Raw genomic sequence first — 68,065 nt, forward strand, 5'->3', positions numbered from 1 at the left:
CCAAAGGCAGGCGCCAAACCGTGGCACCACCCAGGGATCCCCGGAAAAGAACTATCAACTTGGAAACCTATATTTACTGAAAATATCCCTCAGGAATGAAGAGGAAATCAAGACATCTTCAGATAAAGGAAAACTAACAATTTTTAACCAACAGAGACCTGAAAAGAACAGCTAAAGGGAATTCTCTAAACAGAAAGAAAATGATTTTTTAAAAAAAGAAAGAAATCTTGGAACATCAAAAAGGAAGAAAGAACACGGAAAGAGCAAACCTATGGGTAAATACAATAGACTTTCCTTCTCTTCTTGAGTTTTCTAAATTATGTTTGGCAATCAAAGTAAAAACTATAACACTGAGTAATGCTGTTCTTAATGTAAGTAGAAGAAATGTTTATGACAATTATAAATGGGAGAGGGTAAAGAGATGTGAAGGTTGGTGAGATTTCTATACTTCACTTGAACTTGTAAAATGTTGAAACCAGTAGACTTTGGTAAGTTCTATATAATGTAATACTTAGATCAATCACTAAAAAGCTATGCAAAGTTATTCACTCAAAAACACTAGATAAATGAAAATGGAATTTTAAAATTGTTCAAGAGACCCACAGGTAGGAAAAAAAACAAAACAAAACGGAGAGAACAGAGAGAAAACAAAAGCAAACTGACAGGCTTAATTAAGCCTTACCATGTAAGTATTACATTAAATGTAAGTGGTGTAAATACACAAATGAAAAAAGAGATTGACAGAGTGAATAAAAAACATGACCCAACTGTATGCTGTCCATAAGAAAATAACTTCAAATATAATCAAGTTGAAAAATAATGTAAAAGGATATACTATACTAACATTAATCAAAAGAAAGTAGAGTTCTTCCAAAAAATTAAAAATATGTGTTTGAGCAATTCTCCTTCTGGGTATTTAGCTGATAGAAATGAAAACATTAATGCAAAAACCATGGGAGTTCCTCAAAATATTAAAAATAGAACTACCAAATGGTCCAAGAATTTCACTTCTGGGTATTTATCCAAAGAAAATTAAGACACTAATGCAAAAAGATATGGCACTTCCAAATTCACTGCAGATTATTTACAATAGCCAAGACATAGAAGCAACCTAAGTGTGTATCTGTAGCTGAATGGGTAAGGAAAGTGTGGTGTGCACATACAATGAACTATTATTCAGCCACAAGGAAGAAGGACATCTTGCCATTTGTGACAACATGGATGAACCTTAAGGGCATTATGCTAAGTGAAATAAACCAAACTGAAAAACAAACATTGTCTGACCTCACTTGTATGTGGAATCTAAAAAACAAACACAATGAACTCATATATACAAAGAACAGATTGGTGTTTGCCAGAGACAGGAGTTAGGGAGGTGGGCAAAAAGGGTGAAGGTGGCCAAAGGTACAGGCTTCTAGTTTTAAAATAAGTCTTGGGCATGTAATATACAGCATGGTGACTATGGTTAATAATATTGTTATATTTGAAAGTCTCTAAGAGAATAGATCTTAAAAGTTCTCATCACAAGAAAAAAATTGTAATTGTGTGGTGATGGATGTTAACTAGACTTATTGTGGTAATCACTTGACAATATATAAAATTTTGAATCATGTACATTTATGTTATATGTCAATTATATCTCAATATAAACAAATAGGAAAAAAAATTTAAAAAATATATAAACAAATAGGTAAAGTAGACTTCAGAACAAAGGAAATGACCAAAGCTAGGGAGGGATATTATATTTTAAGGAAGGGGTCAAGCCACCAAGAAGACATAGCCACCAAGAAGACATTTTGATATGTGTATCAAACAACAGAGCTGCAAAATATATGAAGCAAACCCCAACAGAAATGAAAGGAGAAGTAGAAAAATCCACAGTTATAGTTGAAAACTTGAGCACCCCTCCCTCAACAAATGATAGAACAACTAGACAGAAAATCAGCAAGGACATAGAAGAACTCAACAACAGCATCAACCAGCAGGATCCAGTTGACCCCAAAACAGCATAATACACGTTCTTTTCAAGAACCCATGGAAAATGTACCAAGATAAACTAAGTTCAGGGCTAAAAAACAAGACTTAAAATTGTTGAAATAATTGAAATCATGTAGAGTATATTTTCTAATCACAATGGAATCAAACTAGAAGTCAGTAACAGGAAAATCTCCAAAGACTTGGAAACTAAACATCACACTTCTAAATAATCTATGGGTCAAAGAGGGCATCTCAAGGGAAATTTTTTTTAAAAATTGAACTGAAAGAAAATGAAAATAGAACTTATCAAATTTTGTGAGACACAGCTAAGTACGGGAGGGAAATATATAGCATTGAATGCTTACATTAAAAGAAGAAAAGCAGGGCACCTGGGTGGCTTAGTCAGTTCAGCGTCTGCCTTCGACTCAGGTCATGCATGATCCTGGGGTCCTGGGATTAAGCCCTGTATTAGGCTACCAACTCAGTGGAGAGCCTGCTTTTCCCTCTCCTCCCCACGTGTGCTTTATCTTACTATCTCTATCTCTCTCTCTCAAATAAATAAATAAATAAATAAAATCTTTTTAAGAATAGAAAATAGGGACACCTGGGTGGCTCAGTGGTTGAACATCTGCCTTTGACACAGGGTGTAGTCCCGGGGTCCTGGGATTGAGTCCCACACCAGGCTTCCTGCATAGAGCCTGCTTCTCCCTGTGCCTATGTCTCTGCCTCTCTCTGTGTGTGTCTCTCATGAGTAAATAAAAATAAAAGCTTTTTTAAAAAATATAAAATAAAAGAAGAAAAGCTTCAGGGGCACCTGGGTTTGTTAAACAGCTGACTCTTGATTTCAGCTCAGGTCATGATCTCAGGGTCATGATATCAAGCCCCACATCAGGCTCCACGAAGATACCAATAAAACTGACAAGTCTCTAACAAGGCTAACAAAAAGAGAAGACAAATTGCTAACATCAAGAATGAAATGGTATATCACTACAGGACCTGTAGACATCAAAAAGGTATTAAGGGAATACTATGAACAAGTTTATGTGCATAGATTTCAAAACTTAGATTAAATGGATCAATTCTTCAAAAAGTACAAACTACTCAATTCACGAAACTTGAACAACCCTATAACCACTGAGATAATTTAAAATATGAAAAAGAACTCTCCGGGCACATATGGCTTTACTGAAGCATCCAAGTCAATGTTTAAAGAAGTAACAGAAATTCTACATAATCTCTTCCAGAAAGCAGTCAGAGGAACACTTCTCAACCCATTCTCTGAAGCCAGGATTACCCTGAAACAAACAAGACAAAACAGTATAAAGGAACACTACAGACCAAAACTCCTCAGGAGAAAAAAAAATTTTACCAAAATATTAGCAGATAGAATTCAGAAATATATAGGAAGAATTATACACAATGACCAAGTGGGTATTATTCCAGAGATGCAAGGCTGGTTCAATATTTGAAAATCAAATGACGTAATCACATTAATACATTAAAGAAGAAAAATCACGATCATATAAATTGTTGCAGAAAAAAGTATTTGCAAAATTCAACACACATTCATGACAAAAACTCTCTGAAAACTGGGAATAGAGAGGAAATTTCTCAACTTGATGATCTATAACTCACCTAGAAAACCCAAAGCTAAAAAAAAGTATGCGGTGCTTTCAATAAATAAATTAAGTATTCAGTACTTTCCCCCAAGATTGGGAACGAGACAAGGGTGCCTACTATCACCACTCTACTCAGTATAGTACTAGAAGTTCAGCAAGATTGCAGAATATGAGATACACACAAAAATTAGTCACTTTTTAAAATACTGACAATGAACATATGGAAATTGAAATGTAATATACAATTCCATTTATAATGGCTTTTTAAAAAGAAATAATTAGATGTAATCTAAAAACATATATAAGACTTGTATACTGTAAAAGTATACTTGTATACTTGTAAAATGGCAAAACCCTGCTGAAAAAATAAAAGGAGACCTAAGTAAATACCATATTCACAAATTGGAAGACTAAACACAATAAAGATGTCAATTATCCCCAAGTTGATAAGCAGATTTAATGTAACTACTTTCAAAATCCCAGCAAAAATTTGTGTAGCTATAGACAAGATTATTCTGAAGTTTATATGGAAGAGAGCTACAATAGAATATTTGTTTTCCTTTTTAAGATTTATTTATTTATTTTAGAGAAAGAGAGAAAGTGCATGTATGAGTAGAGGGTGGGACAGAGGGAGAGGATGAGAATCCTCAAGCAGAGTCCCTGCTGAGCACAGAGCCTGATGGGGGCTCAATTCCAGGACCTTGGTATCATGACTTCAGCTGAAATTGAGACGATCACTCAACCAACTGAGTCACCCTGGTGTCCCTAGATAGAACATTTCTGAAGAAGAATAAAGGGGTAGTCAGCCTACCCTGATTTTGAAGCTTATTATAAAGTAACATACAGTAATCCAAACTATGGTATTGGGGCGGGGGGAATAACACATAGATCCATTGAATGAACTAAAGAACCCAGAAATGACCCCAAATAAGTGTGGCCAACTAATTTTTTATAAAGAAGCAAAAGCAATCCAATGGAATAAACATAAGTCTTTTAAGCAAATGGTGGTGGAATAATTGGCTATATCCATAAGCAAAACATGAGCCTCAACCCAAACCTCACCCTTTATACAAAAATGAACTCAACGTGGATCATAGATTGCATGCAAAGCATTAAACTATAAAACTTTTAGAAGGTAATATGGGAGAAAATCTTTGGGATGTAGGGCCTGATGAAGCATTCTCGGACCTGAGACCAAAAGCATTACCCCTAAAAATCTATAAATTGAACTTCATCAAAATTAAAAATTTGTGGGGGTTTTTGAGGGTTTTTGGGATTTTGCTTTGTTTTGTTTTTCTCTGTGAAAGCCCTTGTTAAGACAATAAAAAGACTAACTACAGACTGGAAGAGAATATTTGCATATCTAGAATGCATATATATGAAGAACTCTCAAAACTCAACATTAAGAAAAACTCAAATTAGAAGATAGCATTAATCCTAAAAATAAGACAGTAAGTTATTTTACCAGCAAAAATTAGTTTATTCGAGAATAACAGAAAATTGCAATGTGGGACAAGCAAGCTATGGTAAAACCACAGGCAGGCCCAACAAAGGAGAGGATCATTATTTTATGGACAAGGAACAAGTTAAAAGAGGTTGTTTGGAATAAAAGTCCACTAGAGAAAAGCACAAGTCCAGGGTGATAACAGTTTCTCATTGGCTGACTTCCAGGGATAGTTGATTTCTTGCAGGAGACGCAATGTGCATTTTTTCTCCGTTTGGGGCCTGCAATTGAGGATTCTTTCCTGTTGAGAATTCTTCTTTTGGGGTCTGTAGTTAACCATTCTTTCGGTAATTGACATTGAATTGGTGTGGCTCCCCCTTTTAGCCTCCCCTTCTAGCCTCCCTGCTCCATTTTTGTGAGGTTCCCCTTCATTAATTTTCACAGTGGGCAAAAGACATGAGGAGACATTTCACTGAAGATGATATATATGGATAGCAAATAATCATATAAAAAGATGTTCACGATGGGTGTTGCATGCAGCTGATAAATCACTGAATTCTACCCCTGACACTAATAATAATAAAATAAAATAAAATAATAAAAAGATGTTCAACAATCATAGCCTTAAAGAAATGCAAATTAAGAGCACAATGAGGTAATACTACCGCACACCTATTATTATTAGACAGCTAAAATAAAAAATAGAAAAAAAATAGTGGCAATATCAAATGCCGGAAAGGATGTGCAGTAACTGAATCTTTTATATGTTGCTGGTAGGAATGTAAAATTGTCCAGCCACTTTGGAAAACAACCTCAAAACAATTCCTCAGAAGGTTAAATGTATAATTACCGTGTAACTCTTCACTCCCACTCCTAGGTATACACCCAAGGGAAAAAACATACCCGCTCAGAAATTTGAACACAAATGTTCACAGTGACATTATTCATAAAAGCCAAAAAGTAGGAACAGCCCAGGTGTCCTTCAAGTGATGAATGGATAAACAAAATATGGTATATCCACACAATAAAATATTTAGCAATAAAAGGAAATAAAATACTGATAGATGCTGCCACACGAGTGAACGTGGAAACATTAAGTGAAAGAAGCTGATCACAAAAGACCACATATTATATCATTCCATTTATATGAAATGTCTAGAAAAGGAAAATCTATAGAGATACAAAGTAGATTTAATGGTTGCCTAGAGCCAGGGTGGGGGTACTGGGAGGAAATGGCAGGTGACTGCTAATGAGTATGGGTTTATTTTGGGGGTGATGAAATGTTCTAAAATTGATTGTGGTTGGGGTGCCTGGGTGCCTCAGTCAGTAGAACATGAGACTCTTGATCTTCAAGTTACGAGTTTGAGCTCCACGTGTGGTGTGGAGTTTACTTAAAATAAAACATTTTAAAATTGATTGTGGGGATGGCTGCACAACTCTGAATATACATAAAACCACTGGACTGTGCACTTTAAGTAACTGGATTGTATGGGCAATTAGAAAATGGGCAAAAGTCATGAAGAGACATTTTATAGAAGGGGATACACAGATGGCTAATAAACACCCAAAGAGATGTTCAACATCACTAGCCATCAGTGAAATGCAAATCGAGACTATGATAAGATATCACTACATAGCTATTAGAACAGCCAAAATAAAAGCTAATGACAAGACAACATGCTTGTGATGATAGAGTGAAACTGGATCAGTCATACGTTGCTGGCAGGAACGTAAAATGGTTACAGCCACTCTGGAACATAGTTTGTGAGTTTCTCTAAAAACGACTCAGCAATTGCATTCCAGGGCGTATATCCACCCCCCCGCCACACACACTGAAAACTTATGTCGACACAAATACACAATTGCTCACAGCAGCTTTATTTGTAATAGCCAAAAACTGGCAAGAACCAGCACGTCCCTTAGGAGGTGAACCGTTAAACTGTGTTCCATCCATACCATGGAGTGGCAATAGCACAGCACAATAGTGACACACACAACTCGGAGGATTCTGACGGGCATTCCACCGAGTAAGAAAAAAAGTCAACCTCAAAAGGTCATAAACCATATGATTTCTTTTATGTAACATTCCTGAAATGACAAAATGATAGAGATGGAAAACAGATTACAGGTTGCCAGGGTCAAAGGGAAGTGGGCTTGACTACAAGGGAGAGCCTTGTGGTAAGGGAATAATTCTGGATCGTGATTGCAGTCATCGTCACATACATCTAGACATGTGACAAAAGGACTTGGAACTGTACACACACACACTGTACTAATGCCACACTCCTCGTTTTGATACGCTACCGTAATTGCGTAAGATATGGGCACGCTGGGCCTCTCTATTCAACCCATGCGATTTCCTGTGAACCTATAATTATTTCAAAATAAAAAGTTCTATTTTTGCAACTTCCCGTGATTCTATAATTATTTCAAAATAAAAAGTTATAACCCCCGGCAATCTCAATTGCTGGTGGGAAGGGTCCTGAAGGTCTCTGACAGGAGACCCACTGGGGACTGAAATCCCTGATAGTCACCTAGAAGGAGCACCCGTGGCCTCTGCTGGCATAACTCCAGGCATTGCTCACAGTAACAAGAGGAAACTGTGCAGCAGGCTGATGGACATGCCTTGCTGTCTGGTGGCCAAGGCCTATAGAGAAGGCCAGGGTGGAAGCAGGACTCCGTGACGTGGTGCCCTTACTCTTCCTTCCATCTTTTCCTCCAAAGAGGTAGATGGCCTCCATTTTGGGTGATCAAGTGTTCTAAATACTTTCTGTAACAGATGATTCTTTCCTGTTGATGAGTCTTCCTGTAACTGACAGTTCTTCCTGTAATTGACATCAGGTGGTATGGTGGGTGACCACCATTTTGGGTGACTCCCCCCCCCCTTCCAGGGAAGCAGCAGAGCTAGGCAACTAGGTGCCACTGTGAGCCCTGGCTGTCACCCCCCACCTGACCATGTGCCCCAGGACTATAAGGTGAGGATAGTGATAGGGCCTTCCTCACAAGGTTAGGGCGGCCACACGTGTGATGCACTTAGCTGCGTGTGCAGCTGACAAGCATGTGGCAAACAGACCTGATTCAAATCCTAGTCCTACCAATTGTCAGCGGTGATGTCCCTCAGATTCCTTTTTTTTTCTTTTTAAAGATTTTATTTATTTATTTGATGGAGAGAGAGCACAAGCAGGGGGAGTGGCAGACAGAGGGAGAGTGAGAAGCAGGATCCTTGCTGAGCAGAGAGCCCAATGTGGGGCTCCAGCTCAGGATCCTGGGATCATGATCTGACCCGAAGGCAGATGGTTAACCGACTGAGCCACCCAGGCGGCTCCTGAGTTTCCCTTGTGAGGGAGCTGATAATATTGGATATTGGCAGCACCGACCTCGTGGGTGGCCTGTGAGAAATCACGAGCACAGCAAGCACTTTGCACGGTGGCTGTCATGGAATGAGCGCTCTGCAAAAGTGAGCTGTTATTGTTAGGGATATTGTCACTTGCTGTGCTTGACTCCATGATGACACTGAGTCACACACCTCTGGCTACTCAGCCCTGCCCTGGGCTTGACAGAGAGACCCTATGGTTTCCCTCCCATTCCCCGGAGAAGGTATTCCAGACACACCAGACTGGGGGTGGGCCTTCTGCCTGTCTCCTCCTGTCCTGGGAGCAGGCCAGAGTCAAGAGCCAGGAAGGTGGGGAAGAAAGACGCTTGGCTACTCCTGAGCAGTGCTGAGAGTCCCCAAGCCTGGCCCAGGGGAGGAGGCTTTGGAGTGGCCCTCTCTGGCCTGGAGCCCTTTCATCAATGAGGATAACAGAGCCGCCTGGCACAGGCACTGTCCACAGGACAGGATTGGGGGCCACCAGGGTTGGCTTGTCTCAGCCAGGAGGGACCGGGAGGTTGGCGGGAGAAGAGGGAAAAGGAGACCCATGTTGCCATGACCCTGGCCTGGTGCCCGGGTGTCCTCCTTCCTACACGGGGTCGCCTGTCCGTGCTCACCTCTACTCTAGCCCAGCCAGCCGTCATCTCACGCGTCTGTTCCCGTCTCTCCAAGCCACCATGCCATGGGTTCTGAGTCTTCCTCAGCTTGTAATTTCCCAAGGGAGGGGGGTGCCATCAACTTTTTCCTGTTGACGTGGTCAGTGTAGATGGAGCACACTTGTGTTCTCCTCGAACCCGTTCCTTCCACCGTCTTCGACAGCTGAGGAAGTGGCTCTCTTGGATTCCTGTTTCCCTCCCCTCCAGCTTTCGCAAAGCTCCACCAATTCTTCTTACAAAAGAGGTCCTGACCTGCCCCCTCTCGCCATCCCCACTTCCTCTCACTTGGCCTCCTGAGCCCTCTGCCTGCATCTGCTGACCAGCTGTGCTCATTGTCCGCACAGCTGCCAGCGGGGTCTTAGAAACCTCAGCCCCTCCTTAACATTCCTCTGTGTATAATCCTCCAGCAACAACCCAATCTGCCCGAGTGAAAGCCTGAGTCCTAACCATGGCCTCTAGGGCCTTCGGTGACGAGGCTCCCTTGGGCAGCTGCTCCGGCTCTCCAGCCCCCTCCAGGCAAGCTGGTCTCCTTCTCACTCCTGAGCATAACAAGTACATTCCCACTATGGGCCTTTGTGCCTCATCTTCGCTTTTCCCTGGATCTCTGTTCCCCAGAAATGGACAGAATTCTCTCTCTTGCTTCCTTCCTCTCTCTACTCAAATGGCCTCTTTCTAGAACAGCAGCCTGGCCCTGCACATTCCATCCTGCCCTGCTTAATTTCCTTCTTAGCATGCTCACTATCTGGCCAACACTTGTTTATCTGATTGCCATCCATCCGTTCCACAGAATGTCAGCTCCACGAGGTCGGAGAGTGGTTTCTTCTCGGTCACTATGATACCCCTAGAGCCCAGCATAGGCTTGTCACATAGTAGGTGCTCAGTAAACATGTGTCGATGGAACAGATGAATTCTGGGAGAGTCCAGGACGAGGGGTGGAGCGTGATATCCTGAATTTTGGTCCTCCTTGTGTGTCGTCACTGACTGTGAGTCCCTCCTACGAGATGGCCTTTGCATCAGATCACTTCATTTTTCCTAAACTTTAGAGGTTTGCCTATGACCTTCGAGACTTTCATCCTGTAAACCTTTATTTCCTACATCTCTTTAAATCATTCACTTGATTGATTTTTTTTTTTAACTTAGCTTCCTCCTAAGCTTATATGTAAAAAAAATAAATCACCCGTTTGGTATGCCGGCTTCTCTTTGTTCTGATCACGCTAATATGTTAATACATATTAACACAAAAGTTGCTGTCCATTCCTCCTGGGATCCCCTGGCTCATCAGGATGGTGCTTGGGTAGCCCTCTGGACAGCACAGGGTTACTCAGTCCCTCATTATTGACAGTGCTCTGCTCCTCAGGGCGAAGTCCTTCGGGGCATTCCTCCCAGGCCAGACCTGCTGGAGCCAGGGTCTGTTGTCAGAGCACAGGTGTGTCAGGGCGGGGTCCAAGCTCGTGTGCAGGAGATCCGGTGGGGACAGCCCCTGGAACTGCTGTGAAGCCGCTGCCGTTCTCTGCCCCGTCCCCGACCACTCTCTGGCCTTATTTTCAGCCCCTGGGATTTTGCCAAACATCTTCCCACTTGGGGCCTTCACATACAGTGTCCTTGTGGGACTTTCCTGTCATTGGGACACCTCCCCGGGCTCTTGAGATCCCAACACACACTTCCATTCTGTGCTCTAAAAGCCCCTCTTGCACATCTCTCAGGAGCAGGTGCCACAGGTGGCAAGTCAGGCATTATGCATGAGGTCATTTGGTCAATGTCCTCTAATCTACAAGACTGAGAGAGCCCCCACGAGGAAGGGGCTTGGGCAGGCATCGGGTGTCAGTCCCCTCCCCGCCACTCACAGCCCCACTACCACCCTCAGCCCCACTACCACCCACAGCCCTGCCCTGCTCCTGCACGTGGACTTCCCATTCCAGCCAAGGCGGCCTTATCACCTTCTCTCCCAAATTGGTTTGGTTAGTCCTGCCTCTTGGTCTTGACTGTGGTCTCTGTGGTATCCTCTGCCTTCATCAAAAACTAGGGGAGAACAGCCCTGTTCAGGAGCCATACCCAAATGGCAGCTCTATTCTCAGTGCTCTCTTAACCCCATTTGGCCCTTGAGCCCCTGTTGCTTCTCACCAAGATGGCAGAGCGCAGAGTAGTAAGAGCTCTGGGCCCTGGGCGCAAGTCGGGGCTGCACAGTTACCAGCTGGGGGACCTCAAGGAAGTGACTTGACCTCTGTGTCTCAGCACTTCCAGGTTCACAAATGTCAATGTGCCAGAATCACCTGGAGGAGTCATCAAAACAGACTGCAGGGCCCCACCCGAGTTTTTAGTTCTGCAGTCTGGCATGGGGCCTTGAGAATGTGCCTTGCTCCCTTTTTTTTTTTAAAGATGTATTTATTTATTTATTCATGATAGACACAGAGATTGAGAGAGAGGCAGAGACACAGGAGAAGGGAGAAGCGGGCTCCATGCCAGGAGCCCGACGTGGGACTCGATCCCGGGACTCCAGGATCGCGCCCTGGGCCAAAGGCAGGCGCCAAACCGCTGAGCCACCCAGGGATCCCCCCCCCTTTTTTTTAAAGATTTTTATTTATTTGATAGAGGGAGAGAGAGAGTACAGGAATGGGGCAGGGAAGGGCAGAGGAAGAGGGAGAAGCAGACTCCTCATTGAGCAGGGAACTCAACGCCGGGCTCGATCCCTGGACCCCGAGATCATGACCTAAGCCAAAGGTAGATGCTTAACTGACTGACCCACCCAGGTGCCCCAAGAATGTGCCTTTCTAACAAGTTCCCAGGTGATGCTGATGCTGCTGGTGCAGGGACCCAACTTGGAGAGCCATTGTCATACTAGTTAGAGAAGGTAAGTGGAGGTTAGTTCACGTAAATCGAGTAGAACCACTCACAGTAAGCGCTCGACAGCTCTTAGTTATTACTACCATTCCTCCCAGAGAGTCTGGCAAAATTCAAATTGCCAGCGGGGGTTATGGAAAAAAGAATAACTGAGACCAGGGCCTGGCCACTCTGTTTCCTAGCTCTGGGACCCTAGGAAAATCCCCTGGCACCTACACTGAGCCCCAGTGTTATCTTCACGACACGGTTCCTTCCAGGGCAGCCTGAATTCCTGAAGGGGCTCCCTACACAGCTGAGGCCTAATTAGTGTTTCTGAAACAGTTGGAAAGGCTGCAGCTGCGGAGTACGGCCTGAATGCGAGGGACGGCAGTCAAACCCCCACAGGCCCATGAAACACCCTGAGCTGCAGGGGACAGGAGGGAATGTCAGTGCGCGAAGAGGCCTCAGCCCACAGCTGCCAGCTCAGAGTGGGAGCGGCGTCAGGGCGGGTGGCCTTGGGCTCGGGGCTAGAACACCCGGGCCCTTGTCCCCACACGGGACCTTGCAGGGGGCAGGGAGGGCAGCGGCAGGCTCCCCTAGGACGGATCAGAAATCATCAGGATCTGGACAGGTGTTTGGCTTCGTGGCATTTATTTCACGTCCCTCTGTACAGGCCCTGGGGCCGGGTGTTGGGGGCAGGAGACCAGGCAGGGGTAGCAATAAATAACATGGACAGACAGACAGGGCTCCCCTCCAGACAGATGAGGTTAAAGGAGGTTAGAGAGGAGCCACAGTGTGGGGTGGGTGCTGGCAGGGCTGGGGGCGGCTGGGAAGGAGGGGAGGCCAGGCCCCCAGGACCTCCCTGTCACCTGCCCCCTCCCTTTCCTGCCCTGGCCCCCACCACTCTGGGGAGCAAGGGAGCCCGTAGCCAGTAGGGGCCAGTGAGGGTCCTGAGGGAGGGGTGGCCACACAGGCGGCCCCCAGCCCCCTCACTTGACCCGGATTTCAGCATACTCGGCCAGCTCCTCCGTCAGGGTGTAGCTGTCCTTGGTGGCTCGTTTGCCCAGGTCCGAGTGAGAATAGCTCAGGTCCAGCTCTGGGGGTTCTCCCCGAAGGCCCAGCAGCCTCCTCTCCGATCCCAGTCGCCTCTCACTCTATGAACAGACCCAGCCCATTAGAAGGCTACGGTTCCACCTTTTCCAGGTGCAGAGGCAGCAGGTACCTGCACCCCCGCAGCTCTGGGGCTGAGTCCCAAGGCCCCGTGCGAACCTCCTTTCTTTTTTTTTTATTTTTATTTTTATTTTTTTTTCGAACCTCCTTTCTTAAGGACCAGCACGCAGCCAACCCTTCGGTGTCTGGGTCTCGCTCTGGAGCCTCTGCCCCAGCTGGCGCCGCCACGCACCACCCCCTCTTCCTTGCTAAGCCTGAAAGTCACCTAAGATCCACTGTCCCCAGGGAGCCCTCTTCGACCTAGGAATTGGCGGGGGCGGGGGGGGGCACACTATTCAACCCATAGCATCTTCCCAGATTAAAGCCACCTGGCTGGGACCCCGCCTTTCCAAATATTTGTAAGCACCTGGCTCGGTACGTTCTTCCCCTGATGCCTGGGTCTGGTGCGGCTCCCCTCCTCGCTCCACCCGGGTGACCCCCGCTTCCCCGTCGCAGGCTCCACCCTCACCCCCACCCTACAAGGGGCCTTCAGACACAGACACAGGACAGTGGCCACAGACAGAATAGACAAGGCCGGGAGTGCCAAGCAGGGCCAGGCTTAACCAGGGAACATTCCAGGTGCCTGACGAGAACGCACACACATGCACCCCAACCCCCAGGCCCGACAGGGGCCCAGAGGTGGACACACTGAGGCCCCGGGGACCTACCTCCTGGGGCGCTCATTCCAGGGTAGAGACCTCTCTGGACTATTAGAGAAGGAAATGCAGTCATAGACCGGGGTGGGGAGGTTGGGGCTGCCCTCCGCTGAGCCCCTCAGCCCCCTTCGTGGCCTCCGCCTGAGTGGCCCTCCCAGCCCAGGTGCACCCAGCCCTCCGCACTTCCTCCTTTTCCCTCCCTTGGCCTCCCAGGCCCTCCCAGGTCCTCAGGGTCCCTGGCACCCAGGTTCTCCAGCTAGCCTGGAGCCACAAGGCTCTGGCCCTCACCTCATACTTCTCTGGCGCCCCAGAGATGCGGAAGTCACTGCTGAACAGGACCGGGGGGTTGTCCCCCGCCGAGAAGCTGGGGCTCTCTGTCACGTTCTTTCTGCAGGACAGGACATGTCAGGCCCCAGCGGGAGTCCTGGGCTTCCCTCCCCGCTCCCTTTCTGCACCCCATCTACCTTAGGAATTTGGCTCAAGGGACCCCAGGGTGGTTCCCACCCCCCATGTCTCTAAGATGGAGCAGATGCCTCTTTAGAATGACCAGCCTCCTCCTGCCCTCCCCCCACTGCCCATCCCCCTGTCTGGTCCCTGGTCTCTGCCACTTTTCGGGGCCCCAGCCTAGCTTCTTGGATTTCTTCTCAAGTGCTCCGGCTCTGTCAGCCCCTCGCTGCCAGGATGCGGAGCAGAAAGGTGCATTCATTTTCAGGAAAGCTGACGTGCGTGTGCACCACAAGGAGGAAAACCAGCCCAGTTGTGGTAGGTGCGTGTGGTTTGGGGCTGGGGAGTGTTTTCGTTGCCAGGGATGATGTGTGTAAGGATCGGGGCCCTGGAACCCACGGTGCCTGACCCCGTGGCTACAAGCCAGGGGACGCTGGCTCTCCCCCATCACACCGGAGTGCTTGCAGGAGGGTTCCCGGAGGACAGGAGGCCACAGCACCGACCGTGGGGCACAGGCATCCATCAGGATGCGCTCGGCCCAGGTGCCGGCCGGCCTGACAGGCGGGGGTCTCTCCTCCGTCCAGCCAAACATTCACAGAGCAGAATCCGCCCTCCCTCACACGCACAGGGCCACCCTCCGCTGCCCACCCGCTGCCTCTAACTGACCTCCCCGCCTCCCCAGCCCCGGGGCACCCCCCGCCCCCAGGGGAGCCCTGGCAGGCCGCTCACTTTCTGCGTGTCTGGGTAATGTAGCAGACGATGGCGATGAGGATGGCAAAGGCTACCACAGCTCCCACGGGGCCGATCTTGGCCCACATCAGGCGGTCTGAGGACAGAGGACCCAGGCACCCTCAGGAATGCCAGCGGTAGCGAAGACACGGGGGCTTGTAGGAGACGGGCCGGGCGGAGGTGACAGTGAGGACATTTACACAGCTGGCAGGTCCCTGCACTGCCCGACGGGCCCGGAGGGCTTAGTTGCCAGAGAGCCCGGGACAGGGCCCAGTAAAGCGCCGGCCAACCCAGGGCAGCCCCCCCTTACCACCCGGAAAGGGCATCTTTATCACTTGCTCCATCTGTGTCGCCTGGCCCATGCTTGGAGGCTGATGGCCAGCCCTGGGGCGGGAAGCCTGGATCCAAGAGGTACCCTCCCCCTCCCCGTGCCCCCCCCCCCAGCACTCACGGGCTCCCTGGAAGGGCAGCTCCAGGCTCTTGGAGCCGTAGAGGTTGCGGGCGGTGCAGATGACCCGCGGCGGGGCCTGGGCCTGCCCGCGCAGCGTGAGGATGCTGGTGAGCAGGAGGCCGCTGCGCTCCGAGTACACGAACTCCCGCTCGGTCTCGTTCACGGTCACGTTGCGCGAGGGCAGCTCAAAGGCCACGGACGGCTCCGGGTTGGACTTCACCACGCACAGGCACTGCACTGTGTCTCGGGCTGCCGCGCAGTGGGACTCCAGGAGGATCACAGGGGCAACTGCAGGCCAAGAAGGACCAAGACTCAGGGGATGACCGGCGACAAGCAGAGGCTGAGCCTCAGGGGACTCCTTGGCGGAGGACCAAGAGCAGATGGTAGCTGTCCCAGAGACGAGCGGCCTTTTCCCCTTTGCACGGTCTCTGGCCTCCTCTCTAACTTTGTTCACCTTGTAAGACCCAAATGACATCATGATGTTCCCCACTCAAAAAACAAATAAACAAACAAACAAACAAAAAATACAAAAAACAAAAACAAAAAAACCCTTTCGGTTGCTCCCCATGTCACTGACAATGATATCCAAAGTCTTTTCCTGCTTTCATGAGGCCCCGAAAGGCCCCAGCCACACTAATCTCTCATCGGGGCTCCTGCCCAGTCGCACTGGCCTCCTCACTGCTTCTGCTTCTTCTTCTTCTTCTTCTTTTTCTTCTTTTTTAAGATTCTATTTATTTATTCATGAGAGACACAGAGAAAGAGGCAGAGACACAGGCAGAGGGAGAAGCAGGCTCCCCGCAAGGAGACCGATGTGGGACTTGATCCTGGGACTCCAGGATCATGCTCTGGGCCAAAGGCAGGCTCTGAACTGCTGAGCCACCGAGGGATCCCCTCCTCGCTGCTTCTAAAGCTCATGAAGCTTCTTCCGACCTCGGGGTCTTTGCCTGGAACACTTCCCTGACACCTGCTGAACTCAGGTGACGTGTCTTTTTTCTGACCACTCATGGAAACTGCACCTCACTTCACTGACCATTCGCACCCATCTCACCTCGGTTTGCTCCCAGCACTTATCCCTCCCATGTTAGATACCTGTAGGGCTGGGCTCTTACTGCGGTCAAGACAGGCTCTCCTTCCGCCTCCACCCTGTCCCCACACTTAGAACGCACCCTCACATAGCGGAGCTCTGTGGAGACCGGTGTGGGCCACTGAGTTCCGCAGGCTCCCCTTCCTGGCCATCCTACAGATGCCCCTGCTGGCTCCCTAAGGCTCCCTTGCACGCTGCCTGTCCCACTTTCATGGGATCCTCCACTGCCCCTGACACCAACCCCCACCCTCCACCCAAGACCATTGCATCGAGCTCTCCTTTGCTGCCATTTGTATTCCAAGAATGAAACTGGTGTGGTTTTTGTGGCTTTTTTGTTCTTGTATTTTCTTTCATTTTCCAAATTATGATATTATAATAGAACATCGAACATTCCTTTTTTAAAACTATGTTCTCTTTCCCTCCTGAAAAATCCAGCACCAGAGGCTGCCCCGCTAGACTGAACTCTGATCTCAGTTCTGACCAGAACCTACTTACGAACGGCCAAAGGACCCTCGGACCATCTACCACCACTTACTTTCAATTTCCGTCAAAAAAAAAAAAAAAAAAAAGAATATGCACGTAACATTGACAAGCCAGGGAGTCACATGACTGGATTCAAACTCGAGATGGTTCCAGTTGGAACCTCAATCTGTACTTGCATCTAAACCCGGTAAATTAAAAATATATTGCCCGAATTCTGTTCAGGCAAACATGCACTACGCTGGCTCTGGTGTTAACAAATTGACACTCCGCAAAGTGCATAACGACAAACCTGAACCAACAGCTATTACATTTTTTTAGAAACCCTTTCATTCAAGACTGCATCCCTGGTGCTCCGGTGACAGCTTCCACCCTTGACCCCTTACCGCCGCCCTGCCTGCATGTGCTCAGTATCTCCGCAGCTTTGCAGGTAGCCTGGGAGACCTGTCAAAGCCTGACTGACCCCACACAAACCCCAAGTCCCACAAAGAATGGGGAGTTTGGGGTGTGACAGCTTTGGCTGGAAGCCCAGCTCTGTCGCTTACTGTCCCTGACCAGGCCATTCGGCCTCCTTGGGCCTCCAAGATGGAGTTTTCATTGCGCAAACAGGAGGGGCGGTCCTTTCTTGCAAGGGCCTGTGAGAACTCTGAAGATAAGCTCCCTAGTGTGATGTAAAGGCTTAGCTTTTCCCTTCCAAGGATTTAGGATGAGATAAATAGAGCCATTCCAGCAGGGGGAGCACGTGAGAAAAGCCTTAGCAGCAGGAAGGCCGGAGGCACCCAGCCTGGAGTCCAAGGGAGAGATTAGTGGGAAATGATTTAGGGAGCACAGAGGACGCGTCAGTCAGGCACTGTGGGCGCTCAGCATAACTTCCAGAGTCTTCACAGGCTTCTTTGGGATAAGCTACTGTTATCATACCCATTTCTCAGTAGAGAGGCTCAGCAAAAGTGAAATCACTTGTCAGGGATCGTGCAACAAGATGAAGACAGAGCTGGGATTCTGCCCCAGGGCGGGTCAGCTCTGTCTGGTGCTGGACACCAGTTAACCAGTTCACACTTCGGTTTCCTTCTATTAAACTGGGGTGAAGAACAGTCCCTCGCAATCACGTTGTGGTGAGACCCACATAGGTCAGGGAGCGCCAGGGGCTCAGATTAGGCCCCTGGGCACAAGCACTCGGTAAGGTGAGTACCTGCTGCATGACTCATGCCACCCTGGCCCTGGGCTCAGCTGGTAAGAAGGAAGCCCCGCACTAGAAGCCCCTGCCATTGTCAGGGAGCACCAAACCCCTGGTGCTAGGGATCACGGACTTCAGGGACAGAGAGGAGCCTGAGGGGTGCCCTGCCCAGCACCCTGTGGCCGCACTGCCAGAGAGCACGTCCTGTGATCAGGGCCCGGGTGAAGCCTAAAGGGCTCAGCAGGTGGGACGGGGCCAGGTGGGAGGGGGCCTTCCACTCCAAATCTGTTGGTTTGTCTTCAAAAGAAGCCAAAGTAAGTAAGCCCTTGGGTTCCACGGGCTTCGGGGAGGCAAAGCAGCCAGCGGTTTAAGAGCTGGGTGGGACGAGTCCAGAAGATTCCTGGCTCCGACCAACCTTCCTTGCTGCACGGTCCTCGGGGATTCTGACTCTTATTTTCTTCTTCACAGGGTGACCACACAGGCTCAGCAAAAGAACACGGGCCGAGCTTGTGGTCCTGCCCAGAGTAGACCATTAATGACCGACCTTACTGCGCAAGAGAATCTGTGACTGCAAATGTGTGTGAGATGCTGTGGTGTGCATGTTCCGGGGCCTCCATATGATTCTCAGGGAGCTCTCTGACCCTTAAACGTAAGATCCACTGGCTTGGGGTGCAACAGGGAAAAAGGGTGTAGCAGAAGGAGGAAGCTGGGCCCAGAGGCGGAGTATGGAGAAAGCAGAGTACCCCACACTCATGATCACCCTGGGTACTGCGGGCGAGCAGAGGCCGGGAGGGAATGCACCCCAAGGTGAAAGGTTGGCACAGCAGTGCATGGCCACCCCTCTGCCACAGAAGGTGGCACTCCAGAAATAATCTCTATCTACCACGTGCTGATTCTCGCCACATACAAAGCACTGAGTACAGATTGTGCTCAATACCTTCTGGCAAACTTGCGTGGCGAGGACCACCGTGGGTAGAGTAACGGAGGCCGGGAGTGGTAAAGTCCGGAGACTAGCGCAGAGGCCAGGCAGGAGCTGGAGAGGAAGCAGGGGAGATGGAAACATGGAAGTGACACTTCGGAGGGAGCTGCTGCTGGAGACGGAGTGCAGACTGTGAGCTGGGAGCCACAGCCCTGAATGGCAGCTGGGGGTGGGGGTGGGGGTGGGGGTGGGGGTGTTGGCGATGCCACCGGGTGAGGAGGCCGGGAGAGGTGCTGATTGGCAGTGGAAGGATGAGTTTCACTTCCAAGACAGCTTTCTCTGCACATCCGTCCCATCTCTCTGGCTCGACTGTATCTGCTATAAGCCTGGTGTCTGTACTCTCGGTCCTCTCCTCCACGTCCCCCAGAGCCACACTGCCCTTTGCACACAACAACTGCTTGATCAACGTATTCTGACGTAATAACTTAGGATGAGGTCAGCTATGGCAGTCCAGGAAAGAGGAGCCAGACTGCCTGGATTCGAACCACTTTCCAGCTGTGTGACCTTGGGGTAAGTTGGCATAAACTCTCTGGGCCCCAGTTTGCTTCTCTGGAAACTGGGGACAGTAATAGGACCTCCCTCATAGGAACGTCCTGTGGAGGAAACGAATGGATCCCCGTACAGAGCTTCTAGCAATGCCTGGTACACAGCAATGCAACGCAAGGGTTAGGTGTTGTGGTTCTTGGTGAATGTAAAGGGACAGAGGCCACGGGACGACCCAGAAACCTTTCTGGTCAAAAGCGCATCCCCGAGATGTGGGAACACAGCACTCCCGGGTGGGACTGAATCTCTGGCTGTGGATTCAGCTTCCCTCCCTTCCCCATTCTCATCTGCTGGTGCAAAGCTGACCCTTGGCTGAGATGCATGGTGCAATCCAGCAATCGAGGTGTCCCCCCACCCCCGAACCATCCACTGAGGAGGGGAATGTGGAAGGAGGTCAAGTCCAGCCGGCGGTCAGCAGGGGAAGGGGTGAGGAGCGGCGGTACTCACACTCCACGGATAGGTTGAAGGTGGTGGCCCTCTGGCCATACTGATTCTCAGCCACACACCAGTACTCCCCATCATCCTCAGGCGTGACGGCAGGCAGCTCAAGCTGCAGCTCGCTCTCGTAGATGACTGTGGCCAGAATCTGCTTCTCCTTGAAGATGGTGAGAATAGGGTCCGGGTTGCTCTGTGTGGAGCACAGGATGGAGACGGTCTCCCCCTCCACGGCCACCATTGTCCCGTTCACCGTGGGCTTCCGGGGTGCATCTGGGGGGCAAGACAGGGGGCTGACGGTCAGAAGGCAACAGTGCCTCTTCCCACCCACCCCCCACCAGTGTGACCGCATATGCCCCAATCTGAGCACACCTGCTCAGGTAACCCTTGTCCTGGCTACCCTGTTTATAAGAACAGGGTCTCTGCCACCAGGGCGCTTGTGTCTGAATCCCAGCTCTACCCCTTCCCAGCGGTGTGTGTGACCTCTCTGGGCCTCCTCTCTCTCATCTGGAAAATGAGCCTGATAACAGTCCCAACCTCAGCGGGGCCACTGAGAACCTAAGTGACAGGTGCCGTTCTAGCCTGAACAAGCTAAGGTAAAGATTCCCAACCATGTGAGGAGACGCTATGTAAGTAAACACATGTAGTTGGCAAGATGCAGATAAGGGCTTTGGAGAAAAAGAAATGTGGTGATGGAAGTCAGAGTCGTTACAGTTGTAACTGGGATGGTGAGGGAAGTCATCCCCGAGAGGAGAAGAGGTGGGTCAGGGCCAGCCCTGGGGATGTCTGGGTGTCTGGGGGAAGAGTATTTGTGGAAAGCGCTCAGAAACTGCTGAGTAAATGTTGGCTGCAATTCTCATTATTATTATCCACAGCCCTGGGCATTTTGCCTCAATAAATATTTGTGAATGAGTGAATGAATGAATGACCTCTCCCTGGTTCCCAACAAAGGACCTTATCTGTCCAGCCCCTCCGCCGGGGACTCCCTAACGTACACAGTGCGGACAAGGGGCTGCGTGGGGTCTGGGGTCCCCTCATCCGTCCCCTTACAACTGCAACGGGGCTCACGGGGAAATGCGGATTTCCAGGGCCCGGCTGTACTCCCACGCCAGCCAAGGCTGTCCGCAGGATCCGGGGTCTAACCAGCTCCCCTGAGCCCTGCGCCTTCCCACCTCGCCCCGGGATGCGTGGTGCGCAGCAGGTGGGACGCAGGGAGGACCGCCTCCAGCCTCGGGTCCCCCTGCTCCGCCCGAGGCCTGGGGGGGCTGCCCCTCATCCCCCCTGGGCCGCCACTCACACATGACGCTGAGCCCCACGGTGCGGTTGTCCTGGCCGTAGGCGTTCTCGGCCAGGCAGGCGTAGACGCCGTCCTCCGCGGGGGTCACCTCCTCCAGATCCAGGAACAGGCTCTCGGCCACCGCCTCGCGCAGCACCGTGCCGTCCCGCATCCAGGTCAGCAGCGGCAGCGGGTTGCTGTCCGCCCCGCACAGCAGGCTGACGTGCGAGCCCTCGATGGCCTCCACCGAGGCGTTCATCTCCACGATCACCGGGGGGTCTGAGGCCCCGAGACACAGCGGGGGCGGGGGGGCGTGTCAGCGGGCTGGGGCCGCAGACCCCGCCTAGGCCCCGCCCCTAGCCCCGCCCCTAGCCCCGCCCCTCGCGGCCCCGTCCCCTCCCGGCTCCGGCTCCGGCTCCGGCCCCAGACCCTGGCCCCGCCCCCTCCCGGCCCTGGCCCCGCCCCGCCCCTCGCGGCCCCGCCCCCTCCCGGCCCTGGCCCCGCCCCCTCCGGCCCCGGCCCCGCCCCCACACTCACACTTGACGTCCAGGCTGGCGTAGCCCTCGAAGAGCAGGGTGGTGTTGGGGAACGAGGCCTGGCAGCCCAGCCGGTGGCCGTTGGCCTCCCTGGTGGGCACGAAGTGGAGCAGCGACACCTGCACCCAGGTGCCCTCGTCCTCGCGCAGCCGACCCAGCACGGCGGGCTCCCCCAGCCCCTCGTGGCCCAGCCAGCTCAGCTCCGGGCGCAGCTCCGGGCAGTTGTCAGGCACCATGCAGCTGACCTCCACTTCGGAGCCCGCCACCACCTCCGGGGGGACCACGATGTTGGGGGTGTCTGGGCCACACGGGGGAGAGGAGGGTTGAGGAAGCATTCTGGCTTCCTGGTCCCCTCCCCATCCTTGGATACAGAATTCCCTACTGCCTTCTCTGCTCCCGGTGTCCCTTCACTCAGAGGCCCTCCAGGGTCCCCAGGTGTGTAATCATGAACAGAACACTACAATGGCCTCACAGCATCTACCTTGCCCGGGAGGTGGGTGTTGTCATTTGGCTCATGTTTTAGATCACAAAACAGGCCACGGCCCGCGCGGAGGAGAAGAGCTTCAGACGCTGCCACTCCAGCTTCATCGTCTGTGCTCTGGATACTACGTTGTGGCCCTTAAGAAACTTCTCTCCTTTCCCGTGTTTGCTTTGGTTCCTTTTCCACTTATGTACGTGAGTGTGTGTGTACGTGAGTGTGTGTGGTATGTCCTGGAGATACGTCTATGTCTGGCTGTGCCAGTGGGGTCTCTTTCTGTACTGGGGCTGTAATCTGGCTCATCTGGACTCCGGGAGTCTGAATTTAGGGGTTCCGTGCTATGGGGCCTCTCAGAAATTGGGCAGCGTCGCCTACTCTGATGGCCAACTCTGGCCCAGAACCACAGGTTATTTGGCCAAAACTGGATTTGTTTTTAAAAATCCAAATCCGCAGCCAGTGTTCAGGAGTTAGGAGATGACACAGAAAAGCACACGATTCTGGTTTCTCTTAATGCAGACTCCCTGAGAGCAACATCTCTATGTTCTCCTCCCGCACCAGTTACCCAGAGCAGGGTGCCACGGGCCAGGTGCTGCTCTGGGTGCCCCGTGACTGTCTGCTTGCTGAGCTGTACGTGCTCTCCTTGTCCCCATCTTACAGAAGGGGAAAATAAGGCCCAGAGAAATTAAGTAACGTGCCCATGGTCACCCAGCTAACCCCAGGGATCCGGAGGCCTTTTACCCCCCACCCCTGGGCCCCATTGCTTTTCTCCTAGTTGCTTCTAGAAGAGGAAGCACCCTCTTTTTCCCTCTGAGGGCGGCAAGACTATTTGGGGCCCCACTTTGCTTAGTTCTGTCGGCCGCCAGGTCTGTGCGGGCATCGGGGTTCGCTCCCCAGAAAGGCGCGGGGGAGCCCGTCGAGCCACATACACCCAGCCTGGCCGGCGCGGCCCCAGCCCCTGGCACGCGCACGCCCTCGGGGACTCACTGATGATGTCCAGGACACTGTGCTCGGAGAAGGTGTACTGGTTGTAGCCGCCGAGGTCCCCGCGGAAGTAGTACTTGCCGCCCAGCTCGGGGCTGAGGCTGCTAAGCAGGAGGGTGCAGTTCCGCAGGCCCAGGTCCCCCAGGAGTCGGCTGCGGCCCTGGAAGCTCTCGTGCACAACTTGGGTTCGAGACTTGAAGACCACCGGGGGATAGTTTTTCGGGTAGGGGCTGTTGAAATACCAGACGCCGTGCACGACGGCCGGCCGCAGCTCGTCAGGGAAGTCGAAGCGGCAGGGGATGGAGACGCACGTGCCCTCGAAGGCAGAGATGGACGAGGGCATCCAGGCACCCCAGTGGCCCCCTCGAGAGGCTGTGGGCAAGCAGGACCACTGAGGTGGAGGGACAGGTCCTTCCCTGACCCCCCCCCCCCCACACACACACTCCCACCACCTTCCACCCTGCAGGGACCCACAGAAACAACCCCAGCCTACTCGGGGACCAAGGCCCCGGGATCCCCAGCACCCCTAGTCCTTACCTGAGATCATGATCCAAAACAGAGGCAGTGTCGTGAGGAAGATCATCTTGTCCAGCAAGTGAGCGACAGCTGGAGAGGAGAGAGGAGAGCACGGGAGGCTGGGGGGAGTGGCAAACGGTGCTTTTTTTTTTTTTTTTTAATTTATTTATGATAGTCACAGAGAGAGAGAGAGAAGCAGGCTCCATGCACCGGGAGCCTGACGTGGGATTCGATCCTAGGTCTCCAGGACCGCGCCCTGGGCCAAAGGCAGGCGCCAAACCGCTGCGCCACCCAGGGATCCCAGCGAACGGTGCTTCTGATAAGGCTTCAGGAGGGGGCCTGTTCAGATGTTCGCTGCAGCTGGTATTCTTTTTTTTTTTAGATTTTGTTTATTTATTCACAAGAGACACACAGAGAGAGGCAGAGACATAGGCAGAGGGAGAAGCAGGCTCCCTGCAGGGATCCTGATGCAGGACTCGATCCCAGAGCCCTGGGATCACAACCTGAGCCAAAGGCAGACGCTCCACCATGGAGCCACCCAGGTGCCCTTGCTGCAGGTACTCTTATGTGGAATTACGAACATTTCTGAGGCATTGACCATGCATCAGGCCCCAGTGCTATATTAATTCATCTGGTCCCTTTGAGGCGGGAGCCGTTATAACCCGCACTGTATAGCTCAGGTCCAGAGAGGTTAAGCAATTTGCCTAAAGCCGCATGGCTGGTTAGCAGCTGAGTTAGGATTCAAGCCCAGTGTGCCTCGCTCCGGGTCTGCAGACTTAACTGCCAAACCGCCCTGTCTCTGGGTCTTAGTGACATGCTGACCATTCTCCTCATCGCCATCGTGCCCCTGGGCATCTCCAAGAAAGTAAGGACAGAGCCAGGGCTGGACGGGCAGCAGAAATCAGGGGTAGCCAGGGGGAAAGAGAACCCCAAGAGTTGGAACCCCGCCCCTCACCTCAGTCTCCCTGAGTTGGGAATGTCTTCGGGTCTCACTTGAAGCTGTCAGCCAGCCCACCTGGAATGAGAGCCAGACAGGTGCACCCTCTGCCGCCCTCTCTCCGGGTCGCTCTGAGTGGTGGTGGCCCACGTGGTCTCCGCCGCCCGATACTAGGGACCCTCCCACACAGCCTGGAAGCTGCTCTGTCGTCACCGCCAGCCCCAAGCTGTGATGGCGAAGAACTTTGGGGAGGAGAGGGGAGCGGCGGAGCATCGGGGTGGGGGGGGCCGGCGGTGTGGTGAGCGGGGTGAGGGAGCAGATGTCCCACGGCAGAGGCCTGGGGGTGGCGGGCAGGGACCCAGCCCATCAATGACCGGGTTTCACAGCATCAGCATTCCCAACATGCCGCGGGAATTCCTGCCGCCCTCTCCCACCCCACAGACGGCCCCTGCCGTCCCCACCCTCAGCGGAGGCCAGGGCCCCGTACAAAAGAGCCCTGTTCCCTCGGGGCAAGGGTGCCTCATCCTGGGGGGCTTCTTGGGTAGGTGGGATGAAAGAAGAGTCTGGCGCTCCTGGCTGGGCTTGGGAGTAAGGCCAGGAAGGCCCCCGGGGCTGGGAGTTGGTGAGTCCCTGGCACCCGGCTGCTCTGTGGGTCGCCTCAGGGCCGAAGCCAGGGTTCCAAGTGGCTGCCTTCCCTGGCCCTCACCGCCCTCTTCCCACGGACACAGACGCATGCACAGTCAGACACATGCAAATGCTGGCATGAAATGTGACAGATCTAGACCCGACCAGAAGGAACAGGCTCACACAACAGCGACCCGGGCACACTCCTGGGGGGCCCCCTGCACACATGGACGGCCCGCGAGACCCCTGCCCCTGCCTCCCGTCCACACACGCTCCCAATGACACACAGACCCACACACACGCTGAGGGTCGCTAAGGACAGACCCACCCAGACACAAGCTGACGGACACACGACAGATGCCAGCCTCGCGCCTGCGACGGAAAGATGCGGGACACAGGCAAGGGCCAGTTTCGGGGACGGGACAGACTTGTGACACAAGCATGCAGACCCTCTGCTTATAATGGGGGCAGAAATTGGTTCTTGGGGTGGAGGCCAGGAAAATCTTAGCTGTCACAGTGAGCTGTGACTCCCTGACGGGCCGCCGTACATAGACATCTACTGTATGGCTGGCTATAGTAGTAGCATTTCGTGGGCGGAATCCGATTAGGAAAAATAGCTCTGAAATAGTTCCTTAGTGGGGTACAGTGAAAACAAAGTGGAGGAACACTGATGTAGATTAAGGCTCACCCAGGGATGGTGTGTGTGCGCGCACACACACATGCACACACACACCTGTCATGCATCCAGGTGCTGAACTGGCTCGCTCACAGCCCACTGCCCCCACCCCCTCACAGATGGCAGGACGCAGGTGGCTGATCACCTGCCCATCCTTCTGCTCTTCATCCAGCCCCCGACCACTGCCACCCCATCTGCCCCAAACTTAGGAGCCCCAGGGCAGCTGCTCCTGCAGCGCTTCCACCCAGAGATGCTGAGAAGAGCCCCTCAGTCTTTCTCTCTGGGGGTTTCTTCCCTCAGCCCAGTCACTGTCCCTGCCGTGGTCCCAGCCCATTCCCAACGCGGTCCTGAGCAGCACCCGGCCCCATCCTGAACCAGCCGCGTCCCCGGTGGGCATCGGTGGCCCGGAGCACCTGGCTTGCACGTGCTGCTGCACACCCTTTGCCCCACCCTCTGAGCCCGGCCCTCCGCTCCCCTCTCCGCTGGTCACGGCCCCTCACTGCGGGGGCCGCAGTACTCACTTGGATGCTCTCGCTTCTGCACCCTCCGCTCCACCGGCCCCGCTCACAGTCCCCTGGCTCGCAGGGTCCAGGCCCCCACTTGCCAGTCCGTCCCCTCCCCCCGGGTGCCAGGGGCCGCCTGCCTCCAGGGCCCAGCTCCTCCCTGCCCCCGAGGGAGGGGGGCACAAAGGGGCCCTTGTCACCACCGCTGGGACTGGGCAGCCTGACGCCTGGGTTCTACTAGCTCCTTCCTGGAGGGGATGAGGGGAGGCAGCCTCCATCGCGGCGCGCCCGGGTCTGGGTCCCTGGGAGGGCCTTCTAAGATCTCTGCAAGCCTCAGGCTAAGAAACAGAAGGCTTTGTTCTCAGTGTCTAGGGACTCTTGGTGGCCCGAGCAGGTATAGGTCGGTCCCAAGAGGCCACAGAGTGGGAGCAGGAGGAGACAGGTCCTGCCCACCCCTGGTTTTCGTGTCACCTCTATCTTCTCTTGAGCCACTCCCTGGGTCACGTTTGGTGCCGACGTCCTGATCCATTTTCCAGACTCTTCTGACCGTCAGAAATGACCTTATGGATTGATTGTCTCCTCTCAAGAGAACATGATCTCCAGTAAGATAAGGGCTTCGCCTGCCTATTTCCAATCTATCCTGTTTGCAGACTGGCACCTGGCACAGAGTTAAGGTTCATAACCGCAGAGTGGGTGCACGCCTTATTCCTCAAACACCAGCGGCACCTTCTGGCTGCAGACCTTTGCTCTCGTTCCTTCCTCCTGGACCCCCACCCCATCCCATACCCCACTCTGCCACAGGCCACAGCCTGCACATCCTACAGGCTCCCCACCCGGATGCCACTTTGTCTGGAAGCCTGCCCTGCCCGGCTCACGCAGCCAAGCCCCTCCACCCAGACGCTGCCCACAGCCCTCCGCACATCTGCCCATTGCCCTCTGGGCACCCTCCTTCTCTGCCCCCACAGGAGCTCCCAGAGGCCAGGGTTTCTGCCTGTCTGCTCTGCCCTCTGTCCCCTAGGACAGTGCCTGGTGCTCAGTGGGGCTTATAGAGGGCTCTGTTTACCCTTCGAGCTGGATGAGGACCCACTGTGTGCAGACTCCGGATTCCACAGTGATCCTCCTCCCGCCCCCACCCCTCCCATCGGTCATGACCCTTGCAATGTGCTTGAGTGTGGGGGCGGCAGAGGGAGCCGATGGTTCTGTGATCAGGCGTAGTCATGGTTTGACCACGAGCTGTTGAGTCACGCTGGAGCATCTTCTGTCCTTCAGGGCAGAGCAGTTTTGGGGGAGAAGGAGGGGGTCCTCTCTCCCAAGGGAGAACCCGGCCTGACTGGGGAGGGTGAGGGGCAGGGAAATCCCTCAGACTGGGGTGTGTGGAGTCAGAGAAAGCTGGATAGAGGGGGAGGGGGTTCCCACCCCCACCTCAGGCTTCATGATGTCAGACTCTGCCCGTGCCTTTCCCAGGCAGGGACAAAGGCCCATTGAGAGTGGGGTGGGGCTTGAACGCCTGGGTCCTGGAGAAGAGAGGGGCCTTGGTGCCTGGGCTTTGGAGGAGGATGCCGAGCTCCTGGGGTACTCCTGGGTCACAGCCTTCAGCCTCGACACCAACCCCCTTGGGGTCATGTGCCTATGCAGTTTGGGAGTCCATCGCCTCTCTAGGTGTGGATGGAAGGCTGACCCTGGGGGAGGGGTGCATGGGCAAGTGTGTCCACAGGCAGCACTGGCAACTACTGCTGAAATCTGCAATCCCAGGTCCCTGGGCCACAGGAGGATGGGGCGCTGGGGAGCCTGGGCCTGTCCGAAGGGGGAGCCACCACTCCAATCCAGCAGAGCCCTCTCAATGGGGCAGGTGTGTTAGGGCTGCTGTGAGAGAGCACCACAGACTGGGTGGCCTAAAAACAGAACTTATTGTCTCGCAGTGCTGGAGGTCACAGTCTGACGTCAAGATATTGGCAGGGTTGATTCTTCTGAGCACTGTGGGGAGGGATCTGTTCTAGGTTTCTCCCTTTGGCTTATAGATGACAGTCTTCATGTTCACATGGCATTCCCATGGTGTTCACAGAGGCCTCTGTCCAAATCCCCGCTTTGTATAAGGATACCAGTCCAACTGGATTAGGGTCCAACCTACTGACCTCATTTTAACTTGATTATCTCCATAAAGACCCCATTTCCAAATCAGGTTGCAATCTGAGGGGCTGGGAGCTGGGACTTCAACATTTAAATCTGGGAGACGGGCGACACACACAACTCAGCTCATAAGTCATAAGCAGCTGTGCAGCCTGAGGAGCTGAACACTGCAGAAACTTCTCCTTTCTCAGATGAGGAGGCGGGGTTGCAGAGTGGAACGAAGATGTCTGCAAGGTCCGGAAGCTCATGGGAGGCCAAGCTGTCCACCTGCCTTCCTCTCCCCACCCTTCAGCCTCCATTCAGAAAAACCTCTCCAGGCGATGGGCCTCTTGTGGCTTACAAGACAGAGGGTGGTGGACGGGATTGATCTGGCTCCCAGCTGGGTTTAGTTTGGCTCCCAGAGTGTTGATTTAAAAAATAAAATCCCTTTAATCAGTTGGCGATATTTTAAAAATCAGGAAATATCACCTAAAAATCAACATGGCCGCCTTCTCTTGAGAAGAAGCTCTAACCATGTTTGGCCTGCCTTTGGCCATGACAGCCATCTCCCGGTCCCCCTAACCATCTAACCCAGGCTTCCCTATCCATATGTGACACTGGGGCCCAAGAGCCAAGGCCGTTCATCACCATGCCTGTGCTGACGTGTTCTTAGGGAGTAAGAAGAGAGAAATGCATCTTCTCTGTCTCTGTCAAAAGTGGAGAAATGGGATGAATTGAGAGGGATACGGTTTCGAGAAGATTGGGAGGGAGCTGACCTCCTTGTGGAGGTGAGAGATATTCTCCAGCACATCTCAGGGCCAGCATGTCCTCCCTGAGAGGACGTAGCTTCCTGCGCTCCCCTGAAACCAAGCCACTGCCCCCTACTCCTTCACTGTGTCTGCCTGGAAGGCCAGCGGTTCTCCAACTTCTTGGTGCCAGGACCCCTTTCTGCTCTGCAGAATTATGGAGGACACCCCAAAATATTTCTGCTCAAGTGGGTTTGATCGACAGCTGCTTACTGTATCGGAAAACAGACTGGGACGTTTTTAAGGCCCAAGGCGCACGAGCACCCAAGCCGTCATTGTCAGAGCGGTGAGGTGACCCCACATCGCGGGGCCTGTACACCCATGACAGAGGCGAGGGAGGGAGGCAAGTAACATCTTAGTGGTTTCCACCCAGTGGAGCCCTGCCAGGGGTTCCCCGGACCTTGCTGTGAGCACCCTTTGAGGACTCTGAATCCATTACCCTTGTCTCAAGAAAACTTCAAGGAGAGGAAACTTGGTTTAACTTCCAGGCCCTGCTCTTGCAGCAGAGATTCTAGGGCTTCTGAAGAGGGGGAGGAAGGGAAGAACAGGAAACAGATTTCCTTCCCCGAGCCTCCGCGCCAAGCCCCGTCCACGCCGAGCCCGCACGCCCTCCCGAGTGCTGGCCCTGTCCAGGCCGGGCCCGAAACCAACCTCTGGCGCAGGCCTGGGGCGGGAAGAAAGGACAGTGGACGCGCTAGTATGGAAAACAGCAGACAGAACCAGCCATTTTATTCCAAGTCTGGTCACCGAGGGGTGGAGGGCGAGGCAGGAATAAATACGAGTGGAGGGGGGACCGGGGAAGGGGGCAGCCGGGGCGCTCTACGTCCTGCAGCAGAACCCACACTTTGGTGTTTTACAGCAGCCGCAGCAGAATATGCAGATGGGGAAGTGGGTGTCTCGCCTCCTTAGCCTCCGGAGCTGGAGCGTGGGCTGCAGGGAGGAAGGGAGAGTGAGCTCCCATCCAGAGATGGGAGCTGGGGCGCAGGGGAGGCCGGGGGAGGCTCAGAGGGGGGCAGGTGCTCTCACCGGCAGGCCCGCCTCGGCTCCAGCTGTGTCCTGGGCTCGGAGGTCTGTGAGCTGTCCTGTCTGCGGGAGCAGAAGGGGTGGTGAGCATGGCCAGGGCCCAGGGGAGCTCGCCCACCTGCCCCCCAACCCACCACCTGCCGCCCAAGTGTCGGTGTCCCGGGGCTCAGTTGGTGTCCCGGGAGCGGCCCTACGGTGCGGCTTCTCCCCTTCCCTCGGGCAGCGCCTCCTCTAGACATCCCAGGTGTGTCTCCGTCTCTCTCCACAGCTACTCTTTTGGGGACAGCGCCCTCCCAGCCCGATGCCACCCCTGCCTGCAACAGCATCCACTCGGTTCCGTTCCACTGGCCTTCTCAGAGGGAAAGCCTGCAGGGCCCCCCTTGTGGTCGCTCTCCTAGCATCATAATTTTCCGTTACTCATGAAGAGCATTTACTAAAACAGTCACCTTGTTTGAACTGGTCACGAATTCCCTGACCGAGATGTAAGCTCCGCGAGAGCAAAACTCTTCTCTCGGCTCCCGTGCTCGTTGCGTGATCCCCACCATGCAGAATCGGACTTAACACAGGCAGGGGTGGCATCGGGCCGCCCGTCCATCGGGTGGAGGGGGCTCGGGGCCCTGGTTCTCAGGGTCCCATCCCTGCACTTCACGCAGCTGCCCGTAGTCCCCCCTTTTCCGTCCCTGAGCTCTGGGTGGTGCTAAGGGATCCCCAGCCCCAGGGTCTGGCTCTCCCGGAGTCTTGGCCGCCAGGTCGGGCCCAGGCCCCGTGGGCTCTCACCTGGTGCAGAAGGACTGAGCCACTGGCCATGCTGGCCAGGAGGAGGAGCAGGAGGCAGGCAGCCTGGATCCGCGTGCTCAGGGCCATCGTGCCGTCCGTCTGGCTGTCCTGCTGTCAGGTTTCAGACTTGCTGTGGTGTCTGGGGCCCCGATTCGGTTGCTTTTATGGGTCCTTCTGGGGGAGGCGGGGGTACTGAGCCCCCTCCCCTTTGTCCTAACTCATTTCCAAGAAGGTGGTGGCGCCGACAAGACGGGAGATAAGCGGGAACAGAGTGACAGGGAACAGTGTTATGTCACCCTTAGCCAGCAGAGGTGTGTCCAGGGGGTGGGGCAGACGGGGCCACAGACACACACAGACACACGCCTCTAGCCAGCCACCTGGGAAACACTTTCCCTGACATGGCATCATCTGTTGACGGCGGAAAAAAAAAGTCCCCCCTTTGCCCCAAGAGTCGAACAGGTCGATGAGCAGGTGAGGTGACCTCTATTCTGCACTCTTTCCGGATGTCCGCGTCCACAGGAAGGCTAGGCTGGCTGTCACTTGTGGGTCCCTCGGGGGTGCCCAGCACAATTCCTACTGCTTCAGGCTCCCTTCGCGCCGGCAGGGATCCTGGCACGAAGCCCTGGGGCAGCCAGAAGCAGCTCATGTCGGCACAAGCCCCCAGCGAGTGTGATTTTCTGTTATCAGAAAATATATCTGGAAAACGTCCCCGTGCATTTTGGGCCAGGGTTAGCAGTGGCTGACATCGGATGCCCGCCTCTCCTATGCCGGCAGACACGTACTGACCCGCTTTTGTGTTACCCCAGCCTGTGCCACCTGTCCTCTGAGCAGCTCCTGCCTGCCCCGTGCTGGGCTCTGCTCTGTATTCAGGGGCCCGAGCTGCCTGCTTAGCCACCGACCCCAGGGGCCCGGCTGCCCAGACCCTGCTCCCTCTTAGCACCATGCCCACCCCATGACTGGTTTTCTTCACTTTCTGGGAGGAACTGGAGGCAGAGATTGGGGAACTGCCCAAGCTCACTCAGGCAGAGGCAGGAGCTGGGATTCCAGCGTGAGCAACCTGACCCGGGGCCCATGTTCTCCCCATTTGGCTTTCCCGGCTCCCCACAAGCGCAGGCGGCCACAGGGGACTGTGCCAGGCCTGGGTCCCACGGCTCTGTGATCACGCACCCCCGTCCCAGCAGCGTGTTGCGGGACATCACCCTGGCACCTTGCATCCAGCAATGGTGTTATTTAAAGCACAGACACCGGCTGACACTACAAACCTGGGCCTTTCTTTTGGGGAGCCGGTTCTCCAGCAGGTCACTGGATGGAGATGAACCAGGTTGCCTGACCGTGGCAACCTCACTCCTACCCACTCTGAACCGTCTTTGGGTGCACATGTCCCAGGGAACCACGAACCTTGATTCCACATAGACCTTTGGGCATGTTGCCTCCCTGACTCACTCTGGGACCACCCGGGTCAGCTCTGGCATGAGAGCCTGTGGACGATGCTGCCAAGGAATGAACACTCTTCCCAGCCCTGAACTGCTGCCAAGGCCCACTCAAAACCCACAAAACTGGGGGGTGTGGGGTCCAGGGAGTGAAGGCTGCTCCCTGCCCTCTGCCTCCCGTTCACCCCACGTGAGGCTCTTCCTGCTGCACACACCTTGGCTCTAAGACGGCCTCAGATGGAGGAAGAAAGGGAGATGGGGCTGTCAGGGGGAAGACCAGTTGGGAGGATCTGGGTTAGGACGGGGTGGAGGGCTCAGCCAGGTGACCAGGCCGGCCGGACTAGATCCAGGGAGTTGCATGGGGCCACGGGCGGCAGCAGAAGGCAGCAAAGGGCTCGCGCTCACCCATGGGGAGAAGCAGCAGTGTCCCCCAGCACTACCCCGCATCACTGCATCTCAGCTCAGGCCAGGTTTCGTCATCAGCCAGGGCAGGGGTCACAGTACAGGCGCCAGAGCCACAGTATGAGGCGACAGGCTGACGGGCCAAGCCTGGCTTCCTGGCCATCTGCCCTTCCTGGGGGTGGGGGGCTCAAGGCCAGGCCCCACCATTGGCTGGTACAGAGGGGAGGGCTTCAACCCCTTAAGGGCAGGGTCAGGAGCCAGTTCTGTTTTTAGTAACAGATGACAGGAGAGACCCCAGCCTCTCCTCCAAACACATGTGCCATGTCCTTGACCCTAGCTTCCCACGCCCTCACACCACATATGCGCACCTGGAGCCTCAAAGAGGATATCCATTCCTTAATTTCTCCGCCCGTCCGCCCAACAGCCTGGGGACCAGGTGGGAGAGGATGGCAGGGACCCGCACACAGCCACACAAACAGCAGCCGAGGCACCAACCACCCTCATGGAGCACCGCACAGACCCCGGGCCCCTTCCCCATACCCGAGATGGACAGATACACAAACAGACAAGGCGGGGCCACATGGGGCCAGTTTATTGCAGTTAAATACCTCTCTCTCTCTCTCTATTTTTTCGTCCACTTTTCCATAAAGAAAATTAAAACACACACACACACTCAAAGGGGAGCAGGGATCCAGAAACAAGAGGTGGGGTGGGACATGGCCTCCCTGCTCAGGTCCAGGCCCCAGGGTGGCCCCCCTAAAGGCTCCCCTCCTTCCCGAAAGCACCCTGTCTCAGTACCTCTAGAGACCAAGGAGGCAGCGGGATAGGGCAGGGCCTGTGTCCTCCTCCCTCTTGCCTCCAGGCGAGACCACTAGAAGTGCTGGGGCTTTAGTGGGGGCCGAGAGAAGGGAGACAGACAGGGGAGGGAGGAGATCGCTTCTCAAGTTGAGGAGAGCGGTGGGAGCTTATCCACAGAAATGCATTATTTCTCCCCGTTTTGTTAAAAATCTACTATAAAAAAACGCAGCTGGGGGAGGGGCCTCTGTCCCTCTCTGTGCTAAGGGCTGGGGAAGGGGCGGCAGGGGCCGGAGGAGCCCCCCCGCGCCGCGGGCTGGGCGTCACTGCCGCGCACTCTCGCCCACCATCTCCAGGTTGTGCTGCTGCAGCTGGGCGCGGAGCACGGCGTTCTCGTTCTTCAGCTCCTCGATCTGGCACACAGGACACGACAGGGCACAGGACAGTGGACGAGGAGCGGGCTGGCTCCCCGCACCCGGCCGGCCCGGCCCGTGCCCCGCCCCGCCCCTCACCTGTTGCCGCAGGAGCTCATTGTCCATCTGCAGCCGCTCGGCCTCCTTGAAGGTCTCCTGCATGCGCTGGTTGGTCTGGCGCAGCTCCCGGATGTAGTCGCAGGCCTTTGACAGGATCCCTCCTTTACTCTGGGGGGTGGAGGGGCAAGAGCACCGCTGGTGGGCACCGCTGGAGGGCTCAGCCCCCAGGGGACAGCGCCTGCGCCCAGGAACCCCCCCTTTCCCAAAGGGCCGGGGGCACTCACCGCTCCCGTCTTGCTGTTGTCTGCGTTACAATCTGGAATGATTTTTGAAAGTTGGACGATCCAGTTGTTGATCTTGTCCCTCCGCCTCCGCTCCACTGCAAGGGTAATAAGGGCAGGGGCTCAGGCCGTGCTCCCTGCGCCCCGGTGGGGACCGTGAGGCAGGAGGAAGGGTTCCCTCCCCCCACCCCCTGCCCCAGGCAGGTCTGGGTGAGGGCAGACCCAGAGGCCGGCACCCCCTCACACTGCCTCTCAAGAGGAACCCGGTGCGGCCTCAGGGGCCACATACACACCTTCAGGCACAATCGACGCTGGAGGCAGCAGGTGCATTTTGTTTACCCACCGGCATATTTTAAAAAATCTGAGCCAAGATTTAAGTTAGAAAACTTCACATAATCATTGGTGCCTCTGCAAAGCAGAGCTGTGGCTCGTGTTCCTGGGAGGCAAGAATGGGCCAGAGCCCCTTCCCACGGGACCCCAGTGCCCCTGTCTGGTCCTCCACAGCTGCTGCCTGATTTTCCACGGTCCTCAGGCCTCTCGAGCTTTGGGCTCCACAACTTTGGTTCTTCACCTTTAAAATCGCTGACTGACCATGTCTCACCCCCTGGTGAAAATCTTCCTCTGGAGCCCAAGCAGCAAGACCCCAGCTGCCCAGGCCGGCACTGTGGCTCCCAGGGGCCTGGCCCCATCAGGCGTGCACCACCCAAGGGCAACGCGAACCCTACCCTGAAGTCCAGGGCGAGCGAACTCATGGAGGACTCTGCTTAGAAAAGTCCAGATTTGTGATTTTGTCCCATTACACTCGGCAATCTCACCCAAAGTGTCAGCTGGCTTGAGTGGCAGCCACCCCGTTCAGACGGGGCATGTGCCTTCTCTCTAGGGCTTCTCATCCAGCTCATGTCATGGCCTTATGACAGCAGCTTCGGGGCTGCCTGCATTGGAGCCCAAGACCATGGCTCAGCGCTTACGGAAGCAAAGCTGTGCCAGAACCTTCCTTACCTCCCAAGCACAGTACTAGGCACTGGTGTGGACACACAAGAAAGCCCAGTCACCTGCCCCAACTGTCACACGCCCTCACTCCTCCTGCCAGGACAGCTCATGGACAACTGCAGGTAGTGTTTGTGGTGAGACTAAGCCTATAGGTGGGATTTGGAAAGCAGGGCAAAGGAATATTTTCTCCAGGCTGGGCAGTGCCGATGGGGGTCCCAGAAGGGGGTGAGTGAAAAAGGAGGGTGGGCCAGAATCACACCCCTTACTCCTCATGGCCTCTGAGGCTGGCACCTGCCCCTTGACCCTGCTGTTCTCACAAACAACATGCCTGGACCCTAAGAGGCAAATCCTACTGCGGGCTCTCGGCACTTGGCTTTGTCTGCTCAATGCCACCCAGTCCTTCCCCACCTCCAAGTGCCCCATTACTGCTGGGGAGCTGAACCTCCCCATCGAGGATGGCCGTGTCCTACAACCTGCCAATTCTGTGGCTAAAAATCACCGAAGAGCCAAGAATCCGGCCCAGGCCAGCGGCACCGCCCACCCGGTCCCCAGCAGTGTGCTCTATTTCTCAGCTGCCTGCACATCCCTGCACACCGTCTGGCATTCTCAAGCTGGGGCACCACCGTGCTGTGCGGGGTCTCCTGCCATCCCTCCCTTCGGGCCACCAGAGGGCGGGGCTGGGGGCTGGGCATGACTTTTGTAGTTGGCGTTTGCTTTCCTGCCCAGTGTGCCCAGGGGAGCTCAGTAGGTCGAGCAGCGGACTCTCCTTTCTCGGTTCCAGCTGGAGTTGTGATCTCAGTCGTGGGATTGAACTCCGGGTGGGCTCTGTGTTCAGTCGGCTTGAGATTCTCTCCCTCTGCCCCTCCCCCTGTTCTCTTGTGCACATGTGCACTCTCTAATATTAAAATAAAATAAATAAAATAAAATAAATATGCCCCTGCTGCCTGCCTTAACCATGCATAGAGTCTATGGTGGACTTGGGTCTCTGCCTGGCTGGTGCTCTCAGCATCCCTGTGAGGTGTGTGGGAACGGGGGATACTGACACCGCAGATGTATTAGGATGGAAGATGGTACCAAGTGCCTGGGGAATGCCAGGGAAGGGCAAGGACTTCTGCAGGGGCTGGGGTGTGGTGGGCCTTCAGAGGAAGATGGGAGATGGAACATGTGGGCTGGTTTCTGAGGGGCATCAGGCAGACAGGTGTGGGAAATGCAGAAATGGGGCCATGGAAATACTCTGGAGGGGGCAGAGGCAGGTGGTGGCAAAGGCCAGGTTGGGAAGGCCTTGAATGCCCTGCTAATGGGTCTGGGCCCTTTCATCAAGCAGATGGGGAGGTGGTCAGGCCCGTGGCTCGGAAAGACCATCCTGGCACGTTGGAAATGGAATGGAGGACGACCAGTTAAGACCCAGGCCACGTCTACTCCACAGAAGTGCTTCAGTTAGGCCATACAACATTGAAAACAATTCAGAAGCAAAATCTGGCCAAGACAGATGGGAGAAGTAGACAAACTCCCAGACATACTTGGAGATGTTAACATTCCTCTCAGTAACTGATAAAACAAGTAGACAAAAAAAAAATCAGGATAGAAAACCTGAACAGTGTCAAGCACCTTGACCCAGCTGATGCTGAGGGAACCCTCCACACCACAGCAGAGATTCGCAGCCTCTTCAAGTACATGTGGGAACTTTCACAACACGGACCAGATTCAGGGCCATAAAATATATCTCAACAAATTTTAAACAACCGAAATTATACAGTAAGAGTATGCTTCTGATAGTTCTGAACAGAACTAAATTAAAAATCAGTAACAATAAAATATCCAGAAAACCCACAAATGTTTGGAAATTAAGCAAGGTACTTCTAAATAACCCATGAGTCAAACAAAAAATCAAGGGGAAAATTGGAAAGTATTTTAAAGTAAACGACAATGAAAACCAATATATCCCAAATAGGATGCAGCTGAAGCAGCACTGGAGTGAAATTTGCAACTAGAGAGGCTTGTGTTAGGAAAAAGAGAAAGGTTTAAATCATCTTGAAAGGCTAGGAGGAAAAAAAAAAAAAAAAGCTAATTAAACCCAAAGTAAGTAGATGGAATGAATTAGCAACATTAAGAGTAGAAACTAGTGAAATAGAAAAAGCAAATCCATCCTGCATTTAAAAATCAGATTTCACCTAAAGATGTGGATTTTTGGCTCCTCAGAGGCTCCCGGCCACAGTGGGCCCAAACTCTGACCCGGCTGCAATGGGCTGGCACAACAAGGGCTCCAGTTCCCTGTGGGGCCGGAGGATGGGCTCCTACAGTCCCAAGAAGCAGTGGGAAAGAGGGAAAAGGAGAAAGAGAAGCTGATTTGAGGCCCACTGCAGCACAGAATCTTGGGGTTCGAGGACGTGAGGGAAGGAGAAGGGACAGAGCAGGGTGGCCCTGGCTTTCGGTTCTAGCTTGGGTAATTCTAACAGGGGTGCCTTTTACCACTCTGGAAAAAGAAATGTTGCATGGGAGCCTTTGGGAGGCTTGGGGGGCGGCGGGGGTGCTGTGCTTGTTTTGGACAATTGAGTATGAAGTGTCTAAGGACGTCTAAAAATGAAGATTTTTAATGGGCAGTTCAAGCTATGGGTCTGGAGGCCAGGGTCTGGGGTGAGGGGGAGCCCTGGGAGGACTCCAAGGAGCGGTTCTCACCTTGTCCGAATCACATACTCCTTTCTGGAGCGATGATGGGTACCTACAGTTGGAGATAGGCTTTGGGGGTGTTGTCCATCCCTGGGCCTAAGGTTTCAACTCTCCTGAAGGACAGACCTTAAGGGATGCCAACAATCAAAGCAGTTTCCCAGCCTCTCCAATGGGAAGAATCACCAGGGCACCTTGTTGAAATACAGGCTCCTGGGCCCCCCTCTGATTACTCGTTCAGAACCTAGAGAGGACAGCCCTGGAGCTCGTGACTGTTAACAAGCTTCCCGGAGCTACTGGGGAGCTCTGCTTTGAGGAGCAGGCCGGGCAGGAAGAGCAGAACGAGTAAAGCATAAAGGAACATTCCCGAAAGGGGAACAGGCAGGGTCAGATGGTTGGAGCAAAGACAGGAAAGGGAGCCAGTGGATTTGGCAATGAGGTCGTCAAGGGTGACCTCAGACAGACCTCTTTTGGTAGAGAATTGAGCCAGACTGCCAAGGTACAGGGAGATGGGCAGAGGGTGGGTGGGACGGCACAGGTTAGGAGAGAGGGCGGGTGCAGCTGGAATGTTAGGACAGGTGCGGAGAAAGATCGCTGTCTTCTGGAGGATGAGAAACATTCAAGACCTGGCAGAGAGACTTAGCTGGTGAAAGGGGGAGGGTGGACAGTGGCTGGATGGGACCCCCCAGGTGTCTGCAGTGGCCTTAGCAGGTGGCACGTGGCACCACTAGGGGCCTCATGCGTCTGGACGGGCTGAACTCGCCACGAGCCCCAGTTAGTAGTCATGCTAACACCACCTTACACAGCACTGGGCAGGTGCAGGGACTGAGAAGCAGCCGGGACGCCCCCAGACACACCAACCACACTCAGGCTCTCCCCCTTCCTTCCAAACCAACCTGACACCATCATGAAACCCCGCTTCTCTGGCCTTGGAATCTTCTCCCAGACGCACTCCCCTACATCCTGCCGTGCCCTGTCTCAGGCCAGCATCCGCAGTCACCTCCCACGCTCCCAGCCTCTGGTGTCCCATCACTCTTACCATCCAGCCTCTGTACACAAACCCCTCTGCTGGCTTCCCCTCCAGTTAGACTAAAACCCCGGAGTAGGAATGCTGGTCTTACAAGGCCCCACATGACCCGGCCAGCCCTCCGGAAACTCCACCAACTTCCTCTTTCCTTCTGTGAATCCTGCTCTTTTTCAAACACATTGAGTCTGTTCCGGTTCTGGCCTGGCTGCACTTGCCCGTCCCTCTGCCTGCGACTCTTCTCCAGGGACCTGGTTGGCCCGTTCAGGCCTCTGCTCCCATGTCTCCTCTCAGAGAGGCCTACGGAGCCCACGCCGCCATCACTCTCCACCTTCCCTGGCAGCTTTATCTTCTTGGGGTCCATGTTACCCCACACCCCTGGAGCTTGGTGTAATCTGTCTTTCCCACCACAATGAGCGCTGCGAGAGCCAAGACCTCATCTCTTCTATCATCTGCGGTACCCGAGGGCCTAAAACCCAGGCAGACGTGGGGTACAGATACACTGAACGCCGAGCTCAGTGAGCTGCTCAGATCATAGCCGCAAAGACCCACAGCCAGCCGAACGCTTTCAGGCTCTCGGGGCGTCACCCTGACATTCAATGCCTTCCTGAGTCCTCCCTGGTCCCCTGTCCCACTCTGCACTTCCTCCAGCCTGTGCTCCCCTCTGCCTGAAAGGCACTCCCGAACGAAGGTCAGCTCTCCTGGGAAGACACCAGCCTCAACTCCTTTCAGCCTCCTTGACACTGCAGACCAGGATCCAGACCTGGCCCGGGTGCACGCTGCCCAGCCTAGAACCACCTTCAGGAAACATTTGCTGAGACACGACTGTCTGGGTGTAAATGTTCCCCTGGACTCGCACGCTACCTCTTCCACTGCAGTGGCTACCGACTGGGGGCAGGGGAGGGTTGGAGGACTGAGGGACAGCACCAAGGGCCAAAAGGACCTGAGGGTAGGATGTGGTGCTTCCCGGAAGAGCATGATGCTCTGGCCTCGGCCAGCCAGAGGCATGGCTTCCGGGAGCTTCAATCTCAGGTGTGTTCCCCGGCACACCAGAGCTGCTTCTGGAAGTCAGGTGGCAGGGGAATGGAGGAATGAGGGACTCAAGCTCAACAGCTGCCAATGGGAAAGTTCTAGGGAAACCAAATCAGACTGATTTGTCAAGAGAAGCAGAAACTCTGTATGTGAACGTGAAATTTGCCATTTCAGATGTTAACCGTGAATTCAAGATCACTAACCAGCGTAACAAAACACCTTCCAGATCGCACCTCCTGCCTACGTTCCTGACAACGCACTTCTACCTATTTCTCCTTCTCCAGCATCCAACAAACACCTCTCATGCACTTATGGTGTGCCAGTGATCCGGGACACCAAGCACTGGACCCAGATGTGCCCGTGGAGCCCAGGAACTCCATCCTGACCTTACCTTCATTGTGCTGGGCCCTCCTTCTTTCATCCCGTGGTGTTCTGGTTCCGTCAATTTTCCTAGAAGAGGAAAGAAATGGGCATACGTTCTCTCAGGTCCCATTTGTCTAAACATCTATTAAGACGTCAGACTTAAAATTACCTCTGTGAGATAAACTTTTATGCAAAAAGAGAAGAACGCTAATTACTTATATTCAAGAAGCAGAAAAGGCCAAAAAATACGCTGTTTGCTCTGTGCTCAACTGTCTGGCTCCCATCCCAGAACACCTTCCCTTCCTTTGGCCCCCTCACACCAGACCCTCCCAGGGTCCCCCATTTCTGGGCCCAGGTGTCCCGCACTTACGGGGAGTAGGGGTGCGTCCGGGGTGCAATTGTCCTCTGCGTTCCTGTCTGAAGCACGTCCTGTGGCGTCATCATGACATAGAACTGGCCTGCAGCAAAAGCAGGAGTTAGCGTGAAAACTAGGGGGGCAGCCAGAACCAGTTGGGGGGCTTCCCTCCCTGCTAGGCCTGCTGCCTCCCCTGCCTTCCGCCCTGGCCCCTTCCTCCCTTTACCTCCGGCCTGCAAGCTCTGGTCTGTGGTCTGTACGGACACAGCTGTGGTATCTCCCACACTGGATGCTGGGAAATAGGCAAACCGTGCCTCCCCACTGACAGCCTCAGCTGCAGGGCTGCCGCCATTGCTGAAGGGATTTTGGATTACGGCCTGGGGAGTAGGAGGACACAGAGGCCACCCTTAGCCATCTTTGTTGGCCGACTGGTCCCCTTGCTGCCGCGGCCCATGGTTCACCGCATCCTCTGCAGGACGGGAAACAACGGCCACGTGTGCCCCTCCGTCCTGTCTCCTAGCCCGGGAGCTCAGCAGATCCCCTGCAATCGCTTGATACCTCGATCCGCTTTTATCTCTAAGAGACTTTCCTGTTCCCTTCACTCCCATTTTACAGAAGGGAAAAAAAGAAAAAAAAAGGTCTTCCAACGCTCCCGACCCAAGTTTGACCTTGCAGAGCTGGGATTCGACCCACACCGCCTGACGGCCCAAAGGCAGCATCGGTGTCTCCCTTGCCCCGCCCCCTGGGGATTCCCAAGCACAGCATCGCGTCCCGGCCAGCCCCCGGGGCGGTGGGCACCTACCAGCGGGAAGGGCGCTGCGGGCCCTGGGGGCACAGAGGCGGCAGTGGGGCCGGGGCGCTGGGCCGCCCCATCCACACCCACCTGGGTCACAGCCTGCTGCCCCCCCGCGAAGGCGGCCGTGGACACGACGCTGACGGCGCCCGCCGCGTCGCCTTGGCCATCCAGCTGACCATCAGTCACCTGGACGACGCGGTACGTCACCTGCAGGGGGCGGCAGAGCGGCGGCTCGGCTCCGGGTCCGGGTCCGGGTCCGGGCCGCGGCCGGGTCGCGCCCCTCCCCGCCGCCGCCGCCGCCGCCGCCGCCCCTCGGCCCGGCCCGGCCGCCTCACCTGTCCTCCATTATTCTCTGTGCGGAACTGGTACTGGATGTTGTGGTCGCCAAACGCCGCCTGCTGGACGCTGGCGATGGCCACCGCCGTCTGCTCCTCCGCCCCAGGCCCGTCCCCGCCTGCCGGGGGGGGGGGTCAGTGGTCACGCGGCCCGGGCGCCCCGGACCCCCGACCCGGCCGCGGCCCCGGTGGGCCCCGCGCGCACTCACCTTCCTGCAGCTCGACGCCCTCCTCCGCCTCGGGTCCCTTGTCGTGGCTGCGGGCAGGACGGGGGGAAGCCGGGGTCAGGCCCGCCCCCGCCCGTGGCCCCGTGCACGGCCCCGTCCCGCCCGGCCCGGGGCGGCGTCGGGGCCCGCGGGGCCCGGGCCCGAGGGTGCCGGCGCGGGCCCCCCTCCCTCGCAGCCTCCATTTTGAGCCGGGCCCGGCGGCCGCTCGGGATCATGGCGGCCCGGCCGGCGGGCCGAGGGGCCGGGGCCGGGGCCGGGGCGCGCGGGGGCACGGGCCGGCCGGCGCTCTTACCTGGCGGCGGCGGCAGCGGTGGCCGAGGCAGCGGGATCCAGACCCGGGTCCAGCATGTCCATGGGGGGGGTGGGGGCGGGGGGGGCGCGGGGCCCGGGGGGGGGAGGGGAGGGGAGGGGAGGGAGGGGAGGGGGCGGGCGGCCGGGGGGGCCCCGAGCCCGGCGCTCACGCCGCGCGGCAGGAGGGGACGGAGGAGACACGGGAGCCGCTCGCGCTGATCACGGGGACAAACAGTGGGGTCATGTGAGGAGGAGATGCCGCCGCCGCCGCCGCCGCCGCTCCTGCAGCCGCCGCCGCCGCCTCCGCCCGCCCGCCCGCCGGCTCCCGGCGGCTCCCGGCTCCGGGACGCCGCGCGGCCGCCCCCCGCCCGCTGCACGCGGCCCTCGGGCCTCCTTCCCTGCGCAGCGGCCGCCGCTGCCGCGACTTTTTTTTGAACCCGGCCCGCCCCGGATGGCTGCCGCCTGCCCCCCGGCTCGCCGGCTCGCGCGTCCGCCGCCCGGCCTGGCCCCGTCCGGCGGCGGATCGCTGCTGCAGCCGCCGCGGCTTTCTATTTTTTCCTCCTTTTTTTTCCTCCTTTACTTGAGCTGCGCGCGCGCGGCGGCGGCGGCGGCGGCGGCGGCGGCGGCGGCGCGAGCCCGGGGCCGACGCGCGCGGGGGGAGGGCAGCCCCCGGGGAGCGCGCGCGCTGTGTCTCGGATGGCGGGCGGGCGCGCGCGGGCCCGGGTCTCGGCGGGGCGCGAGGTCGCCGCCGGCGCCTCCGCGGCCGCCCTGCACGCGCCGGCGGGCCGCCCGAGGGGAACGCGGGCCCGGATGGAACGCCGGGGGACCCGGAGGAGGGGCTGCGGCCGCCGGGGCCGAGGCAGGCCGCGGGGTTCGGAAACAGTAAAGTAGGTCGGACTTGGGGGAGGTGAACGGGGTTGAAGGGGAGAGGAGCGCGCACGCGCGCTCCCGGCGGCCGGTCGGAGGTGCGCGAAGGCGGAGGCCGGGGCGCATGCGCACGTCTGGGCGGGGCCGGGGCGCGCACGCAGGGCGGGGCGGAGTCGGCGCGGGGCACGTACTCCCGGCCCGGGGAGGAAGGCAGAGCCGGGCGGCCGGCGGCCCGCGGCGGGAGTCGTCCGGGGAGGGGGCTGCACACGCGTCCGCGGGCTCCTGCACACTCGCGGGCTCGCACGCGCACACGCACACGCGCACGCAGCAGCTGCCCGGGCTCCCCACCTCGCGCGGCAGAAGAAACACGTCCCGCTGGACACAGGCCTTGTGATCATAAGTTTTATTAGACTTAGGAGGGCAAGATCATCAATAGTTCCTCAAATTAAAAAAAAAAAGAAAAAAAAAAAAGTACAAAAGGTACATACAAAACGTGAGATCAGACGATTAAACTCTCCCGACTCAGGGCCAAGTTCTGCGAGGGAGGAAGAAGAGGGGTGTGAGCGGGGCCGACTGGACGGGGTCCAGGAAGGGTCTTCGTAGGGCGGGGAAGGAGGGGGCACTCACCTTCTTAAGCCTCCGCTCCCGTGAGGCCTGGGAGTCCGTCTCCGAGTAAGGGGGGGGCGCCGGGGGGTAGTAGGCCTCCTCCTCCTCTTCCTCCCTGTAAGCTCTCCTCCTCTCGGCTGGCCCCTTTTTCCTCAAAGCCTCCTCCAGTAGCCGCCCATCGTACTGGGGGTCCCCAGACCTGGAGCCATCCTCCCGAGAGTCCCGGGAGCGGTGGTTGCGGGACCTAGGGTCGGCATGAGGGCGGTCTCTAGGCCTGAAGTCATCGTAGTGGGGATCCCGGGGGTGTGGAAACTCCCTTGGGCCATCTTGATCGTAGAGGTCATCTCGGCTTCGGCTTCTGGGACGACCGTAGGCTTGACCTCTCCTCCCCCGACTTGGGGGAGACCGCCTCCCCGATTCAGCAGAGCTCGGCCGGGTGAGGTCATCCAGCGCATCCACAGATCGGGCCCGGGGCCGCGCGGCCCCCCAGCCACTCCCTGGCCGCTCTGTGGGGGGCTCTTGCTCCCACCGTCTGGGACTCCGGGGGGAGTGGCGGTCCCATTCCTCGTCCCGGATTGGGGTAAGGGCAGGACCTCGGGGCGGCCGGGATCTCCAGTCGTCCTCATGGAGGGAGGTGACTTCACTCATAGCTGTAGGGAAGGGGGGTGTCACTGACTGCGAGGTCAGGAACGCCAAGGCCCAGCACTGTCACCCACTTGGTCATACGCTTTCAAGGGGGCCCTAGACTTCACATTTTTAAAGTGCTGACGTGCAGGGTGCTGTACACCTCTCACTGTGGCTGTGGTAGGGAAGGAGGTTCTATGTCCAGGATTTGCAGCAAGTGTACGTGGGGCAGGTGTCAGGGAGACGTGCTCCTCCCTCCCCACTCAGGAACCCCTCCAACTGCAAGGCTCACACTCACCCCGCTCTACACGGCCATTGGGGGCGCCAGGTCGGGAGGGATCAAAGTTGGCCAGCTCTTTCTCCATGTAGTATAGGACCCGCATGGAGTCATCCTGCTGGCTGGCCTGAATCCTGTAGCCACTGCGGACTTCTAAGGACAGGAGTTGGAGGAGGTGATCAGTGTAGGAGAACAGCTGCTGACCCAGCCCCCTCCCGTAAAGACTCGTCCAACCTTGTTAACAACTGGTTCTCACCAGAGGTCACGCTGCTGTCTGTGTCACGAAGCAGGGGTACCTGGGAGCTGTGGCCGCCAACTGAGGGAGATTGACCGAACCGTGAGTGGCTGTGCCCCCGAAACAAAGCTCTCCATACCCAGCCCCCAGTCCCCTTCCTTCAGCCCCAGACCCCTTAGTACCCAAATGCCCAGCCTACCCCTGCCCCAGCCACTCCTGGTTCCACCAGGCCTCACCTGAGCTATTCCTGTCGAAGTCTCCAGGGTACCCATTGTAGAGAGGCCCCATGGGAATCATGGCTGGCGGGGGCGGGGTCTTGGCAGGGGAGAGGTGAGCGTAGGTGCTGGGGGCGTATATGCTTGGGACGCCTGAAGTGGCAGCTTTGCCAGCTGCATACACTGGAGAGGACACACGTTATGAGAAGGCAGGGAGCCATGCTGCCCTCTGCTGTGTTAGAGGGTCTGGAGGGACCCGTGCCCGAGCCTTCTTTCCAACCCCCAGGTGTGGGGCTTCCCCGGACGCTTAGACTGGTTTCCACAGAGTTCCCAAGATTCAGGACATCAGCTTCACTGAACCCACACCTCCTGTGCTTCCTCACACAGGTTTTGGGGCAGGGGGTGCACGCTGGCAGCCACAGCTCCAATCTGGCTAGCTAATATGTTTGACTGTGTATGATGGTTTGCCAACATTGGATGAGGTTTTACATACAACCCCAGCTCTGTAGCCACCTTATCAGGAGATGGGGCCACCCCAGGCCTGGGTTCTTACAGAGCAGTTGGGGGGCAAAGATGCCCCTTTAGATAAAGCCCATGTGCTGGACCCACTAGCCGGATTCAAGTGTTCCCTTTGGCAGGTAAGTAAGCCACCATTCCAGAAAATGCATCATCTGTGAGGAATCCCAAGCTTACTCCCTTATGGCTGCTGGGTTCTCCAGGCCCAGACGCAATGGGAATCATTCTGAGGCAGAAGCGTGGGAGCCTCAGAGTTCACTTGCCTCGGCCAAGCAGCAAAGTACCTCAGCAAAGTACCTCTAGTGTTTCCAGCCCGAGGGCCACACCCGCTCCCACCCTGGCCTGGTTCAAGGCCAGATAGCTCAAGGGCAAATCCTCCTTGCTGCCTTCCTCCCCAGGCAAGAGGCGGGGTTCAGGCGGCTGCTCTGGTGTCAGAGTCCCTGGGAAGCTGACAGGGCAGTGGGGGACTCAGGAAGCCCCCTCCTCGGATTCAGTTTGGAAGCAGAAGGCTCAGCGCTCAGCAGCCCCAGGAGAAGCCCCTCAGTAGCTCAGGGGACCTGGCACTTCATAACCAACCGCAGGAGTTGCTGTTCCTGGCAGGCTCGGCAGGGTTGTGGCCCCGGCAAAAGGAACAGGGTCTCTGCAGTGAGTTAACGACTCCCCTGTTGGAGGTATCAGGGTCTCAGGATGAAGGAACGTGGCCTTGGGACAGACATTTGCCATCCTGGCCCTGACCTTCGTGAGTGGGGTAACTACAAACTTGGTTGCGGCCCCCAGAGCTGGGGGTGTCCCTCCTCACCTGTGATGGGGACTAACAGCCACCGCCTGAGCAGGAAGCCCTCAGCTAAAAATGACAAGAGAAACAGGACGGCCAGCAGAGCCTCCAGAGAGCAGCAACTTTGAGGAACCAGGTTACCCAGTGCTGAGTTCACAGTCATAAAATTAGCCAGTGTGGACCGAGCGGCAGCCCTGTGCAGGGCGCCCACACAGTCTTCCCTGGATGCTCACGCCTCATGGGAACCTTGCAAAGGAGACCGTCTCAGGGAGCGAGTGAGTGGCATCTGAGATCACCCAGTGGCTGTGGCAGGCCTGAGATTTGCTTCCTGGCCCTCGGTCACCACCGTGCTGACAGCAACACGTCTGGCAGCTAGCGGGTGAGGAACATTTCATGTAGGCTGAGCCCCGTGCCAGGTGCCAGACAGTGGGGAGGCCACTCATCAGGCTTCCAAGCAGGTAACCCAGCCAGCCAGGCCTCACACCTCCACCTGCCTGAGCCACAACAACCTCACTGAGAGCTGCCATCCCCCAGAGGAGAAATGGGGCGGTGTGGCAAGAGGGAGACTCACTTGCTTCCTCTCTTCCCACTTCCCTATTGGGCTTGCTCCCTCCCCCTTCATCTCTGGTCCCACGTCTGTCCCCAGTGCCCCAGAGACCTACTGTGATGCGCTAGAGATGTCCTTAAGCATAGAATCTGTGTAACACCCAGAGTGCCTGCGTGCATGGGGTTTTTGTAATTGTGTACATTATATCAGTGCTGTAAATCCCCTTTGGTTTCTTACCTTTTTCATTTAAAATTTTATTTTTAAAGGGAGCTTTACTGGGGGACCTGGGTGGCTCAGTCGGTTAAGCATCTGCCTTTGGCTCAGGTCATGATCCCGGGGTCCTGGGATAGTGCCCCCCCATGCTGTTGGGTGGGGGTGGGGGGTGGGGGAGGGTTCCTGCTCAGCGGGGAACCTGCTTCTCCCTTTCCCTCTGCACATCTCGCCCCCTGCTGGTGCTTCCTCTCTCTCTTTCTCTCTCAAATTAATAAAATCGTTGAACAAGGAAAAAAAAAAACCTGTATTTTCCAGTGAATGATGTTTTGGACTATCTGAATTTTTTTCCCATGTGGATAAATTATGCTTTCAAAACAAACAACTGAAAATGAGTGAAAATTTAAGATAAATGAAAAGTTGAAGTATGTAAATGATCATCTAAAACAGCAGATGCTCCTTGGCCCGCCTTCTCCCAAATTGCTCACCTCACACCCTCCGGACGGATGGCACTGTCCTGGGAAGCAAGCAGATGGCTCCCTCCAACCCCTGAACCCAGGGGGAGGCCTGCGGGGGTGGGCATATGAGGGGCACTTACGGGCCTCGGGGCAGCAGCACTTCTCCGGGCAGCAGGGGCACCTGACATAGCAGCAGCAGGTGTGAGGGCAGCATTGACACCAGCAGATGCCCAGGAGGAGGAAGACGAGGAAGACAGCCAGGCAGACCACGACCACAAATAGCCAGTCTGCAGAGAGAGAAGGCCATGAGCAGGAGGCTGGGGAGGGAAGAGGGGAAGAGGGACACAGGCACAGTGGGGCAATGCAGAGTCGGGGCCGAGGGGGGGTGATGCCTACTGGGGAAGCTGCGATGCCTGCTGGATTCTCCAGCCCAATGCGGGGGGCACAGCAGCCGAGGGACGCCCACCCCCTCCGACCCAGGCCAGTCCTGAATTTAGGGAACCTGCACTGGGCTCATCTGGCAAAGCCGAAAACGAGAGGTGACCTGGCTGGAGCGAGAATAGGATGTAGCTTCAGAGGAGGGACAGAGAGCCAGCTGCCCAGATCCCACTCTCTAGAAGAACACTGCAGGCACCAGTCAACAGGAGCCCCCTGCCTACACCCCAGGCCCCTCCGCAGCCAGCCCAGCACACCCCCCCCCAAAATCCCAGGGCCAGGTCACTAGATGCCACAGAGCTGGAGTCAGGTAAGGTTAGTGGGGGTCCACAGGGAGCAATGTTTGGGTGGTGGAGAATACTTAGGAGCAGTAAACTGGGGGTTTGGGGGGGGACTCCACCCCGTACCTTCCATGGGCCCCGCCTGAAAACCAGGTAAGAGCTCGGCCACCCCCGAGGTCCTGCCTGGAGGGACAAAAGAGAGACAGATTATGCTGGCAAGAGCCAGCCCAGCCCGCCCCTACCCCGAAGCCAAGTTCAGGCTCATCAGGGTGAAGGTGTGTCCTGAAGCAGAGGGGCTGGTGGCCGAGGAGGGTCCTAGCACATGGTTCCTGCCCACCGCCCCCATGGATGCTATTTTCCAGAAGGCTTCCACATAATTTACCCACTCCCTCATCCCATGGGAAATTCTGTTGCCCCAGAGGGTTCCAGAACATACCCCACGGGTTCTGAAGGTTCAACCTCAAGAGTGGGCACCCATCTTTTCCACATACATGGGTCCTATCACCCCAAAGGGCTCCATCTCCTGTGACAGGGACAGTCCTGTTCCATCAGGCGGGGTAGGCACGGTGCCCTAGAGCCCATGAAAATGTTTTAATTTTATTTTAAAATCGGAAGGAAAAAAGAATAATACTGAACTATATAATAATTGTCTTTACAGCAACACAATCATAAACCATATGCCCGTGAGGGCGGAAGTGCCACTGGCCCATAAAAATCATAGTAGGACCCTGCGTCCCGGCCCATTTCACGCATTCTGTCCCCTGTACAGACCCCATCCATGGCCCAGCCGGTGCCTCCTCGAGGGCCACCAGCTGCTCTGTGCCCCACGAGGGTCCTACCGCCGGGGCACCCACACACCCCGCTCTGCATCAACAGGGCTCGCGCACTCGCTGCCACCTGCCCTCACGAGAAGGTTCTAGCATGCAGACCCACAGTGGGGTCCCGTCCGTGAGGCCAAGACTGCTTGCAGAGAACACCAAGCCGTTCCTGCCTTTCTCACACGCCTTCTCCCTCAGGTGTTCCAGAGGCTTCGTGGTGTGATGATGACCTCATCGCTCGGATGATAATGGACCGTGCGCTCACGGGCCTCGCGCTTTAACAATTTCCTGCTTTCAGTTTGTAACTAGCGTCAGGCAACCATAGACGTCGCCCACAAAAACTCAGACGGAAACTCTTCTGAGATCCTCAAGGGTTCTTTAAAATGTTAAGCAGGTCCTGATGCTACGTTTTGAGAAATGCTAGACTGTGTGTTCTAGCAACGGACACACGGAGTTCTCCGGGTCACTGCTGCATGCGCGGTCACCCAACGTGAGGTCTGTCGTGATCCGAGCGCCCTGGAGCATGCCCCCCGTCATGTGTGCTCATTCACACATGCGTTTCCTTGCATCATGCGTGCGATGATGGCAACATACAGCCCCGCAGCACCACACACACAGCACACGCCTCCCAAGGCCATAGGTGTTGGCTGCAACAGAGCATCCGGCTAATGGTGGCATCCCCTCGAGGCAGGGGGGCATCAGGGCCAGCGGGGGGCTGCTGGTGGGTACCCCACCCTGCCCTTGAGCATGTGGAGGCGGCCTCATCCTGAGCTTTGGGTGGCCCTGGGGATGTGGCAGGTGGGTCCAACCCCCACCCCCCCAGTTAGACAAACCATCTGCCCCCCTCACTGCCAATTAACTCTAAAAATGAGGGGATTAAAAAAAAAAAGAGAGACCGGGATGAGGTAGGGTCCCCAATTCTCTCCACTCTCAATTTGGCTCTGGCTTATCTGAAATGGGCGGGGGAGGGGTCCTTGCCTGGGGTGCAGGGCACAGAGAAGCCCCCGTGACTGGCGGTGCCATGAGTGGAGAGCAAAGCAGGCGACAGAGTCCAGAGAGCGAGCGGAAGGGCAGAGGGCAGACACACAGAAGTGGCTGAAGAAGGGGCCCTGGTCCCGGTTCCCGACCCCTTCCCAGGCCCTCAAGGCCCAACCCACTCACCCAGGACAATGAGCTCTGCGTAGGCCTCGTTGTTCCCCTGGAGGTCCTGGGCCGAGACCACGGAGCAGTAATACACGCCACTGTCCCCCCAACCGGTCTGGTCAAAGGTCAGGTCGGCATCTGCAACAGGAGAGGGGTGAGGACACCTCGGGAGAGGATCGGAGCCTCCCCACGAGCACAGCAGGAAGGAACGGGGCACGAGAGCGGGGCTGCCGACGGCCCGGGGAACATTACAGAATTTGTACCAAGGGTGTGCTACGTTTTAGGCTCTGCTGTAAACACTTAGTTGGCACAGGGTATTTCAACAAGTCTGTGAGGTGGGTCCTGTTACCTTTCCTGTTCTATAGATGAGAAACGAGGTCTGGCAAGGTTACCTAATCTGCCCCGTCCGAGTCATCAGTGGTGGAGCTGGATGGTCCGAGTCCAGAGCCTGGGCTGCAGTTACAGCCATCCTCTTACCTTTTCTCACGGCTAGGGTAACTCCCCGGACTCGAACCACCCCAGAACCTGGTGCTGACCCAGGGGCAAGGGGCCTGGGGGGGGGGCGAGGCAGAGATAAGTAGGCCAGATTCCAAAGATCAGGTGCCGCCCAGGCGTGAGAAAGAGTGGCTGTGATAGAGAGTTGAGGGCCGCCCCCAGTTCTGGAGTCGTGGGCCCCACATTCCAGGTCAGGCCCGGCGCTTGGGACGCTCAGGCTGGCAAGGAGCCTGTCAATTATGGCAGTAATGAAAGTCTTTCAGCACATCCGGTTTGCTCTCTACTCCTCAGGCCCTAATTAGTTAAAGCCCTTCAGTCATTCACTCACGTGGGTCAGGTGGGTGGAGGACCGCAGATGTGAATGGGCAGAGAGGAGCACCCCCAGAGCTCCCCAGCCGCTCTTGCTCCCTGGCTCCTGCCGACCTGCCCACCTCCTCGCCCCACGCACCCCCTGCCCTTCTCCGGGCCGACTCGGGGGATAGTAACCGTGTGCACCCCAGTCCGTTGCTGAGGGAATGAAAGAACTGGAGCCTTCTTCCTTCTTCAAAAGACCTCACGTCTATAGAAAAACCCTCCCGAGGTGCCTGGCTGGCTTCGTCAGTCAAGCGTCTGACTCCTGATTTCAGCTCCGGTTGTGATCTCAGGGTCATGAGATGGAGGGAGCCCTGTCTCCCTGCCTCGGGCTCCAGGCTCATCAGGGATTCTGCTTGGGATTCTCTCTCCCTCTGCCCCTCTCCCACACCCACCCTCTCTGGAAAAAAAAAAAAAAAAAGAGAGAGAGAGAGAGAGAAAGAAAGAAAAACCCTCCTATTGATGTCTTGGGCCTGTACTTCCAGGGCTCGTGCTACTCCCTCTGGCCGGCACTGGCTTCCCAGATGCTCACAGGGCTCGTTCCATCCTGCAAGCGTACCCCCCGCCTGCCCTGACTGCTCAACTGTTATCAGCCAGCTTAGGGGCTGACCCTCCATAACCCCACACCCAGGAGAATGCAGGCTCCATGCAAGCATAATCAGGCGTGTCCTGGCCACTGCTGGGCCCCCAATGCTTGACACGAGGCCTCGGCCAGGACCTGGAAATGAACCCCTTCCCTCTTCATGCCCCCCTTCCTTAGCTCTTATTGTCCATTCCAGCATTCCGGACACATGGCTAAACTCAAACAGGCACTTGATACACTCATTCAATATTCAATACATAATTACCAAATGCACCCTATGTTCCTGGCAGTATCTGAGGCACCCGCTATCCTAGAGAACAGCAGTTCTCAAAGTCGGATCTGTGGACCTTGAGGTCCCCCCAGAATCTTTTCAGGGCATCCTTGAGGTCAAGGTTATTATCATAATACTACTAAGATGTCATGTGCCTTTTTCACCTAATCGCTCATGAGTATGCGGTGAAGTTTTTCAGAGGCTCCAGGGTTGTGCTGTCACAATAAACTGAATGTAGAAGCAGCTTTGAGAAACCCGCCTCTTCTACTATTCAAGCAGACTTGAAGGAGGCGTGCAAAAATATAAAGCTAAAGCAACACCATACTCTTCATTACCGTTTTTTGCTGTGTTTTGGAAAATACAGTTATTTCTTCATAAAAAGCACATTATGTATATTAACCTATAATGAGTTTGGTTACCGTCATGTTAAATATTTTTCAAACTTCCCTCAGTGTGCTGGTATAAAAACAAAGCTCTTTGAAGAATTTGAGAGTGAAAAAAAAAAAAAAAAAGAATTTGAGAGTGAAAAAGAAAAAGCTTAGAGGTCCGACAACCAACACTTTTGAGAACCACTGCCACAGACAGGAGATAGGACTCCCTGTGCTTCCGAGCTTAGATCCTAACTGGGAGAGAAAGACAAACAAACACATGTAAATAGGTCACATCAGATGGTGATAAGTGGTATGGAGAAAACTGATCAGGAAAAGCAGACAGAAAGTGCCAGAGTGGAGGTGGGAGTTGGGCAAATTTAAAAGGTGACCAGGGAAGCCCTTCAGGTAAGGTGACCTTCCGAGTAGTCGTGAAGGGGTGGAGGACACTCCACGGTCACATGTCTAGCCACCAATTATTGAGCTCTGTCTGCAGTGGGTCCCTTTCCACGTATTTGCTCACTGAAACCTCACAAAATGCCCAACTACGTGTTCCTAAATCTTCCTGATTCACCATAACACCCTGTCGGCCCATCAGTTTTCAATTTTTCCACCAATGTCCTTAAATCAGACTCTAACCACATCTCTCCAAAATCAGAGCTCAGGGGCAGGTTCCCTACCCAATGCTGAGGAGGTGGATGGGAATCCCGTGCTACTGCCAAAGTTCATAGGCCGGGAGTTGAAATCTGGGCTCCATTGGGCCGGATCCCAGCCTCAGTGTGTTTTGTTTGGCCCGCATAATGTTTTCAAAGCCCACAAAAAATATGGCCTTCCAGCTTCTTTTGATCAATTCTAAGGCCTGGGCCCACCCCCTTCCTGCAAGGCGCACCCTGTTCCCGGTCTATGTCTGGTCCTGACATCACTTGGGCTGGGCACTGGCTTCATTGTTTTAGGTGCCAGGAGATGCTGGGTCTTCAGCTGAGAACAGAAGTGGGGCCTTCTCCAAATTCCTGGGTTCCTTATATGTAGAAAGCAGAGGCAGCCCTCATCTCAGGGGTCCCATGGGCTCTTTTTAGCACTAATGGGTGGGAAGGGAGCCCCAGGCAGCCTGATGAGGTAGAAACAAGACTCCTATCCTGGGGCCCCAGGTCACCCAAAGCGGGGAGGAATGCAGGGGTAGCAGGAGCCACCCTGGGCTGATGGACACCGAGGGTGCACAGCGTTAGTTTATCTGGGACAACTTTCGGTTAAAACCCGGACAGCTGGTGCCCCCAGGAGCACCAAAAGGAGGTCCACTTTTCTCCATCCTCAAAGCTGGAGTGGAGGAAGCTCCTACGGCTCCCGGGTTTCCTGAGAGGACGCGCACACAATGGGTATTTACAAATTATGGCCTGTATCAAACACCCGAGCACGTCAAGGCAGCTTGAAACACCCAAACCCATGAGGCCTATGGAACACAGACAGTCTACCCCAGGAGAGCCTGAAGGTCACTCTCAGCAGAGGAGGCACAATTCCAGCTGGCCTTCAAGGACACTCTCGGTTTTGGGGTTATCCTGACCGGGCTGCTGGGTCATCGTGCCCAGTCCAGGCCAGAGCGGGTGCTGGGTAATGGGGAGGGGCCCGTACGGATTGAACCCCCAAGAAGCTCTCCCACCGCTGGAACAGCAGGATGCTTCAGGTTGGGCTGCTTAGGAAAATTCAAAGCAAGCAGATCCAGTCCCCCCTCCCGCAAACATCACTGAAAGGCTGGGTCCCTGGACACCTGCCTCTCATCCACAGTCCAGCAAAGACCCCTCCCTTCAACCCCTCTGTCCCCAAGCGCAGGATGAAGACTCTAATCCTCGTGTAAGACGGTAAGAGGGTAAATCCATTAAGTGAGTTGGTGTTTTCATCCCTTGCCCACTGCAGCCCGTCACCTTCCTCAAGGTGCTTTAGGGTCTGGTCCTTCTAAAACCACATTCACAAAAGATCTTAATGGTGGGCACCCGAGCCATTCCATTTAGCACATGGTCCTAGTTGGTTTCCTTTCCTCTTGCTCTTTATCTGCCTGTTTACTGCCTGTCTCACCCCACTAGAATGTCATCTCCTTGAGGGCAGGGACCACGGTTGTCCCAATCACCACGTACATCCCCAGCACAACAGCAGCACCGACACTTAGAAGACCCTCGATAACTACCAAAAGAATGAGTGAACGACTCCCCACCTCCCTCTTACTTAGTTCCAACAGGCACTTCCTATTAGCTGGCAGCATTACGGTTAAGTGCAAGACTTCAGAGGGCTGCCTGGGTTCCAATTCCAGCTCCAGCTCCTTCCTAGCTATGTGCCTAGACAGCCACTTGACCTCTCTGTGCCCCGGATGCTGGGAGTATAAAATGTGGTTGTGAGGACTGTATGGGAGAAAGTGTGCAAGGTGCCTGGCAAGTTATAGGCTTTATCTGTTAAAAGGTCTCATCCTGTCAGTTCACTCAAGTTACCTCCTTGGTGAGCCCTTTGCTGACCACTCTGGGGCAAGTACAGGGGTCACAAGCTTGGAGAGGAGACCCAAAGTGGCTCACTTAGCCCGTTAGAATCCCAGCCCTGTTACCAGCTTTGTAACCCTGCGCAAGTCGCTTTACCTCTCCGGACCTGCATAAAATGACAACAGATCACACAATCACTGTGTGGTCTAAATGAGTTCATCCACGTAAACCTGGATTAGAGCTTGGCACTTAGGAGGCCTCTGGAAGTTGTTATTTATATACGAGTTACTTACTGTTGCTGGAACTAGTATTATTATAGAACCCCCTGCTTCTCTTCTTTACCCTTTCATGTCCCAAGCACTTGATAGGATATGTTGTATCATCTCATTTGTCTCCCTCACCGGAATGCAAGCTCCCGGAGGGAAGGGTTTTGATGAATGTGTTTACTGCTGTATTCCCAGCTTCAAACGGTGCCTGTATATGTTAGGTGCTCGATGAATCTTTGTTGTTAAACAAAGTCTAGATGGCTGGACAAACGGGTGGATGGAAGGAGGGATCCCTCCCCCTTCATCAATCCTTTCAGACACTGGTGCTCAAGAGCTTCGAAGTGGGAACGCCAGGTTGGACACAAGGGAGTCACCGCCACCATCACCACCACCACCACCCAAGCGAGCCCAGCCCCATCCCCTGCCCCGCCCGACATACTTCCTGTGATGGTGATCCTCCGGCCCTGGTAGTAGTCTCCCAGGGTCACGGCATTGCCCTGCTTGGTGGCCACGACCCGGACCGTGCGCATGCTGTCCTGGCACTCCACATACGGGTTGTAGCCGGGGTTACCGGCTGCCAGCTGGGCATTCAGCTGGTTGTCAGCACTGGCTGGGGAGAAGGCATCGGCGATACGGTCGCGGCAGAAAGACTTGTACTTCCAGATCACGATGGGTGCCGTAGGGGTTGTGGTCAATTGGTAGGTGCAGGGCAGGGTCACCGGCTGGAATAGGATCACCACGTGGTAGGGGTCTGACACAGTCACCTGGATGGCGCTGGCAGGGGCTGAGGGCGAGAGGAATGTTAGCCGGGCCTCTGTGAGCTCAGGGAGGTACTTCATTCAGCAGGAATGTGCAACACCACTTGTCACCAGTTTGACATTTAAAAGTATAATGGTTTTACAGAGCGCCTAGCACACATTGTTTCTTAATCCCTGGGACCGGTAGGTTCCGATAATCATGCCCATTTTATAGACCCATGGGGCTAACGTGGCAAATACAAGGTTGCACAGCCAGATTTCTTGGAACATCCTGTTCATCCCTCTTTCCAGAGCGTGGCCTCTGAACCACCCCAGCTCCCTCTTCCCTTAGCCATCCCCTCATGGAAAAGGCCACCACTGTGGCCTGTACAGGAAAGCGCACATGACCACCACAAAGCCGCACTCAAGGCCCTCCTGCAGAAAACCACCGCTAAAGGTTCCAAGTTATGCAGAGGTTTTGGGAGGAAGGGGGAGATTGTGGAGTTTTTCTATTCAACTATTTTGCCATGGAGTAGGTAAAGCCCCCATGGTGTCTCCATCAGCCTCCCACCTCGCCCTGCCCAAAGCCAATTCACATAAACACAACAAAAGTGCTTGGGGAAAGCTAAAGTCCCCTCCACACCCGCACCCAAACAAACGCCCCATCCAGCTGAAAGCTTGCCAGCAGAAGGTGATTTCACACCGAGTCCACACGTCCATCCCACCAGACCCTTAAGAGGACACTTGGGAACACTGGTTAGGACTGGAGTCCCCAGTCCTACACCCGCTCCAGGCCTGGGCACTGTTTCTTGACCTCCCTCTCCAGGAAGCGTCGGATCCAGCCCTCCTGCGTCCGCTCCCCGTTACCCCAAGACTTAGAAACCTTAAGGTGCGCCCAAGTCCCCACCCTGGCCCTTCCCAGCGATCGCGGGCGGGGTGGGGGGTCCTCCGTCCCTACACCACAAAGAGTCCCATTCTCCTTGCCGCTCCAGGGCTCGCGGTCCGGGGAGTTTCACTTCCTGCTGTCTCCGAGCAAGGGCGGGGGAGCGCTCCCCGGCTCCAAGGAGCAACTCCTCTCGCTCCGGCGCCCAGAGATTTCCCGAGACCCTCGGGATCAGCAGATCCCGGCCTCGGCTCGCCCCCTCCCCCAGCCCTCCTGCGCGCTCGGCGGTGGGGACTCTCCATCCATCGCCCTCCACGGTGCCCTCCCGCCGCCCCTCCGCTCTCCCTACCTGCGCACAAGGTGCTGAGGAAGAGGCACCCGAAGACGACCGCGCCCCAGCCCCGAGAGGCCGGCCGGGGGCCCACCCCCCCGGGGAGCCCGCGGGCCACTGGCGCCATCGCGGCCGTCTGGGCGCGCCCTGCCCGCGCGTCCCCTACTTGGTACCGAGAGGGTCGGGGGCGCGGCGCGCACCAAGGCGGGCAGGGGTGCAGTCTCCTCCCCTTCCCGCCTCCGCTCCGTGGCCCCACTCGAAGCCCACTCTGCCCCGTCCCAGGACTTTAAAGGGCGGAAATAACGTGGACGAGGAGCACGGCTCCAGCTTTCGGGGAGAAACTTGCCGGACCCGCGGTGGCTCCCCGAGCCTCTCCACCCCCGCGCACTCGGGGGAATGGATCGGCCCAGGTGCACGGGGCGAGCGCGCAGGGCTGGGCCCGGGGGTGGGCGGCGGGGAGGGGCTCCTCCGCCTCCCTCCCCGGAAGTGGGCTGACCCAGGTGCGCCCCGGCCCCCGAGGGTCGGAACCAAGTGACCAGCCCGCCGGGAGGGCGCCTGCACACGGGGGCTGCTGGCCCGCCCTGTCCTGCCCGGGCGGAGCCGAGCGGGGTGTAGCTCGCGAGGCCCGAGGCTCCGCCCGGGTGATTCACCTGTCGACGGGGGCGGGTCTCTGGCTGCACCTGTTCCCGCTCTGCCCACACCCCCCTCCCGGCTGACGATGGTCCCGCCTAGGTACACCCCGCGGGGAGGGGCGCGGCTCGGCGGGCGCGGGGAGCGGAGGCGCGGGGCGCCCCTGCGCCTTCCACTTGGAAACTTCTGGATTGGAAGCTCTGCCCTCTTAGGGACGCTCGAGGGGAACCGGGCCCGGGAAAAGTTGGAATTCTCTTTCGGAAGTTTTGCGCCCCGCCCCCCTCCCGGTGGCGGAGTCGCGGTGCAGCCCCGGGCATCCCCGGCTCCGGACGCTCCGGCTCTTAAAGGGGCCGAGCGGAGGCGCGGAACCAGGGATGGGTTTGCGCTTAAGGATTGCCGGGGACTGGGCCACCTGCGCCCCAGGGTGGGGCGCGTCGAGGCACCCCAAGAGCGGGGCGTTCAGCGCGCCTCTTCTGCCCCCCGAAGGCGGCTGGGGGAAGCGCCTCCTGGGAAACCCTAGGGCGCTTTCTGGGAGAGACCCGCAGGGAGACGGCAAGCCGGGGGCGGGGGGGGGACGGAAAAGGTGCAGCTGATGTTACCGAAAGGTCATTTCTTACAAAAATTCTCAACCCTTTCACGTCCCTCCCGCGCCTTTTAACTGTTTTGTGCATGCTTGGTAAAGTATACACCGTGGGCAGCCCCGGGGGCCCGGCGGTTTAGCGCCGCCTGCAGCCTGGAGACCCGGGATCGAGTCCCGCGTCGGGCTCCCTGCGTGGCGCCTGCTTCTCCCTCTGCCTGTGTCTCTGCCTCTCTGTCTGTATCTGTCATGAATAAATAAATAAAATCTTTAAAAAAAATAAAAATAATGAAATATACACCGTAATACTTATATTAGCCATTTTTAAATGAACAGTTCATTACATTCACAGCGTTACCTCCTCGTCCCCAGTATAAACTCTGCATCAATTTAACAAAAACTCCTCAATTTTACCTGCCCCGAGCCCCTGGTAACCTCTTTTCGACTTTCTTTATCAAATTGTCTATTCTGAGTGCCTCATACGAGTGGGATCATACATTGGTTACGTCTGGCTTATTCACAAAGCATAGTGTTTTTGAGGCCCACGCACGTGGTAGGATATATGACAATGAAAATTTCCTTCCATTTTCTGGCTGCAGAGCATTTCATTGTATGTATATGCCACGTTTTGTGTATCCGTTTATCTATTGTTAGACGCTTGTTTCCACCTTTTAGTTGTTGTAAATAATGCGGTGAACGTTGGTGTACAGATAGCTGCTTTCAGTGCGTTAGAACCTATATCTAGGAATGGGATTGCTAGGTCATAGGGTGGGTTTTAATCTTGAGTGACTTCCAAACTGTTTTCCACATCCAAAGCTGCGCCTTTTACACCGCCACCAGCAGCACAGGACGGTTCCAATCTTTCCACATCCTCCCTGACATTTATCATTTCCCATCTCCTTGATTATAGCCATTTTAGTCGGTGTGAGGTAGCATCTTATCACAGTTTTTATTTGCATGTCCTTAATGACTAATGGTGTTGAGCACCTTTTCACGTACTTATTGGCCACTTGTATATCTTTGGAGAAATGTCTATTCAAATCTTTGCCCATTTTTGAATTAGGCTGTTTGTTGTTGTCATTATGGAGTTGCAATTCTTTTTCTATTCTGAATATGAATCCCTTGTCATATATATAACGTGTGAATATTTTTCCCATTCTGAAGGTTGTCTTTTCACTTTTTTTTTTTTTTTAAGTCAGCTCCACACCTAGTGTGAACCAGGCATGGGGCTTGGCCTCATGACTGTGAGCTCGAGACCTGAGCTGAGATCAAGAGGTGAATGCTTAACTGACTGAGCCACCCAGGTGCCCCTCTTTTCACTTTCTTAATAGTATTTGTTCTTACAAAGGTTCTTAATTGGATGAAGTTCAGTTTACCTATTTTTTCTTTTGTTGCTTGTACTTTTTGTCATATCCTCAAAATTGTTGCCAAATCCAAGGTCATGAAGATTTTCTCCAAAATTGTCTTCTAAGAGTTTTACAGTTTCAGCTCTTAAGTCAGGTCTTTGATACATTTTGAGTTAATTTTTGCATATGGTATAAGGTAAGGGTCCAACTTCATTCTTTTGCGTGTCATCATCCAGTCTTCCCATCACCATTTGTTGAAAAAGCTATTCTTTAAACATTGAATGATCTTGGTACCTTTGTCAAAACTCAACTGACCATATAGATGAGGATTTATTTCTGGGTTCCCTGTTCTATTCCATTGGTCTGTATAGCTGCCTTTATGACAGCACCATACTGTTTCAATTACTGTAGTTTGTATTAAGTTTTGTAGTATGAGTCCCGACTTTATTCTTTTTTTTCCCCAAGATTGCTTTGGCTATTTGAGGGTTAAATGCAATTCCATACGAATTTGAAGATTTGTTTCTATTTCTTTGAAATAGGCTATTGGAATTTTGATAAGCATTGTGTTGAATCTCTATAGCACTTTGAGTTTTGTTAACATGTTAAGTCTTCCTATCTATGAACGGTGAATGTCTTTCCATCTATTTAGATTAAGATATTTTCATTTCTCCCAGCAGTCTTTTGTAGTTTCAGCTTGCAAGTCTTTCACCTCCTTGATGAGATTTATTGCTAAGTATTTAAAATTTTAGATGTTATTTTAAAGGGAATTGTTTTCTTTATTTCCTCTTTGGATTGTTTGATACTATTGTGTAGAAACACAACTGATTTTTTTGTGTGTTGCTCTTATACCTTGCAAGCTTACTGAATTCATTTATTGATTTTTAGTGGCTTTCTTGTGGTTTCTCTTAGACTTTCTCTATATCGGATCATGTCATCTGTGAATAGGGATAATTTTACCTCTCTCCAGTTTGGATGCTTTTTACTTCTTTTTCTTGTCTGATTGCTGTGCTAGGATTCTTAGTAGTGTTGAATAACAGCAGTGAAAGTAGGCATCCTTGTCTTGTTCCTGACCTTAGAAGGAAAGTATTCAGTCCTTCACATTGACTATGATGTTAGCTGTGGATTTCCAATAATACCCTTTATCAGATTGAGAATTTTCCCTCTATTCTTGGTTTTTGAAGAGTTTTTATCAGTAAAGGATGTTGGATTTTGTCAAATGCCTTTTCTCCATCAATTGAGATAATCATGTTTCTTTCCCTTTCATTCTTTTTAAAAAACTTTTTATTTTTAAATGTTTAAAAAAGATTTTATTTATTTATTTGAGAGAGAGAGTGAGCACATGAGTAGGGGTGGGGTGTCAGGGAGAGGGAGAGGGAGAAGCAGATTCTCCCACCAAGCAGGGAGCCCAACTCAGGGCTGGGCTCAGTCCCAGGATCCCAAGATCATGACCTAAGCTGAAGGCAGATGCTTAATCAACTGAGTCACCTAGGTTTCCCTCTTTTCCTTTAATTCTACTAATGTGATGTATTACTTTGATTAGTTTTCTTATTTCGAACCACTCTTTACATTCTTAGATAAATTCCACTTGGTCATGGTGAATAATCTTTTAATATGCTGTTGGATTTGCATTGCTAAAATTTTGTTGATTTTTGCATCTATATTCGTAAGGGACATTGGTCTGCAATTTTCTTTTCATCTGATGTGTTTATCTGGCTTTGGTATCAAGGTAGTTCTGGCTACATAGAATCAGTTAGGAAGTGTTACCCCCTTTGCAATTTTTTGGAAGAATTTGGGAAGGGTTGGTGTTAATTTTTCTTTAAATTATTGGTTAATCTGTGAAATCATCTGTTTCTGGGCTTTTCTTTGCTGGAAGATTTTTAATTACTTTTTCAATCTCTTTACTTATTATAGATCTGTTGAGATTTTCTATTTCTTTTTGAGTTAGTTTAGGTAAATGTATGTTTCAAGGAATATGTCCATTTCTTCTAGATTATCTAATTTCTTGGCATATAGTTGTGCCTAGTATTCTCTTGTAATCCTTTTTATTTCTGTAGGGTCAGTAGTAATGTGCCCACTCTCATTTCTGATTTTAGTTAGTTGTGTCTTCTGTCTTTTGTTCTTTGTCAGTCTAGCCAAAGGCTTGTCAATTTCTTTCCCTCCCCCCCCCCATTCTCTATTTTATTTGTCTCTGGTCTGCTCTTTGTTATTTCCTTCCTTCTGCTAGTTGTGAATGTAGTTGGCTCTTCTTTTTCTAGTTCTTTAAGGTATAAAGTCAAATTACTAATTTGAGGGTTTTTTTTAATATATGCATTAAAATCTATAAATTTCTCTCTGAGCAATGCCACAGTTTGAGCTTGTTACATTTCCATTTCTAAGTATTTTCTAATTTCCCTTGTGACTTCTTTTTTGACTTATTGTTTGTTTAATTTCCACAGTTGTAAATTTTCTATTTTTCTTTCTGTTATTAACTTCTTTTTTAATCACATTGTGATCAGAGAAGATAGTTTGTATGATATCTGATTTTTCTCCCAAGACATAGTTGGTGGCCTAACACATGATATATCCTGGAAAACATCTCATGTGCACTTGTATTTTATTGTCGGGTAGAGTTTTCTGTATATGTATGTCAGGAAGAGTCAATTTATTGTGTTGTTCAAGTCTTTTATTTCCTTACTTATTACCTGTTTGTTCTATCCATTATTGAAAGTGGAATATTGAAGTCTCCAACTATAGCTATAGACCTATCTATTTCTCTGTGCAACTCTGTCCACATTTGCTTCATATTTTGAGGGTCTGTTATTAGGTGTATAAATGTATGGGGTATAGCATCTTGCTGTGTTGAAACTTTTATTAATAAATACTGTTCTTGGGCATCCCGGGTGGCTCAGCGGTTTAGGGCTGCCTTCAGCCCAGGGCCTGATCCTGGAGACCCGGGATCAAGTCCCACATCGGGCTCCCTGCGTGGAGCATGCTTCCCCCTCTGCCTGTATCTCTGCCTCTGTCTCTGTCTCTGTCTCTCTCTCTCTCTGTGTGTGTGTGTCTCTGTCTCTCATGAATAAGTAAAATCTTAAAAATAAATAAATAAATACTCTTCTTTGCCTCTTGAATCATATTTCTTTTTTTTTTTTAAGATTTTATTTATTTATTCATGAGAGACACAAAGAGAGGCAGAGACATAGGCAGAGGGAGGAGAAGCAGGCTCCCCGCAGGAGCCCAATGCAGGATGTGATCCTCCAGTATCACGTCCTAAGCCAAAAGCAGATACTCAACCGCTGAGCCACCCAGGCATCCCCTGAAACATATTTCAATTCAAAATCTATTTTGTGTGATATTAGCATAGCCATTCCAACTCTCTTTGGTTACTATTTGCATGGAATATCCTTTTCTATATTTTCACTTTCAACTTATTTGTGTCTTTGAATCTAAAGTGAGTCTCTTGTAGACAGCCTATAGTTGGATCATGTTTTCTTTATCTATTCTGCCAATCTCTGTCTTTTGATTTAAATAAATTATGGATAAGGAGAAACTTATTTTTGCCACTTTACTGTTTATTTTCTGTATGCCTTATAGCTTTTTCTGCCCCTCATTTACACCATTATTGCCTTCTTTTGTGTTTAATGTTTTTATATAAAATGTTCTGATTCCCTTCTCCTTTCCCATTGTATATATTCTATGGTGATTTTCTTTGTGGTAACCCTGCAAATTACATTACATATAAAACCCCCTAAAGTGATAACATTTCTATTTGAATTTATACCAGCTTAACTATAAAATATCATATAAAATCTCTGTACCTATAGGTCTCTATCACCTCCTTGCTGTTACTGTGTCTCAAATTACATATTTATATGATGTTTTCCCAATAGCAAAGACTTAATAATTATTTTTATGGATTTTCTTGTAAGTCATGTAGGCAATTAAAAGTGGATTTTAATACAACAATACTAGCTTTTATAATTACAATTATCTATGTATTTACCTCTGCTGGAGATCTTTATTTCTTCTGATGGCTTTCATTTCAATCAGGAGGGCTCCCTTTGTCATTTTCTTCAAGGCAGGTCTAATGGCAACTAACTCTCTCAGCTTTTCCTTATCTGGGCATGTTAATTTTCCCCTCATTGTTGAAGGACACTTTTGCTAGTTATAGAATTCCTGGCTGAAAATTGTTTTTGCAGGATGCCTGGGTGGCTCAGTGGTTGAGCATTGCCTTTGGCTCAGGGAGTGATCCTGGGTTCTGGGATCGAGTCCCACATCGGGCTCCTTGTGGGGAGCCTGCTTCTCCCTCTCTCTGTGCCTCTGCCTCTCTCTGTGTGTCTCTCATGAATAAATAAATAAAATCTTTTTAAAAAATTGTTTTTTCGGGATCCCTGGGTGGCGCAGCGGTTTGGCGCCTGCCTTTGGCCCAGGGCGCGATCCTGGAGACCCGGGATCGAATCCCACGTCGGGCTCCCGGTGCATGGAGCCTGCTTCTCCCTCTGCCTGTGTCTCTGCCTCTCTCTCTATCTCTCTGTGACTATCATAAATAAATAAAAATTAAAAAATAAAAAATAAAAATAAAAAATTGTTTTTTCTTTCAGCACTTTGAAAATTCCAACCAATTGCCTTCTGGCCTCCAGGATTTCTGATAAGGAATCAGCTAAAACTCTTACTGGGGGCCCCTCTATGTGACAGTTGCTTCTCTCTTGCTTTCAAGATGGTCTTTTTCTTTTTTGGCTTTTACCAGTTTGATTACAATATGTCTTGGTGTGGATCTTTAGGGATTAATTCTATAGAAGTTCAGTTGATTTGTAGATTCATGTCTTTCTAAAATTTGGGAGGTTTCTGGCCAATATTTCTTCAAATGTAATTTTGTAGCAGCTTTCTCTCTATTCTTCTTCTGGGACTCTAGCAGTATGTATGTTGGTCTGCATGATCATGCTCCATAGGTCATTAGGTTCTGCTCACTCTTCTTCAATCTTTTTTCCTTCTGTTCCTCATACTCGATACTTTCAGTTATCCTATCTTCAAGTTCACTAATTGTGTCTTCTGCCTCTCACATCTGTTCTGAACTCCTTGAATGAATTTTTTATCTTAGTAATTGTATTTTTCAGCTCTGGGATTCCTTTTTGATTCTTTTTTTTTTTTAATATTTTCTATGTCTCTATTGATATTTTCATTCTGTTCATACATGATTTTCCGTCTTTCACCATATCTTCTCAAGTTCCTTGAGCATTTTAAGACTGTCATTTAAGTCTTTGTCTAGTATGTCTACCACTTGGGCTTCTTTGGGGATATTTTTTTGCTTTGAATTGGCCCCACTTTTCTGTTTCTCTATGCCTTATGATTTTTTTTTTTTGTTGAAAACAGACATTCAGGGGCACGTGAGTGACTCAGTGGTTGAGCATCTGCCTTTGAATCAGGTCATGATCCAGGGGTCCTGGGATCAAGGCCCACATCAGGATCCCCACAGTGAGCCTGCTTCTCCCTCTGCCTATGTCTCTGCCCCTCTCTGTGTCTCTCATGAATAAATAAACAAAATCTTAAAAAAAAAGAAAGAAAGAAAGAAAGAAAGAAAGAAAGAAAGAAAGAAAGAACACAGACATTTCAATCTTATAATGTGGTAACTCTGGAAATCATATTCCCCCTCTTCCCATGCTTGCTAGCAGTTGTTGTTGTTATAGGGTATCTCTGTGCTGGGGATCAGCCTGAGGTGAAAGTTTAGGGTCATCTCAGATCTCTTCTGAGTTTGCATTTTTCTCTGGGCTTATGCAATGACTTTCTAAATTCCCCTACATTATGTATGTATTGTTGCTTACAAATGTCCTAATCCCTAAATGTCTGGCTTCCAAAGACGGGAAAGGGGAGAAAAACCCTGAGGCTGTCCCTTTAAATCTCCAGGAAGCTGCTTCAGCCAATGAAGGTCGAAACAATGGTGGCCTGCTGCTGTGTCTGCACTTTTGTGATCAGAAGTAGTAATCTGCAATCAGAATATAGAACCCTGATATATAGAGGACAAGGTCCTTATTGTGCATTCCCCAATAACAACACTGGCTGAGCCCTTTATTTACAGGATCTCATCAAATCTTCATAAGTGCCCTTTGTAGCCAGTACCATTAAAATCCCTATTTTAAAAATGAAGAAACAGGTTCCCAAAGAAGAAAGCCATTTGATCAGCCTTTCAGTGCAGGAAGAGACTTCACTGCTGTTCTTGAAATGTGTGAGAAAGAGAAAAAAGCAGCCTCTGGTGTGGGAGCTGGCCTGACACTAATAACTGTTGTTAACCTGGCCTAGGTTATGGTATACTGTCAAACATAATAATTCCACAGAACACCAACATCACACAAAACCTCCCTGTGACAATGATGGATCAAGACAAAAATGAGATCTATAATCATATCTGAAAAGATAAGACAGAAACATTGTCCAAGCCACAAAATACCAAATGTCATCCTCTCCCAGGTCATATGAGTGGCTGCTACTTTAGCTTTGCTGCATTCTTCTCATCTTCTAGATAGTGTAGAATTACTCCCATCAAGTAAGGATTCTCTTCTATATCTCTCCTATATACAAAGCCCTGATTTTGTCTTCAATGACTTCTGTAGTCAGAGAAGGTTATATTTCCCCAGTCCTAGAGAACAAAATCTGATTGTCTTAAGCCTATCATAAAAATTCTATTTTTTCTCAGGGATTGGTTTGGGTCTGCACGTGGCACTTAATCCTTCCCAGTGAAACCTTAGGACATCTGATGGGATGATTTTGGAAAATATTTTAACTTTGCAATGTAAAAGAACACTCCTTAAGTAAACATCAAATGCAGTAATCATTACTGACTTCCTTTTGCCAAATGTTTTTTGGGCATAGCAGAATTCCATTTGTTTGTTGGGCTGGTGGATTGGTGGTGCTATGTAACTGTTCCTGGTCAGTGGCTTGTGAGCAAGTGACAGGTATCATTTAAGACCAGAGCATTTAATTGTAGACTTGAAATCTTACAAAGCTCTCTTTCTTCCTCCTCTGACATGAAACTAGAAATGTTTGAGGTGGCTTTGTTCCATTATCCTCGGTCCCTACCCACACTGGACATGGAACTTGAGTGGAGGAGTAAACCTTTGTTTTTATGTCACTGAGATTTGAGATAAGTTTACTATAGAAGCAAATAGACTATCTCGAGTGATGCAGAAAGGAGTATCAGGAATGAGGTGCTTCTGTAACCAAACATAAAAATACATGGCATTGGCTTTGACACAAAGCAAAGGGAACAAGAAAATTTATTTGAAGGCATCAGGACTGGGCGGCCCCAGTGGCTCAGCGGTTTAGTGCCACCTTCAGCCCAGGGCCTGCTCCTAGGGAGCAGGGATCTAGTGCCATGTCGGGATCCCTGCATGGAACCTGCTTCTCCCTCTGCCTGTGTCTCTGCCTCTCTCTCTCTGTGTCTTTCATGCATAAATAGATAAAATCTTTTTTTAACGATTATTTATTTATTTATTCATAGAGACACACACAGAGAGAGGCAGAGACACAGGCAGAGGGAGAAGCAGGCACCACGCAGAGAGCCTGATGTGGGACTCGATCTAGGGTCTCCAGGATCATGCCCTAGGCTGTAGGCGGGGCTAAACCGCTGCTTCTCCCTCTGCTTGTGTCTCTGCCTCTCTCTCTGTGTGTCTCTCATGCATAAATAGATAAAATCTTAAAAAAAAAAAAAAAAAGAAAGCATCAGGATGATGATTGTTGCCCAAGATACTTTTTTTTTTTTTAAAGATTTTATTTATTTATCCATGAAAGACACAGAGAGAGGCAGAGACATAGGCAGAAGGGGGAAACTGCTCATGTGGGAAGGAGGGCACATCTTTCAATGCCACCTCAGGCATAGCGAAGGATAGTCATGGAAAAGGAGAAACGTCTCTGGAGAGTAAGTAGAGACATGAGCCTCAGGGAACAAAGATTTAGAAAGCACCCCCCACCCCTCCTCAATGAGCTGATCTGGTGCTCTGCTAATTGAGCAGTCCTTCCAGTTTACAAGA

The 68,065-nt window shown here is 53.3% G+C and overlaps 4 protein-coding genes across 7 annotated transcripts; all 4 read right to left on the reverse strand.

The window, feature by feature from the left end:
- Positions 1 to 12,517: 12,517 nt before the first annotated feature.
- Positions 12,518 to 26,687, reverse strand: MAG (myelin associated glycoprotein). Of its 2 annotated transcripts, XM_041736814.1 has the most exons (12): positions 26,613 to 26,687; positions 24,810 to 24,869; positions 23,876 to 23,944; positions 23,342 to 23,710; positions 21,881 to 22,177; positions 21,365 to 21,622; positions 20,080 to 20,340; positions 15,373 to 15,660; positions 14,922 to 15,018; positions 14,037 to 14,136; positions 13,761 to 13,799; positions 12,935 to 13,037 (listed from the first exon to the last, which is right to left on the reverse strand). In XM_041736814.1, the coding sequence occupies exons 3-11, from the start codon at positions 23,919 to 23,921 to the stop codon at positions 13,773 to 13,775; spliced, it is 1,743 nt and encodes a 580-aa protein (XP_041592748.1). In that variant the 5' UTR covers positions 23,922 to 23,944; positions 24,810 to 24,869; positions 26,613 to 26,687; the 3' UTR covers positions 12,935 to 13,037; positions 13,761 to 13,772. The 2 variants fall into 2 exon arrangements, with proteins under 2 accessions (XP_041592737.1, XP_041592748.1); XM_041736803.1 differs by lacking the exon at positions 13,761 to 13,799 and having other exon boundaries at positions 12,518 to 13,037.
- Positions 26,688 to 30,204: 3,517 nt separating this feature from the next.
- On the reverse strand, positions 30,205 to 31,564 carry LOC121484973 (hepcidin antimicrobial peptide). The gene is made up of 3 exons (XM_041744868.1): positions 31,307 to 31,564; positions 30,533 to 30,592; positions 30,205 to 30,436 (listed from the first exon to the last, which is right to left on the reverse strand). Exons 1-3 carry the CDS (start codon positions 31,391 to 31,393, stop codon positions 30,326 to 30,328), a joined length of 258 nt encoding a protein of 85 aa, XP_041600802.1. The 5' UTR covers positions 31,394 to 31,564; the 3' UTR covers positions 30,205 to 30,325.
- A 2,140-nt stretch (positions 31,565 to 33,704) lies between these two features.
- Positions 33,705 to 43,120, reverse strand: USF2 (upstream transcription factor 2, c-fos interacting). Of its 2 annotated transcripts, XM_041742797.1 has the most exons (10): positions 42,766 to 43,120; positions 42,456 to 42,502; positions 42,247 to 42,365; positions 41,918 to 42,118; positions 41,342 to 41,492; positions 41,131 to 41,218; positions 40,789 to 40,847; positions 34,691 to 34,785; positions 34,446 to 34,574; positions 33,705 to 34,346 (listed from the first exon to the last, which is right to left on the reverse strand). In XM_041742797.1, exons 1-10 carry the CDS (start codon positions 42,825 to 42,827, stop codon positions 34,257 to 34,259), a joined length of 1,041 nt encoding a protein of 346 aa, XP_041598731.1. In that variant the 5' UTR covers positions 42,828 to 43,120; the 3' UTR covers positions 33,705 to 34,256. The 2 variants fall into 2 exon arrangements, with proteins under 2 accessions (XP_041598731.1, XP_041598732.1); XM_041742798.1 differs by lacking the exon at positions 41,918 to 42,118.
- Positions 43,121 to 44,005: 885 nt separating this feature from the next.
- LSR (lipolysis stimulated lipoprotein receptor) lies at positions 44,006 to 57,904 on the reverse strand. 2 transcript variants are annotated; one of them, XM_041742795.1, is made up of 10 exons: positions 57,534 to 57,904; positions 56,004 to 56,348; positions 50,790 to 50,909; positions 48,937 to 48,993; positions 48,235 to 48,381; positions 45,610 to 45,771; positions 45,395 to 45,454; positions 45,160 to 45,291; positions 44,259 to 44,887; positions 44,023 to 44,166 (listed from the first exon to the last, which is right to left on the reverse strand). In XM_041742795.1, exons 1-10 carry the CDS (start codon positions 57,640 to 57,642, stop codon positions 44,131 to 44,133), a joined length of 1,797 nt encoding a protein of 598 aa, XP_041598729.1. In that variant the 5' UTR covers positions 57,643 to 57,904; the 3' UTR covers positions 44,023 to 44,130. The 2 variants fall into 2 exon arrangements, with proteins under 2 accessions (XP_041598730.1, XP_041598729.1); XM_041742796.1 differs by lacking the exon at positions 48,937 to 48,993 and having other exon boundaries at positions 44,006 to 44,166; positions 57,534 to 57,901.
- Between the last annotated feature and the right edge of the window lie 10,161 nt (positions 57,905 to 68,065).

The sequence above is a fragment of the Vulpes lagopus genome, chromosome 2, assembly GCF_018345385.1.
Source record: "Vulpes lagopus strain Blue_001 chromosome 2, ASM1834538v1, whole genome shotgun sequence".
NCBI classification, from domain to species: domain Eukaryota; kingdom Metazoa; phylum Chordata; class Mammalia; order Carnivora; family Canidae; genus Vulpes; species Vulpes lagopus.

Bases quoted from the DNA above. Each gene is read 5' to 3' on its own strand.
- MAG (XM_041736803.1), bottom strand. From the start codon at position 23,921: ATGATCTTCCTCACGACACTGCCTCTGTTTTGGATCATGATCTCAG. The intron at 21,623-21,880 runs GTGAGTGTGGGG...TCGGGGCCTCAG, and splicing joins CGCCAGCCTGGACGTCAAGT to ACCCCCCGGTGATCGTGGAG. The intron at 14,137-14,921 runs GTGAGCGGCCTG...CCTGTCCTGCAG, and splicing joins ATTACCCAGACACGCAGAAA to AAAGAACGTGACAGAGAGCC.
- LOC121484973 (XM_041744868.1), bottom strand. From the start codon at position 31,393: ATGGCCCTGAGCACGCGGATCCAGGCTGCCTGCCTCCTGCTCCTCCTC. The intron at 30,593-31,306 runs GTGAGAGCCCAC...CTGCTCCCGCAG, and splicing joins GCTCAGTCCTTCTGCACCAG to ACAGGACAGCTCACAGACCT. The intron at 30,437-30,532 runs GTGAGAGCACCT...TCCTCCCTGCAG, and splicing joins GAGCCGAGGCGGGCCTGCCG to CCCACGCTCCAGCTCCGGAG.
- USF2 (XM_041742797.1), bottom strand. From the start codon at position 42,827: ATGGACATGCTGGACCCGGGTCTGGATCCCGCTGCCTCGGCCACCGCT. The intron at 40,848-41,130 runs GTAAGTGCGGGA...TTCCTCTTCTAG, and splicing joins CGGACGCACCCCTACTCCCC to GAAAATTGACGGAACCAGAA. The intron at 34,575-34,690 runs GTGAGTGCCCCC...TCCACCCCCCAG, and splicing joins ACAACAGCAAGACGGGAGCG to AGTAAAGGAGGGATCCTGTC.
- LSR (XM_041742795.1), bottom strand. From the start codon at position 57,642: ATGGCGCCAGTGGCCCGCGGGCTCCCCGGGGGGGTGGGCCCCCGGCCG. The intron at 56,349-57,533 runs GTAGGGAGAGCG...TCTCGCCCTCAG, and splicing joins CCTCAGCACCTTGTGCGCAG to CCCCTGCCAGCGCCATCCAG. The intron at 50,910-56,003 runs GTATGTCGGGCG...CTCCTGTTGCAG, and splicing joins GAGGATCACCATCACAGGAA to ATGCCGACCTGACCTTTGAC.